The sequence below is a fragment of the Triticum aestivum genome, chromosome 7B (genome assembly GCF_018294505.1).
Source record: "Triticum aestivum cultivar Chinese Spring chromosome 7B, IWGSC CS RefSeq v2.1, whole genome shotgun sequence".
NCBI lineage: Eukaryota > Viridiplantae > Streptophyta > Magnoliopsida > Poales > Poaceae > Triticum > Triticum aestivum.
Window position 1 is genome coordinate 453,845,651 of NC_057813.1, and position 72,089 is coordinate 453,917,739.

The following is a 72,089-nucleotide window of genomic DNA, read 5'->3' on the forward strand; positions in this document are numbered from 1 at the left end:
GGTGAATACCGGAGTCCTGTTAGCCCGCTACAGCCCGGTTCACCGGAGTCCTGCTAGCCTAGTGCTACAGCCTGGATTCACTCGCTGATGACCGACACGTTCGATGCTGGGTCATGGATGCCTGTCCCTGTAAGTCTGTGCCGCTTTGGGTTTACGACTAGCCATGTCAGCCCGGGCTCCTTATCATATGGATGCTAGCGACACTGTCATATACGTGTGCCAAAAGGCGCAAACGGTCCCGGGCAAAGGTAAGGCGACACCCGTGGGAATACCGTGCGTGAGGCCGCAAAGTGATATGAGGTGTTACATGCTAGATCGATGTGGCATTGAGTCGGGGTCCTGACAGTCACACAACTCGGTATTTTCTTGATACATCGTGACAAAGCAAGCAATCTAGCACACGAGCAAACAAAGAGCAAATGAAAAGACGAGCGGAAGAAGGGCGAATAAAAAGGGAAAATATTTTGTGATTTTCTGCAAACCTTTTAGAAGCGGGGGAGAGGAAAACAAGAGGCAAATTGCGAATAATGTAATGCAAGAGATGAGAGTTTATGATGGGTACTTGGTAGGCTTGATGTAGAACCTCCCCGGCAACGATGCCAGAAATTCTTCCTGCTACTTCTTGAGCTTGCATTGGTTTTTCCCTTGAAGAGGAAAGGATGATGCAACAAAGTAGAGATAAGTATTTCACTCAGTTTGAGAACCAAGGTATCAATCCAGTAGGAGGCACAAGTAAGTCTCCAATCTATGCACCTGCACAAACAATCAAACATTTGCACCCAATGCAATAAAGGGGTTGTCAATCCCTTCACGGTCATTTGCAAGGAAAGAGATAGATATAAAAGATTACTAAAACGTAAAATAATAAAAACTCAGCGATGTATTTTTGGGTCTTTTGGTTTATAGATCTGAAAATCTATGATGGAAAATAGACCCGGTGGCCATAGGCTTCACTAGATGCTTCTATCTTGAAAGAAAACATACGGAGTGTGAACAAATTACTCTCAAGCAATTGATAGAAAAGCGCAAAGATATGATGATATCCAAGGCAATGATTATAAATATAGGCATCATGTCCGTGTCAAGTAGACCAAAACGATTCTGCATCTACTACTATTACTCCACACATTGACCGACTCTTACCTGCATCTAGAGTTATAAGTTCATAAGAATAGAGCAACACTTTAAGTAAGATGACATGATGTAGAGGGATAAAGTCAAGCAATATGATATAAACCCCGTCTTTTTGTCCTTGATGGCAACAATACAATATGTGCCTCGGTACCCCTTCTATCACTGGGTGAGAACACCACAAGATTAATCCCAAAACTAAGCACCTCCCCCATTGCAAGAAAAACCAATCTAGTTAGCCAAACCAAACCGATAATTCAAAGAGAAATACAAAGATAATCATGCCTATAAAAATTCAGAGAAGATTCAAATAATATTCATAGATAATCTGATCATAAATCCACAATTCATTGGATCTCGACAAACACACCGCAAAAGATTATTACATTGGATAGGTCTCCTAGACAATTGAGGAGAACATTGTATTGAAGATCAAAGAGAGAGATGAAGCCATCTAGCTACTAGCTATGGACCCGTAGGTGATACGTCTCCAACGTATCTATAATTTTTTATTGTTCCATGCTATTATATTACCCCTTTTGGATGTTTATGGGCTTTATTTTACACATTTATATCATTTTTGGGACTAACCTACTAACCGGAGGCCCAGCCCATATTGCTGTTTTTTTTGCCTATTTCAGTATTTCGAAGAAAAGGAATATCAAACGGAGTCCAAACGGAATGAAACCTTCGGGAGCGTGATTTTTGGAATGAATGTGATCCAGAGGACTTGGAGTGCAAGTCAAGAAGCAATCGAGGCGGCCAGGAGATAGGAGGGTGCGCCCACCCCTCCTGGGCGCGCCCCCTGTCCCCTGGGCCCCTCGAGCGGCCACGGACGTACTTCTTCCTCCTATATATACCTACGTACCACGAAAACATCCAGGGAGCCACCGAAACACAATTTGCACAGCCGTAACCTCCTGTATCCGCGAGATCCCATCTTGGAGCCTTCGTCGGCGCTCCGCCGGAGGGGGAATCGACCATGGAGGGCTTCTACATCAACACCATAGCCCTTCCGATGAGTTGTGAGTAGTTTACAACAGACCTTCGGGTCCATAGTTATTAGCTAGATGGCTTCTTCTCTCTTTTTGGATCTCAATACAATGTTCTCCCCCTCTCTTGTGGAGATCTATTCGATGTAAACTCTTTTTGCGGTGTGTTTGTCGAGATCCGATGAATTGTGGGTTTATGATCAAGTTTATCTATGAGAAATATTTGAATCTTCTCTGAATTCTTTTATGTATGATTGAGTTATCTTTGCAAGTGTCTTCGAATTATCAGTTTGGTTTGGCCTACTAGATTGATCTTTCTTGCCATGGGAGAAGTGCTTAGCTTTGGGTTCAATCTTGCGGTGTCCTTACCCAGTGACAGAAAGGGTTGCAAGGCACGTATTGTATTGTTGCCATCGAGGATAAAAATATGGGGTTTATATCATATTGCTTGAGTTTATCCCTCTACATCATGTCATCTTTCTTAATGCGTTACTCTGTTCTTATGAACTTAATACTCTAGATGCATGATGGATAGCGGTCGATGTGTGGAGTAATAGTAGTAGATGTAGGCAGGAGTCGGTCTACTTGTCGCGGACGTGATGCCTATATACATGATCATGCCTAGATAATATCATAATTATTCACTTTTCTATCAATTGCTCGACAGTAATTCGTTCACCCACCGTAATACTTATGCGATCTTGAGAGAAGCCACTAGTGAAACCTATGGCCCCCGGGTCTATCTTTTATCATATAAGCTTTCAATCTACTTTTATTTGCATCTTTACTTTTTGCATCTATATTATAAAATACCAAAAATATATTTATCTTATCATACTATCTCTATCAGATCTCACTTTCGCAAGTGGACATGAAGGGATGGACAACCCCTTTATTGCGTTGGTTGTGAGTTCTTTGTTTGTTTGTGTAGGTGCGTGGGACTTTTGAGGAGCCTCCTAATGGATTGATACCTTGGTTCTCAAAAACTGAGGGAAATACTTATGCTACTATTGTTGCATCACCCTTTCCTCTTCAAGGAAAACCAACGCAAGCTCAAGACGTAGCAAGAAGGATTTCTGGCGCCGTTGCCGGGGAGGTCTTCACTCAAGTCAAGACATACCAAGTACCAATCACAAACTCATCTCCCTCGCATTTACATTATTTGCCATTTGCCTCTCACTTTCCTCTCCCCCACTTCACCTTTGCCGTTTTATTTGCCCTCTCTTTCCCAATCTCTCTATCTTTCGCTTGCTTTCTTCTTCCTCACTTTTGTTTGCCGTTATGTCTGAAATTGGGGAGATTATCATCGATATGGACAATAATGATAACATGGAAAATTCTGAGGCTCCGACTGAAGAACCTCCTATCTTGCATACTAAAAAGTTTTGAATCGGTAGTGGTAACATTATCTGAAAAGGTGTTATTTAAGATTTATTTACTTGTGTCGGTGCTTTACCTTCCATGGGTGGTTCTATTCTTCATAGAACTAGTAGTCTTGCGGATGTTATCGCTATGCTTGTAGTTGAACTTGAAAGACAATTTATGCATATGCATCCTTGCATACAAAGAATTTTTCTAGAATTTTCCAATATTGAGAATTCTTCTGTTAAGCGCGTTGTTACTATCTTTTTGCGCACTATAGGGTGGACGTCGGTCGTCCTACGATAGAGGCGGTCCTCTTTGATCAAGAGGAAATTAGGCGTTTCCAATCTTCGGACTATGTTGCTTTCAATGAAAACCTTAGAAAAAAGGTTCCTACCAATGTCTTGCTTGATAGAATTTCTGAACTTAATAATGATTTTGCTCTTAGAAATAATGAGCTAGGATACTCTCTTGAGTATAGGCTCACGAGATTTTGCCAAAAGAATGCTTTTAGTGATGAATTAGTTGTGCATTATGAAGGGCCAAAGGAGGAACCCGTTCCTCCTGAGATTGATCTTGGGGACTTTTGTCCCGCTAAATTTAGCCCTTTTCATTATTTTTTCTTGCCTCAAAGAAAACTTGCTGCCGAACATAGAGAATATGAGATGAGTTTTCAAGATTTATCTTATTATTATGGCACTACTTAAATCTATCTTCGCTTTTATGCCTAGCTAGGGGCGTTAAACGATAGCACTAGTTGGGAGGCAACCCAATTTTCTTTGTGTTTTTTGTTTTTGTTTCTGTTTAGTAATAAATTTTGCATGTACTTTCTGTTTAGATGTGTTTTCATGCTTTAATTAGTCTATGTGCCAAGTAGAACCTATAGGATAACCTATGATGATAGTTGATTTGATTCTGCTGAAAAACAGAAACTTTGTGCTCACGAGAAAAAATTCAATAAATCACAGAAACGTGATTTTGCATTGATTATTTTTTCTTCTGATCAATAAACAAATTTTCCAGGACTTCCTATTTTTGTAGGATTTTTAGAGTTACAGAAGTTTGCGTTAGTTACAGATTTCTACAGACTGTTCTGTTTTTGACAGATTCTGTTTTTCGTGTGTTGTTTGCTTATTTTGATGCACCTATGGCTAGTATTAAGTGGTATGAACCATAAATGAATTGGAATAAAGTAGGTTTAACACTAAAATAAATAAATAATGAGTTAATTACAGTACATTATGTGGTGGTTTTGTTTTCTTTCACTAACGGAGCTTATGAGATTTCCTGTTGAGTTTTGTGTTGTGAAGTTTTCAAGTTTTGGGTAAAGCTTTGATGGACTATGGAATAAAGAGTGGCAAGATCCTAAGCTTGGGGGTGCCCAAGGCACCCCAATATATTCAAGAATAGCCAAAATCCTAAGCTTGGGGATGCCCCCGGAAGGCATCCCCTCTTTCGTCTTCGTTCATTGGTAACTTTACTTGGAGCTATATTTTTATTCACCACATGATATGTGTTTTGCTTGGAGCGTCGTGTATTATATTAGTATTTGCCTTTTAGTTTACCACCGTCATCATTTCTGTACACACCTTTTGTGAGAATCCCACTTGATTAGAATTTATTAGAATATGCTATGTGCTTCACTTATATCTTTTGAGCTAGATAGATTTTGCTCTAGTGCTTCACTTATATCTTTTAGAGCACGACGGTGGCTTAATTTTATAGAAATTGCTAGTCTCTCATGCTTCAATTATATTATTTTGAGAGTCTCTTAGAACAGCATGGTATTTTCTATGGTTATGAATTTGGTCCTAGAATGATGAGCATCCAAGTTGGGTATAATAAAAACTATCATAGAAAGTGCATTAAACACTAGGATCAATTTGATGCTTGATAATTGTTTTGAGATATAAAGGTAGTAATGTTAGAGTCATGCTAGTGGGTAATTATGAAATTGAGAAATACTTTTGTTGAAGTTGGCAAGTCCCGTAGCATGCACGTATGGTAAAAGTTGTGTGACAAATTTGTTGCATGAGGTGCTCTTTTGAGTGTCTTCCTTATGAGTGGCAGTCGGGGACGAGAGATGGTCTTTTCCTACCAATCTGTCCCTCTAGGGGCATGCGTAGTAGTACTTTGCTTTGAGGGCTAAGTAGACTTTTGCAATAAGTATATGAGTTCTTTATGACTAATGTGAGTCCATGGATATACGCACACTCATCCTTCCACTTAGCTAGCTTCTATTATACCACGCAACTTTCGCCGGTAGCATGCACCCATTATTTACCTTCCTCAAAACAGCCACCATACCTACCTATTATGGCATTTCCATAGCCATTCCGAGATATATTGCCATGCAACTTTCCATCGTTCCGTTTATTATGACACGCTCCATCATTTTCATATTGCTCTTTGCATGATCATGTAGTTGACATCGTATTTGTGGCAAGGCCACCTTCATAATTTTTATACATGTCGCTCTTGATTCATTGCATATCCCGGTACACCGCCGGAGGCATTCATATAGAGTCATATCTTGTTCTAGCTTTGAGTTGTAATTCTTGAGTTGTAAATCAATAAAAGTGTGATGACCTTCATTATTAGAGCATTGTCCCAGTGAGGAAAGGATGATGAAGACTATGATTCCCCCACAAGTCGGGATGAGACTTCGGACTTTACAAAAGAAAAAGAAAAAGAGAAAGGCCAAAAAGAAAAAAAAGGCCAAAGAAAAAAAGAAAAAAAAAGAAAAAGAAAAAATGAAATGAGAGAAAAAGAGATAAGGGACAATGTTACTATCTCTTTTCCACACTTGTGCTTCAAAGTAGCACCATGATCTTCATGATAGAGAGTCTCTTATGTTGTCATTTTCATATACTAGTGGGAATATTTCATTATAGAACTTGGCTTGTATATTCCAATGATGGGCTTCCTCAAAATGCCCTAGGTCTTCATGAGCAAGCAAGTTGGATGCACACCCACTTAGCTTCTTTTGTTGAGCTTTCATATATTTATAGCTCTAGTGCATCCGTTGCATGGCAATCCCTACTCACTCACATTGATATCTATTAATGGGCATCTCCATAGCCCGTTGATATGCCTAGTTGATGTGAGACTATCTTCTCCCTTTTTGTCCTTACAACCACCACCATATACCACCATAGTGCTATGTCCATGGCTTGCGCTCATGTATTGCGTAAGAGTTGAAAAAAGCTGAAGTGCGTTAAAAAGTATGAACCAATTGCTCGGCTCGTCATCGGGGTTGTACATGATGGGAGTATTTTGTGTAATGAAAATGAAGCATGGCCTAACTATATGATTTTGTAGGGATAAGCTTTCTTTGGCTATGCTATTTTGATAGGACATGATTATTTGTTAGTATGCTTCGAAGTATTATTATTTTTATGTTTTATAAGCTTTTATCTTGAATCATTTGGATCTGAACAATCATGCCACAATATATAAAATTACATTGAGAATTATGCTAGGTAGCATTCCACATCAAAAATTCTGCTTTTATCATTTACCTACTCAAGGACGAGCAGGAATTAAGCTTGGGGATGCTTGATACGTCTCCAACGTATCTATAATTTTTGATTGTTCCATGCTATTATATTACCCCTTTTGGATGTATATGGGCTTTATTTTACACATTTATATCATTTTTGGGAGTAACCTACTAACCGGAGGCCCAGCCCGTATTGCTGTTTTTTGGCCTATTTCAGTATTTCGAAGAAAAGGAATATCAAACGGAGTCCAAACCGAATGAAACCTTTGGGAGCGTGATTTTTGGAACGAACGTGATCCAAAGGACATGGAGTGCAAGTCAAGAAGCAATCGAGGCGGCCAGGAGATAGGAGGGCGCGCCCACCCCTCCTGGGCGCGCCCCTGTCTCCGGGGCCCCTTGAGCGGCCACCGACGTACTTCTTCCTCCTATATATACCTACGTACCCCGAAAACATCCATGGAGCCACCGAAACACAATTTCCACCGCCGTAACCTTCTATATCCGAGAGATCCCATCTTGGAGCCTTCGTCGGCGCTCCATCGGAGGGGGAATCGACCATGGAGGGCTTCTACATCAACACCACAGCCCTTCCGATGAGTTGTGAGTAGTTTACCACAGACCTTCGGGTTCATAGTTATTAGCTAGATGGCTTCTTCTCTCTTTTTGGATCTCAATACAATGTTCTCTCCCTCTCTTGTGGAGATCTATTCGATGTAAAATCTTTTTGCGGTGTGTTTGTCGAGATCAATGAATTGTGGGTTTATGATCAAGTTTATCTATGAGAAATATTTGAATCTTCTCTGAATTATTTTATGTATGATTGAGTTATCTTTGCAAGTCTCTTCAAATTATCAGTTTGGTTTGGCCTACTAGATTGATCTTTCTTGCCATGGGAGAAGTGCTTAGCTTTGGGTTCAATCTTGTGGTGTCCTTACCCAGTGACAGAAAGGGTTGCAAGGCACGTATTGTATTGTTGCCATCGAGGATAAAAATATGGGGTTTATATCATATTGCTTGAGTTTATCCCTCTACATCATGTCATCTTTCTTAATGCGTTACTCTGTTCTTATGAACTTAATACTCTAGATGCATGCTGGATAGCAGTCAATGTGTGGAGTAATAGTAGTAGATGCAGGTAGGAGTCAGTCTACTTGTCGCGGACGTGATTCCTAGATAATCTCATAATTATTCGCTTTTCTATCAGTTGCTCGACAGTAATTCGTTCACCCACCGTAATACTTATGCTATCTTGAGAGAAGCCACTGGTGAAACCTATGGCCCCCGGGTCTATCTTTTATCATATAAGCTCTCAATCTACTTTTATTTGCATCTTTACTTTTTGCATCTATATTATAAAATACCAAAAATATATTTATCTTATCATACTATCCCTATCAGATCTCACTTTCGCAAGTGGCCGTGAAGGGATTGACAACCCCTTTATTGCGTTGGTTGCGAGTTCTTTGTTTGTTTGTGTAGGTGCGTGGGACTTTTGAGGAGCCTCATACTGGATTGATAGCTTGGTTCTCAAAAACTGAAGGAAATACTTACAGTACTATTGCTGCATCACCCTTTCCTCTTCAAGGAAAACCAACGCAAGCTCAAGACGTAGCAGTAGGTCTGTGGTAAACAACTCACGGTTCATCAAAAGGGCAATAGGGTTGATGTAGAAGCCCTCCATGATCGAATCCCCATCTAGCAGGGTGCCGGAAAAGGCCCCAAGATGGGATCTCACGAGGTTAGAGGCTTGCGGCAGCGGAAAAGTATTTTGGTGGGCGCTTCTAGTGGTTTGGAAATATTTGGTAATTTATAGGCCAAGAATTAGGGTTGGAGGACTCCTGTGGGGGCCACAAGCCAGGGGGCGCCCCCTAAGGCACGCCTTGAGGGCTTGTGGAGCCCTCAGAACTCTTCTGGCCCCCTCTCCAAGCTCCGTGGATGTCTTATGGTCCAAGAAAAATCATGACGGAAGTTTTATTCCGTTTAGACTCCGTTTGATATTCCTTTCTGAAAAAGCCAAAAACAAGGAAAAAACAACAACTGGCATTGGGCACTAGGTTAATAGGTTAGTTCCAAAAATAATATAAAATAACATATTAAGGCATATAAAGCATCCAAAACAGATAATATAATAGCATGGAATAATCAAAAATTATAGATACGTTGGAGACGTATCAGTTTGCAATTTCTTTTAGTAGAAAGTAGCACATATGCCCGTGCATTGCAATGGGAAAAATTGATGTTTTGTGCAAGCATAATGTCCCACGGCACTGAGTTCACTATGAAGAACATGTTGCAACGCAACATCCTTCTACAAAATGAACATAAAAAGTTATGTTGCAATTTAGCCCCGTTCATTATTTTCTTTGTCGGGCATAATCTCCCGTTGATTTCATTTAAGTATAATCCTTCCTTTAATTACCATGACGTCCTCACCGGTTTTAGTCGAGAATCAAATCCTTCCTTTTCTAATTTAGTACCCCAACACATTGAAGCCTACAGATCCTTCCTTTTAATTATCCTACCTTTTTACATCAAGTCCTTCCTTTAATTATCCTCATCTATTTGAATATTCTATTTATTAATACCACCATCTTTCTTTTAGCTATTCCATCGGTTTACCCACAATCCTTTCTTTAGTTAGCCACATCCATTTAAATATTTTATTTAAGCCCATAATCCTTCCTTTAATTAGCTCATTCGCTTAATTAGCTCGCCCTAAACATGAGGACTGCCACTCGTATATTTAGAGTGAGTTGGGATTAGTAAATGCGAATGGCGCATAGGTTGTTGGTTGTTACATCAAAGATCCAGATAGGAGGTCCCGTGTTCAATTCCCACAATGTTGATTTATTTTAACCCAATTATTTTTCGTGGTCTCTATGAAAGCTCATAAAAGTCCTATCAACATACAAGTACCTCGCCAGATCACTTCGCCTGTGTACAAGCCAACGGTACGAAAACTTTAGCGTGCACTCAAACCAAATGAAAGGACTAAACCAAACCAAGAATACCTATTCCTTTAATAGTAGGTATAGATTTGGTTTTATAAATATAAAACTAGAACCATAATTAGTATTTTAAGATAGGCCACTACCACAAATAGATTAGCATTTAAATAAATTTAGTTTAGAATTTTATAAGTTAAAAAGCATTTAAATAATTGTCTTAGCCCCTATTTAAAATATTTTTGGGCACTTAGGCATTTTATAAAAATGTTGGTTCACCACCATAATTACTTATGTATTATTTGCAACATTATAAGCATTTTAGTTTTCATGTTTGAAGAAATATTATTTTGACTTTATTTTAAATATGAAAATGGCTTTGATTTTTTATAAGTGGCAATTTGGCTTAGCTAAACTTTATGACATGGCACCATTAGGGGGAGATTACAGTAGCTTGACACTGGGGGTGTTACAAATCTCCTCCACTACAAGAAATCTCGTCCCGGAATTTAAGAGGTGGAGTAAGGGGGGAAAGTTTTGGTTACGGAATTCTAATGGATCGTCTTGTTCTTGGCCGCTTGTCTCGAAGATGTTGACCCATTACATTGATGTCTTCATTTCTCTGCTACGGGCCATCATGATGAAGTCGCCATCCTTTCTTCAAGAACGTCATCGTACTTACAAAAAGGATAAGGGTGTGTCTTCGGAAGAATGAACCTTACAAAGTTGATTAACTGGTAGGTAGCTCAAGGAATGTGGCCAAAAGTATCTCTCGAATTGAGTCCCTAGTCTCCTGTTACCATTAGCCTTAGACACACAGTTTGGGACCCCCTACCCAAGATCTGCCGGTTTTGACACCAACATTGGTGCTTTCATTGAGAGTTACTCTGTGTCATTGCTGCAAGGCTTGATGGCTCCCCCAACCTTCAACAACGCAGTTCAGGGCGAGACTTTTCTCCCTGGACAGATCTTCGTGTTCGGCGGCTTCGCACTGCGGGCCAACTCGCTTGGCCATCTGGAGCAGATCGACAGCTACGCCCCTGGCCATCAGGTTAGGTTCAGAAACTTGAATTACACGGACGATATCTGCGGAGACTTGATCTTCGACGGATTCAGGCCTACGTCAGGAGCGCCGAACAGTCATGACGAGCATGACTTAAATCTGCTGTCGGACAGTATTCGGGACATCGCCCCTGCAGCTGCTCCAGACCTAAATCAGGGGAAGATCGCATCATCCGAGGATGGGTGGATGGACCCCGCCACGGAGGCCGCATGCTCTTCGGCGGTAGAGCCGAACATAGATTCCGCCGTTAAGAGAATTTGCGTCACCGGACCCCCGGACTTGTGTCCGGATGTAGGTCCCGAACCGCGCGCGCCCGGGGCCATCAAGTCTAATTGGGCTCCAGTAATGGAGTTCACCGCTGCGGATATCTTTCAGCACTCCCCCTTTGGCGATGTGCTAAATTCATTAAGGTCTCTCTCTCTGTCAGGAGATTCCTGGCCGAACTATGTCCGGCTCGAGTGGGAAGCAGGCGACGAAGAAATTCATTACCCACCCACCACCAACTTAATAGCCATTGTTGATGATTTGACAGACGTGCTTGACTTCGACTCCAAAGACATCGATGGGATAGACGATGATGCGGGAGAAGAACAGGAACCACCGCCCACCGGGCGCTGGACAGCGACCTCTTCATATGATATATATATATATGGTGGACACCCCCAAAGAAAACAATGGCGATGAGGCAACAGAAGATAACCCCTTAGGGAAGAAATCAAAGCATGGGCGTCATCGGTGCCGCTCTAAGCCCCGCCATAGCAATACCAGCATAGGAAAAGAAAACCCAGATGGTGCCAAAGAGGAATACAATCCTGATCAGCCTACCTTTGAACAGGCCGAACAGGAACATGGGCAGGTCAGCCCCGAGGAACAGGCGACAGACGGATACATGGAGGGTGACAACTATATGCCTCCCTCTGAAGACAAGGTGAGCCTTGACAACGATGAATTCGGCGTACCGGAAGATCCAATAGAGCAGGAGCACTTTAAGCGCCGGCTTATAGCCACTAGAAGAAGCCTGAAAGAGAAGCAGCAGCAGCTCCAAGCTGATCAAGATCTGCTCGCAGACAGATGGACCGAGGTCCTAGCGGCCGAGGAATACAGACTCGAGCCCCCCACCAAGGGTTACTCAAAGCACAAGTTGCTACCTCAGCTAGAGGAAGAGGCTGTAGAGCCCGCACTACCAGCACCAGACAAGGTTGACCGGCCACCTCATGGCCGGGATAAAACGACGTATCAGACTGAACACCAGCCCGCACCCCCACGCTAGTTCACTATGGCCCGGGGCAATACGCAGGACCTGCAAGACATATTGGAAAAGAACGCAGGATAATCAAGATCGATCTACGGATCACGGGGGCACGCCGCAGCACATGACGATGTCCGTCATACTGGATACACTAATAATAAGTCCGTCTAGGCCAAACATAACTGACCAGACTTAGTCGGACTGCGTCGTGACATAGCCCGGCACAGAGGCGTCGCACACCCCCTCTGCTTCATTGATGAAGGAATGGATCATGAATTCCCAGAAGGTTTAAACCCGTTGTCGAGGAAACTGATCCACGAACACCTATGGGACCGACAGACCGAGCCCCTTTCGGTTCGGCGGGGAGCGGAGATCGCACGAAGAGCAGATCGAGGCGAAGCACACGAGCAGTTTACCCAGCTTCGGAGCTCTCCGGAGAGATAATACTCCTACTGATGCTTGTCTGATTGTATTATGTTCTTGCTAGAGAGAGCTAAGTGTTTTTCTGGCATCGAAATGAGCCGAACCCCCCCCCCCCGACGTTGCGCATGGGCCTCCTTTTATATGCTCAAGGGGTCACCGACAGGTGGCAACGCAGACGAGGGTAAAAACGTAAAAGGAGTTGCGGTTGGTACAGCTACCTGTACAGTGCATCCTACCTAACCCTGACGGCAGGGGACAAAGGCATTAAATGCCCGTCTGTGTCGCCCAAACAGTGCAAAAAGGGACCGCCAGGGGCGCCACCGCTCGCCATGATGGCGGTCTTGTCAGCGTCGCATGCCACCGCACACCGCTGGCTGCACAGCCTCCCGCCACGCGCGCCTGGGAAGGCCCCAGGGCGACACGTTGGTGGATGTGCTGGAGCGCGGGTACAGGGTGGTTACTTGCCGCGGCAAGCGCCTTGCTGCGGTCGTTATCTTGTCGCGCCCGGAAGCTTGTCGCTCACCAGACCTTGCCGGGACGCGTGGCGCGTCGCGGCAAGTTCCTTGAGATGCCTTGGTTGGCCTTCCCGGCAAGCTCCTCTCACCGGGGCCTTGTCTCTTGGCTTGAGTACTTTGTTCTTGAATGGCTCCAAAGGAGCCACGGAGGATCTTGGCGGTCGCCCGACAAGCCTTGCCGCGGGGTGCTGCAACTGCCCATGCACAAGTTCGGGATACTAGGGTACCCCTACTCTAGTACACCGACAAGAGCCCCCGGGCCTGGGCCACACACGGTGCCGAGCGCTGTTGGGCCAGGCCCAAAACAGGGCACGGGCACGCGCGGCCTGGGTTACGCCGAATCTTACTCCGTATCCACCGCGCCCTCCCCAACGGCACGCGTCGAGTGCGGCGTCGTGGGAGAGATCGTGGGTGGTTTCTTTATTCGGAAGGGCGAAACGTCCGCCCCCTTCCTCTTTATAAGCAGGGGAAATAGGGGCAGTTCGTCCACGTCGCCGGTTACTACTCCAATCTTCAGAAATCTCCGCCGCTCCCCCTTTCTCCCCAAAGTCGAAAGAGAGCAGCACTCCGCCCCCCATTGCCACCAGCACCACCGACGCCGCCGATCTCCCCCGCCACCTCCGCCATGGCTCCGAAAGCCGACAAGCGGAAGGGCGTGAAGTCGGCCGAGGCGTAGTGGCTCGCCGCGCTGCGGAAGGAGCGGGCCATCTCCCCCCCAGCTTGACGCGAAAGAGCTGAGGGAGTACTACTACCTCTTCTGGTCGACGGAGACGCGCGCGCATCCGCGCACGAGGGTACTCTTAGCCACCGCTTCAAGGCTGGCTCCGAACGGGTACCCATTCTTCGCGCTGTTCTTCTACTGTGGGCTCTGCCTGCCCTTCTCTGAATTCTTCTGCGATATCATGAACACCTACGGGTTCCGCCTCCTTGATTTCACCCCCAATGCCGTTCTGACCATGGCAGTTTTCGCACATTTGTGCGAAAACTTTGTCGGAGTCCACCCCAATGTCGCCCTCTTCCGCCACTTCTTTATCCCCCGAGTCGAGAGAGGAGAGCCCCTTGCCGGCGGAATCGCCTAGATCTCGAGGGTCGGCAAGAAGGAAGCCTATCAAGAGGGAGAGCTCCGCAGCAAGTGGGAGGAGTGGAGAGCAGATTGGTGCTGGATCGTCGAGGAGAACCCGCAGCCATTCACCGCCCGGCGCCAAACCCCAATAGTACGCAGCAACGATTGGAGCAACGTGGCCCCGAAGGATGACAGGCTGAAGATTGCCGTCACCCGAATCTTGCGCCTTAGGCTTGCCGGGCTCACCGTAGGCGCCGTTGGTGCAGATTTTCTCCGCCACCGCATCACCCCCCTGCAGGAGAGGGGGAGACCCGCCTGGGAGTTCCAGAACTCGGCGGATATCATGAGGCTGCGCCCGGGCCTCAACTTCAATTTCACGGTCTTGGAATTGGACGCGATGCTTCTGGAGCTGTTCAAGCGCGACCCTCAGCACCCATTTATGTTGCCGCAGAATGTCGTTTCGTTGTGCAACAATTCTTCGCTTGACCGCATCCGTGCAATGATGCCGCTGTGCGACTCGCATGGGATCGTCCCAACTTGGCAAGAGCCCGCAGACGATGTCGTGCAGGAGTTCTTCGACAGCTTGGTCGAAGTGCCGGTCCGCCCCGACGAGCAGAAGAGCCTCACCCGCGACACCACCGACGCGGAGATGCAGCACATCGCCACTAGGCTGGAGGAGGCGGCGGCAGCAGCTGCCGCGGGTCAATTTGGATTCACCTTGGAGGAGGCGGAGGCAGCAGAGGTGGCAAGCCTTGCCGAGCGAGAAGAGCTTGTCGGCGAGGAAGAACTTGTCGGGCCCGAATCAGAGACGAGCGAGCCCGCCGAGGGCGCGGGCGACCCATTGCAGATCGGCTCCTCCTCCTCCCCACCTTCAGCTAGCTCGCCGCAAGCGGAGCCCCCAACTCCACCAAGGAGGCGTCTCCGTAGGGCCGGGGACGTGGCGGGGCGGCAGATGAGTCAACAGCCGTCGCAGCGCACGACGCGCTCGACCGCGGCAAGCACTGTTGCCGCGGGAGCACCTCACGCCGCTGCGGCAACTGGAGCGGGGCCTTCCTGATCCACCGCCACTGCCCCTGCCAAGCGGATAAGGGAGCCTTCTCCTCCGCCTCGTCGCACCGGAGGCGAGCCGGACTTCGATCTCTCCGTGCTCAGCTCTGACGACAAAGAAGAAGAGTAAGATCCTTCACTGTACTTGTAATTCTTCACTTCTTGATGTGTGTCTTGTATCTGATTTGCTTCATTCCGGGCTCATCCCTTTTCAGGACTCTGGCCCAGAGAGCGGCGAGGAGAGCCAAGGTCCTGGTGATTGTCATCGAGGATGATCCCACCGCGGCAACGGGGGACACGCCTGAGACCACCTTGCCGGACCCGGCAATTCTTCCCCAAAGCAGCCCTCAGCGCAGCCCCCAGCGTAAGTGTATAACTTACTTCTTGCTTTTAGGCACGCATTGGTGCTCTTCTTTTGCTGATGTCTGTCTGTTGGTTTGTGTAGGAGCAGAGCAGCCTCATTAGGAGGGCCCAGAGGCCGCTCCCGAAGTGCCATTTGCTTCGACTACACCGCCGAGGGAGGATTCCCCGGCAAGGGAGCATTCTCCAGCAAGGGAGAACTCCCCGCCAAGGGACAGTTCTCTGGCAAGGGACAGCGCCAGCGATCCTCCGGTGGTTGAGACCATGACTGCAAATCCTAGCATAGGTAACCCTTTTGCCTGAAAACTTCCCTTGGGTTCTTCTTCTTCTGATTTTCTGCTTGAATATTTGCTTGACTTTTTCTCCCCTCTTCGGTCGTCAGATCCACCTGACGCGGATCCAATGGAGACCGAGGCCACCGGCGAGGAGGACGCACGTGGCAACAATGACGATGCCGCTGCCACCGAAGAAGAGGCCGGTGCTGATGATCCCGCCGGCGAAGAGGCCGCCAAGGCTGCCGCCGCAGAAGCAGGCGAGGAATCCAGCGATCGCACTGACGGCCCCGAGGCCGCAGGAGCGCCAGGCGCTGCACCGACCGCCGATCACTCTGCCGCTGCCGCGCCGCCAGGCTCCGAAGAGCCCCAGCCCGGCGCCTACCTGAAGGCCGACGATGGCGTCTTCATCAAGCTCCCATGGGCGTCGAGCTCCAGGGCGCCGGTCGAAGGGGAGACTTTTGACGAAGAGGTGCTCGCCTCCGCTGGGCTGGCGCTTGTCGACGCACCAAGCAACAGCAGCGACGAGCCTGAGGAGGAGCGGCTGCTGCAAAAGCTGCTGTCCCTTTACCACGCCCGCCAAGCCAAGCTAGCATCCCGAGAGGCGCTTTCCGTGAAGGCGGGAGTGGACATTGAGAAGCGCGCAGAGGAGCTCCGGGGTCTCAGGCAGGAGGCTCTCCGGTCCCTAGAGGAGGAGCGGGAGCAACTTCTCGAGGAGCGGAAAGCCTTCCTCCTCGAGAAGGCTGAAGTTGAAGAGAAGCAACGGCTTGTCGCCGAAAATCTATTTGTGCAGGAAGGAGAATTGGCGCAGCGCAAGGTCAACCTTGACAGCCACGAGGAAGAGCTTGCCGCGCGGGAGCAAGCGATTGACGGGGCCCTCAAGGAAGCAAAGGATGCTACCGCAGCTGCCAAGGCCGCCAAGAAAGAGCTGGAAACAAAGGTGGCGCAGCTGGAAGCAGATCTCAGGGCGAGCGGCGAGGAGCTCGCCGCGCTCAAGCGTGAGCGTGAGAAGGATGCTGCCGCTCATGGTGAGCTGCAGGGTCTTCTCACTGAGAGGAGCAAGGAGCTCAGCACTGCCAAGGATTTCAATGCAGATCTCGAGCTGAAGCTGGCCACTTTGACTCAGACGCTGGACGGCGCCAAGGAGCGGGAGGTGGCCTTGTCGGAGAAGATCAAGGCCGACGAGGCGCTGCTGGCAAATGCTGCTGCCGCCCACGATGCCTTCAGGGAGACAGTGGAGCACTAGACTGAGGGTCTTGTGGATGCTGCCGCAGCCATCGACGGGGAGTTGGCGCAGCTGGGGATGGAGGATTTTGGGTATCCCTCCGACGAGCATCTCCAACCCAGCGCCAAGCTCAGCCTGTTCTTCAAAGGCGTGGCGACGGCTCTCCAGCGACTCCGGGAAAAGATCCCAAAGCAGCTGGCCGACGAGTCGCGCAGGATCTGCGCGGGGGCTCTCCAGAAGGTGCTGATGAAGGTGGCCTTCCACAATCCAGGCCTCAACTTCACCAACGTCCTCAAGTCCTTGCCGCCGAATGCTGACATGGAAGCGCTCAAGGCCCTTGTCGCACCCATTGTGGACAAGGTGAGCGGGATCAAGAGGGTTGAGGGCGATCGCGTAGACTAGGCCGCCCGTTTTCTCTTTCTCTTTGTCACTGCTGGTTATGTCACGAGAACATCTATTAGAGCTGCGACAAGCTATCTTGTAATATAACTCTATTTTGGGTAGAGATTGCTTATGTTATTTCCTTTACTTGATCCCTTCCTTTGTATGTTTTTGCCCTACGCTTTTAGGGAACTTGCCGGCGCAGGCACCTTAGCCGCGAGCGCTGAGTGCGGAACATCAGCAGCCTGCCGGCGGTGCCGCTTCCGACAAGAAACCTTGTCGCAACTAGTCGTAGCTCACTTAAATTGTTGAGCAGACTCGAAACAAAGTAAGGGCGCAACTAGCTACGAGTTGGTTCCTCCGCGCACAGGTTTTCCATACAAAGTACGGTCGTTCGAGGAGAATAACTTCAAAATTTAAAAACTGATCGCTCAAACTTTGGCAACTTAGCTTTTCTGTCATTTGCTTCCCGGCAAGGCAAAACTTCCTCGAGCGATGCTTGGTCCATACCATTATCTTCTCCTTTCCCACCGGCAAACTTGTGTGCGAGGGAACCTTCCTTTTTGAGAAAAAGAAAGAAGAGAAAATAAAGATATGGAGCCTTATGGCTCGTTATTGCTTACCGGGGGTAGGTGCTGCACAAAGTGTCAGATAATGCATGCAAATATAAAGTAAAATGCATGAAATTGACAAGATGTGCGGAGCACATGAGCTTTACTTATGCACGGGGTCTGCGCCCGGCCTTGTACAAAGGATTACATGCAACATTGGCAAGACTTGTACAAAAGGTGGTTGCCGGAACGGGTTCCGGCAACCGCGCCCTACGGGTAAAACTTACGAAGATGCTCAATGTTCCAGGAGTTGCTCACCGGAACGCCATCTTCGGTCTCAAGGCGGACAGCGCCAGGCCTAGTGACTCGTTTCACCCGGTAAGGGCCTTCCCACTTCGGCGTCAACTTGTTGGAATTCTTGGCGGACTGAATGCGCCGAAGAACAAGGTCGCCTTCCTCGAAACTTCTGGCATTAACTTTACGGCTATGGTAGCGGCGCAAAGCTTGCTGGTATCGAGCAGCTCGTACAGCAGCCTGAAGACGGTCCTCCTCAAGGAGCAGCGCGTCATCTTGTCGCAGCTGCTCTTGCTCAAGCTCATCATAAGCGAGCACTCGAGGTGACCCGTATACGAGTTCCGTGGGGAGAACTGCCTCTGCTCCATAGACTAGAGCGAAAGGTGTCTGGCCAGTGGCTCGACTTGGCGTCATCCTAATCAACCAAAGAACCACCGACAGCTCCTCAATCCAGTTCCTTCCGCACTTGCGCAGCCTGTCGAAAGTCCTGGTCTTGAGCCCGCGCAACACTTCCGCATTCGCCCTCTCCGCTTGACCGTTGCTTCTCGGATGAGCAACAGAAGCGAAGCAGACCTTGGCGCTAAGATCTTGGACGTACTGCATGAAGGTGCGGCTCGTGAATTGCGTGTCGTTGTCGGTGATGATCCTGTTAGGGATCCCAAAACGGCAAACAATTGACCTGAAGAACTTGACTGCTGACTGTGTTGTCACCTTCCTCACTGCTTCCACTTCCGGCCACTTTGTGAACTTGTCGATTGCAAGGTACAAGTACTCAAAGCCCCCGACAGCTCGGGGAAAGGGGCCGAGGATGTCGAGCCCCCAGACCGAAAATGGTCAGGATAAAGGGATCGTTTGGAGAGCTTGAGCTGGCTGGTGTATTTGTTTGGAATGGAACTGGCACGCTTCACACTTGGTTACTTGTGCAGTTGCATCCTGGAGGGCTGTCGGCCAGAAGAAACCTTGCCGCGACGCTTTGCCGGCAAGTGCTCTTGCGCCAATGTGGTGACCACATATGCCTCCATGTATCTCTGCCAACAGCTTTTGTCCATCTTCCCGATGAATACACTTCAATTTCACTCCGTTGAGCCTTCTTCTGTACAATGTGCTGTCGACAAACTAGTACATACTTGACTGCCGAGCTACTCTTTCCGCTTCTTCTTCCTCTTCGGGAAGTTCTCCTGTTTGAAGGAAATGGACAATCTGCTGCGCCCATGCTGGAGCTTGCGGCTCGACAACAAGGACTAAAGGCATATCTGCTGCTGCGGGAACACCCGCTTCTACGGCGAGAACCTGCGGCTTAGCCGAAGCTTGGCGTTCCCCGGCAAGCTTGCCGGAACAAAGCTTGTCGGGAGCGTCTGCTTCAACGGAACAAACCCTAGGGCTTGTCGGAGCAGACTGCTCCTCAGCATCCTTGGTGTTGATCTTGGGGACCTTCTTGGCGGCGGCTTCGGGGAGCTCTGCCGGAAAGTAGTCACCGGAAATCAACTTCCTCTTCTTGTTCTGTCCAGTTGATGGTGTTACGGATGGTTGAGTCAGCTTGAGCACAAAGATCCCTGGTTCCACAGGTAACTTAAGTGCAGCGCACTTTGACAGGCCGTTAGCAATGTCATTCTGGGCTCTTGGAACATGTTCCATTTGCAGGCCGTGAAAGTGCTCTTCTAGCTTCCTCACTTCATCAATGTAAGCTTCCATCAACGGACTCTGATAGCTCTTGTTCACTTGGCGGACGACAAGCTGCGAGTCACCCTTGACAATGAGCTTCTTGATCCCAAGGTCTGCCGCGATCCTGAGACTGGCAAGCAAACCTTCATACTCTGCAGTATTGTTTGTTGCTTGCTCCTTGGGAAAGTGCATCTGGACTACGTACTTGAGGTGCTCTCCGGTGGGTGCGACAAGTAGCACGCCCGCACCGGCACCTTGCAGCGAGAAGGCACCATCAAAGTACATTAGCCACTCCTTGCTTGCTTCCTTGACGGGGATGCTTGTTTCTGGAATTTCTTCATCTGGTGTTGGCATCCACTCTGCTATGAACTCTGCCAGTTCTCTGCTTTGGATAGTTGAAGTGCTCTCAAACTTGAGGCCAAAGCTTGACAGTTCCAGTGCCCACTCGACAATCCTGCCTGTTGCTTCCGGATTCTGCAGTATCCTTTTCAGCGGAAAGCGAGTGACAACTGTGATCTCATGTGCTTGGAAGTAATGGCGCAGCTTTCTCGAGGCCATGAGAAGGCCGAAAAGCAATTTCTGCACACCAGAGTACCTTGACCTAGCCCCCTGCAGAAGGGAACTGACAAAGTAAACTGGGCGCTGCACCATTCTCTTCTACATCTCTTCACGTGTCTGCGCAGATCTATCCTTGTCGGGACCAGAGCTTGCCGATGAAGTCCCTTGCTTGTCGCTGGATGCACTTGCCGTGGTTGCTGGCTCATCATCCGCCTCCCTCTCCACTACTAACGCAGCACTAACCACTTGATTGGTTGCCGCTATATACAGCAGTAACTTCTCTTGTGGCTTAGGTGCGACAAGTGTTGGAGTGGAGGACAAGTATCTCTTCAAGTCCTGCAGCGCAGCCTCCTCTTCTGGAGTCCATTGAATTGGACCTGCCTTTTTCAATATTTTGAAAAATGGCAGGGCGCACTCAGCAGACCTAGAGATAAACCTACTGAGAGCAGCCACGCAACCGGCAAGTCTTCGTACATCCTTGACGCGCTTTGGTGCTTCAATCTGCTCGATGGCCTTGATCTTGTCGGGATTGGCTTCAATTCCCCGCTGAGACACAAAGAACCCAAGAAGCTTGCCGGAAGGGACTCCGAACACACACTTCTCGGGGTTAAGCTTGAGGTTGATCTTGCGCAGATTTGTAAAGGTTTCGTCTAAATCTTGAATCAGGGTTGCTTTGTCCTTTCTCTTGACCACTATGTCATCCATGTAGGCTTCCACATTTCTGTGCATTTGCGGCTCAAAAGCGTGATGGACAACCCTTGCAAATGTTGAACCAGCATTCTTCAAACCGAAAGGCATCCGTACGAAACAGTATGTGCCACATGGGGTGATGAATGCGGTCTTCTCCTCATCCTCTTCTGCCATGAAGATCTGATGGTATCCTGAATATGCATCAAGAAATGAAAGCAAGTCACATCCGGCCGTGGAGTCAACAATCTGGTCGATGCGCGGCAAGGGAAATGGGTCTTTGGGACATGCTTTATTAACATCAGTAAAGTCGATACAAAGCCTCCATTTTCCGTTTGCCTTGCGCACGACTACAGGATTGGCCAACCACGTAGGATGGAGCACTCCTCTGACAAGGCCTGCTGCTTCCAACTTCTTGATTTGTTCAGCGATAAATTCTTGGCGCTCCACTGCCTGTTTCCTGACTTTCTGCTTGACGGGCCGCGCGTGAGGACAGACAACAAGATGGTGCTCAATTAATTTCCTGGGAACACCACGGATGTCAGACGGTTGCCATGCAAACACGTCGACGTTCGCCCGCAGGAAAGCAACGAGCGCGCTTTCCTATTTAGGGTCGAGAGTGGCACTGATGGTGAAGGTACCACCAGTGCCGTCCTCCTTGGCGGACACCTTCTTGGTCTCTAGTGGAGCCACCATTGTCTTCTTATTCTTGCCGGTGGAGCTCGATGGTGCGTCCTCGACGGTAGCGCAGCACTCCGAAGAGGCGCGCTTGCCGGAGTGGGCATCAGAGCTCTTGCCGGACTTGGTCTTCTTATTTCCCCCGGGAGCTTCAACGCCAAGTGATCTGCGATCTGTTGCGGCTGCTGCTTCCCGGTAGATCTTGTCGGCGCAGATAAGAGCATCCTTCTTGTCGCCAGGGACAGAGATGACACTTATCGGGCCTGGCATCTTCAGTATATTGTATGCATAGTGAGAGGCTGCCATGAACTTGGCGAGCGCTGGACGGCCAAGTATCCCGTTGTAAGGCAATGGGAAGTCAGCAACATCAAAAGTGACCCTCTCAGTCCTGAAGTTCAGCTCGCTGCCGAATGTCACTGGCAACGTGATCTTTCCCTTCGGCTTGCTCCTTCCCGGATTGATTCCTTGGAATGTACCGCTCTCTTCGAGCTCGCTGTCAGGGATCTGGAGTTTCTGGAGTACCGCGGAGGAGATCAGGTTCAAGCCGGCCCCGCCGTCAACTAGCATCTTAGTGACCTTGAGGTTGCGGATGGTTGGTGAAACCAACATCGGCAAGCACCCGACCGCAGTTATGCGATCAGGGTGGTCCTCAATATCAAAGATGATAGGCGTGCTGGACCATTTCAGAGGCCTGCGTGACTCGACGGGTGGTTCTGCCGCATTGACTTCCCGCACCCACTGCTTGAGCTATCGGTGTGAAGTATGCAGAGAAGCACCGCCGTCCATGCACAGGACCTCTGTGGCTTTCTGAAACTCCCGCTCATCAGTCTCGTCATCATCCATATCTTGATCGTCGTCGTCGTCTTCATCCTTGTCGTGGCCGCGGGGAGGTCTATCTCCTTGCCGCTTCTTGGCCTTGCCGCGGCGTCCTCCTCGGCCGGGGAGTTTCTTGCCGGTTCCTCCAGCACCTTCCTGGCCCTTCTCCTTGTCGCACTGCTCGTATTCAGCCTTCTGCTGCTCGACAAGCTGCTCGACCTTCTTGCAGCTTTGGAGGTCATGGCCCTTGGTGCGGTGGATCTTCCAGTACTGCCTGTTGGTGCCGTCCTGCTTGTCGGCGACCGCCACAGCCTGGTGGTTGGTGCCTGTGGCAATCTCCTTGCCGGAGCTTCCAGCTTTGGCTTGCTTGCAGGACTGCTCAACGACTAGTACATCTTTGCCTTTCTTCTTCCTGTTGTTCCGCCGCCGGTTTTTCCTTGCCGGGGCAGCATCCTCACTATCAGATCCTCCTGCTCCTGTATTCTCTCCGAGGAGTTTCCTCCCTTCCTCCGCACGTGCACACTTGTCGGCCAGGGCATATAGCTAACTGACGTCTCTGATCTTGCATATCACCATCTCCTCCCTCATCCTGCGGTTTCGCACGTTCTGATGGAACGCGTTGATTACCGCGGCAGGGTGGACATCTGGGATGTTGTGCTGTATGCGGCTGAATCTTTGAATGTACTTGCACAGGGACTCTCCTTCCTTCTGGGCGAGCAGATGAAGGTCGCTTTCTTGGCCATGAGGCTTGTGGCCACCTATAAAGGCGCCGACAAACTGATGGCACAAGTCAGCCCAGGAGGATATGGAGTTGTCTGGCAAGTGCATGAGCCAGGATCTGACATTGGGCTTGAGCACCAGCGGGAAGTAGTTGGCAAGGATCTTGTCGTCTTGTCCCCCGGCAGCCTGCACCGCGATGGTGTAGATGCTGAGGAACTCCGACGGATGCGTCTTGCCGTCGTACTTCTCTGGCACATCTGGTTTGAAATTCTTCGTGCTGGGCCACTGGACTTGCCTCAGCTCACGAGTGAACGCAGGGCAACCTACCGCGTACGGCAAGTCGCCTGGTTCCCCTGGCGCATGCATGTCGACAGATGGCCCAGCGCGCTTGTCGGATTGACGTCGCGCTTCTCTTCGGCGCTCGATGCGAGTACGAGTGTCTTCTTGCTGTCGTTCGTGAAGAACTTGGCATTGATCGCGATGAGCTCGTGGATCCGACGATGCAGTGGAGTCACGGTCGAGGTGGATCCGGCGAGTCGGCGATCTTGGCCTTCGGGGTGGTGAGTGCATGGTGGTTGCACCTCCACCAGTTTCGTCACCACCGGCTTGCGCCTGGCGGTTTTGCTGCGGCAGCGATGTACTCGGCCGCCGAGGAGTGTCGCCATTGGCGAAGCCGATGAGACTCTGAATAGTGGCCCTCCATTGGTCGATCTTGTCTTCCGTTGGAGGGTAATCCAAGAGCAGTTGAGCTCGCGCCAAAGCTTCCGCTGAAGTGGTGGGTGGCAGTGGCGAACGGTGCGAGGAGCGGGATATGCTTGGACTTCTAACTACGTTAGAAGGAGCAGTATCCTGTCCAGGCGACCATGCCTCGCTTGTGCCAGCATGTTGGCGTGCGTGCTGGTCTTGAGCACCCCGAGATCCACCAGCTCGATCTTGGTCCAACAAGCGTATGGTACTGCGAATACCATGACGCTGTCGGTCCTGCGCCTCCTGAGATGGGCGCGGTGCATGTACGGACGCCGAGGTCTGCGCAGCCTTGTCCTTGGACCTGGCAGCACCGTGAGCTCCCTCGTCGATGTCCGTTCTTCCGCCAGCGCATTCCCCACCACCCGTTTGCTCCGATGGTGCTGGGATCGACGTGGACGGAGCAGTTGCCGCCGAAGTTTTCTTCTTCAGTGGCATGTCGATGAAGAAGATGAAGATCTAGCCCGTGTGAATGCCGGATCGGATTCACACAATCTCGACGCCCCCTACCTGGCGCGCAAAAGATGTCAGGGAAACTGATCCACGAATAGTACAGCTACCTGTACAGTGCATCCTACCTAACCCTGACGGCAGGGGACAAATGTCAGGACCCCGACTCAATGCCACATCGATCTAGCATGTAACACCTCATATCACTTTGCGGCCTCACGCACGGTATTCCCACGGGTGTCGCCTTACCTTTGCCCGGGACCGTTTGCGCCTTTTGGCACACGTATATGACAGTGTCGCTAGCATCCATATGATAAGGAGCCCGGGCTGACATGGCTAGTCGTAAACCCAAAGCGGCACAAACTTACAGGGACAGGCATCCATGACCCAGCATCGAATGTGTCGGTCATCAGCGAGTGAATCCAGGCTGTAGCACTGGGCTAGCAGGACTCCGGTGAACCGGGCTGTAGCGGGCTAACAGGACTCCGGTATTCATCGCGTGACATTTCCCCAAAGGGACAGACACAGGAACGAAGAAGGACACATGCCGGCCAGCCTAAGTGTTCCGGAGCAGTAGCAAGCTACCATGGCTCAGTGGAAACACTAGGAGACATTTCCCGGTAAGAGAGGCTACTAAGGATAAACAACTAGATGGTCAGATCCCACACATACCAAGCATTTCAATAACATACACACAATATGCTCGATATGTGCAAATACAACATGGCATCACAACATGACTCTACGACTCAAGTAATTTATTCATTAGGCTCCGAGGAGCGAGATATTACAAACATGGGTCTCATGACCCAACAATCAGAGCATACAGGTCAAAGCACATGCGGAAGCTTAACATGTCTGAGTACAGACATCTATAAATGAAAAAGGCTGAGAAGCCTGACTATCTACCAATCCTGCCGAGGCACAAGATCGTAGCTGAGGTAACAAGCTAAACGTCGAAGACCACGCGGAATTACTAGTGAGACTGAAGTCTCTCTGCAAAAACATAAAATAGGCAAACATGAGTACAAATGTACCCAGCAAGACTTACATCAGAACTATCTACATATGCATCATTATCAACAAAGGGGATGGTGGAGTTTAACTGCAGCAAGCCAGCTTTGACTCGGTGGCTAACCTGAACTACGACTGCAAGCGACTCTTTCGAGGTGGCGCACACGAGTCCACATATTCACCATATCAATACACCACTATGGATCCGCTCCCGTCTCCCTACGAGAACGCCATCCATAGCACTCACGCTTATCTTGCGTATTTTAGAGTATCCACTTTCAATTGTCTATGAACTGATATAAGCAACCCAGAAGTCCTTTTCCGCGGACACGGCTATTCGAATAGATGATGTTAACCCTGCAGGGGTGTACTTCTTCACACACGCTCTCACCACTTACCGCCGTTTACACGACATGTACTCGGCAACCTTCAAGCAGAAGCCCAACGTGGGTGTCGGCCACGGCCTACCTAAACACTCAAGTCTCTAGTCCAGGTTTATCGCCTATTCGGGTTCCATCCATGAGGAGATCCGGCCGGAGTTTCGCTCACAGCCCCAAACGATGTGAACAGGGTTCCGTGACACCAAACGGGCGTCCGGTTTACCCGGCCACGTGCCTACCGCATCACAACCCACCCCTACGGTCAGCGCTGCGCATGGCCTCCAGCATACTACAATCACCAGAAACTACTTGCAACTCCTGGACAGAGGACAAGGGTGATCAAGAAGCCGAGAGGGTCCATTGGTTTCGGGCCCAATGTGTGGTAGTAGCTGAATCATGGATCACAAACACAGAACTCAGTTCCTGAGGACGGCTGCAATGAGACAACCCACCATGTACTCCTACATGGCCTCTCACCGCTACCTTTACCAAATCGTGTTCACACACTTAGCTCACACACAGTAGGACATGTTCACACGCCTCTGATTCATCCCCGATGAATCAGACCTGACTCAACTCTAAGCAGTAGCAGGCATGACAAACAAATATGAATGAGTAGGCACAACAGGGCTCAAACAACTCCTACTCATGCTAGTGGGTTTCATCTATTTACTGTGGCAATGACAGGTCATGCAGAGGATAAAGGGGTTCAACTACCGCAGCATGTATCAAATATGTCGTTGTTGTCCTAATGCAGTAAAAGAGAGCAGGAGCGAGAGAGTGGGATTTTATCGGAATGAACAAGGGGGTTTTGCTTGCCTGGCACTTCTGAAGATAACATTGAGTCTTCATCAGTGTCAACGATCACAACGTCGGAACATCGTCTACCGGGAGGGAACAGATACCGGCAACAAAGAAGAAATACAATCAATGCAATGCACAATATGATGCATGCTCATGACATGGCAATATGAATGTGTTTTGAGCTAATGCAACTAGCAACAGATTAAATGAAGTTGGTTTGAATACAAGATTCAAATTCAAACTCCATATGTGATTATTCAAATGCCATTTAATTGATTTGTGCTAAACAGCAGCTATAAGTTGTTCTAACATGCATAAAAATGGTACAGATGGATTCCTTGAATTTTTCTGATAATTTTTCATATATAATTTATTTAACTTGGAGTTACGGTTAATTTTCTATGATTTTTAGAAGTTTTAGGCATTTTCTGGAATTTCCTGAATAATATTAAATCCAGAAATGATTATGGCGTCAGCACTACGTCATAGTGACGTCAGCAGGGTCAACTGGGCTGGCTCGGGTCAAACCTGACGTGTGGGGTCCACACGTCAGTGACACATGAGCTAATCCCGGTCAAACCCAGCGCTGACTGGGGTTTGACCAGGGGTGGGGCCCACTGTCAGTGGCTGTGGGTTGTTTAATTAGCTGGGTTTGCTCCTAATGACGGAGCCACGTCAGCTCCTGCCGGAGTTTCGTCGGCGGCGACCATTCCGCACGGTGGCGCGGCTCGGATTTGAGCTAGGGGCAATGGTTTGGCGCGCTGAGCGCACCGGGGAGGAGCTCTTGCACTCGCGCATCTAATGGACCAGACGGGTGGTCACGGGGCAGCCGGAATCTCACCGGCGACGAGCTTTGGCGGCGACCGGAGTTCGGGCGTCGATGGAAACGACAACACCGTGCACGGGAGGGTCCACGGTTAGCACCTACGCGTTCTACGAGAGCTCACGAACCAAACGGAGGCACGCACAGGACCAAATGGCCACCGGAGCCTCGTCGACGATGAGCTCGTGCGGCGGCGTGCTGTCGGGGGAGAGAGGCGCGGCGGCTACGGCATGCTAGAGAGAAAACGGAGAGGGGGAGGATGATCAGGAGCTCACGGCGGGGTCGTAGGTGATCTCAGCGGCCTCGGGGACGGCCTGGTGACGACGAATCGGTCGACGGCGGCCGTCGGTGCAGGGAACGAAGATGGCGTCGGCGACGGTGCTGTCGGGCATCCAGGGGGTCTTCTGGTCGCGTGAGACGACGAGAAGGATGAGGGAGGACCGGCGGAGCTCGGGAGCGCGTCGGGGAGGAGAGGGGGTGGCGGTGGCCGCGAGGGAGCTCGTCGGTGGCGGCGGCTCCGTTCGGTCCGGGCGAGAGAGAGGGAGCAGAGGAGAGAGGGGATGCAGCGGGGGAGGAAAAGGAGCGAGGGGACACGAGGCCTCGTCGTGGCGTCGCTAGGGAGGCCGGGGGAAGCAGGAGGTGGCCGGGAAGCAGGAGGTGGCCGGGGCGCGTGGCCGCGCGCGCCGGGCGCGTGCCCGTCCTCCTGGCAGGGAGGAAGACGACAGGGGAGGGAGTGGAGATGGGCTGGGCCGGCTGGGCCGGTTGGTGGCCGCCAGGTGGGCTGCAGGTGAGTTAGGTAGGCTTCTGCTCTTTTTATTTAGTTATTTTCTATTTTGTTCTGTTTTGTTTTGGTTTAGTAAAATACTAAACCATTTTATAAAATCCTGAAAATAATTATGTGGCTAGAACTAAAATATACCAAACCACATAAAATGTTCCAGAATTATTGGACATATATTAATTATATATAATATATATATCCAATGCAAATATTTATGCACTAATTCCAAATGCCCAGAATAAATACTTATGGGCTCCTAAAAATATTGGTTTGATTTTTATTTCTGTCCAATATTTTCAGAGAGCAACATGAGCATTTTCTTGGACCCCTTTTGGAGCAATTTTTATTTGGGTCATTTCCAAAAATGATTCTAAGGGTTTCACAAATCCCCATTTCAAATTTAAATGGAATTTAAACATGATGCACACACTAGGCAGCACCAGAAGCTAGGGATGTGACAACTCACCCCCACTAAACAAGAATCTCGTCTCGAGATTCAAGCGTAGAGTAAGATGAAGGGGAAACGCAAACTAGTATAATCTTCACGATCCAGGTTGCACTTCGAATGAACGTTGATTCGTTCACCATTATTGTCTTGATGTCTTGCTTCGAGAACTTCAGCTAATCATGACAAGAAGGGAAAAGGGAAACTCTAGAAGGATCGAACTTCTTGAAGGTCGAACAACTCACGGAATGAGACGTAGAACCATCTCTCGGGTTGAGACACGAGATACACATCAAGAGGGGTGGAAAGAAATGGATGACGAAGGTTCACTAGGTAGACAACAATTCCACACCTAAGAAGGTGGTAAACGATTGTCCACGTAGCGAGGAGTTGAGTTGCCATGATACCATAACGATACACCTTAGGGAAGGTGACTCGTAGAGATATCCCCTTAAGTGGCAAAAAGAATTACTTTTGATTCAGAGATCATTGAAACTCTTTAAACCAGCCTAAGGCAATTCTCGAGCGATCGTTTGGAGGGGGTCGGTAGAATGGCATACTCGGACTTGGATGATGTGGATTACCTTGTTGAAGACAACGTAATGGATGATTTTTGCTTATCACCGGAAATGGAAGGGACCCATGGTAGAATGGCACATTGGCGGTGCAAGCTGGGAACAAAATGCAAATGCTGGGAATGATTCTGGTAACTGGGGAAGAACCCAACAATAGAGAGTGAATTCACTGTTTGAATAGGTCATAGCATTGCCGAGGAAACTAAGAGGAATCCAGTTAGAGCCGATGGTAACACGTAGCGCTTGTGCGTGCTCTCAAGAACTTGAGCATTTCCATATTCATCAGGGTTTTACCAACATCCGTGTCAAGGGTCCGGTAACACAACTTACTACCATGATGAATGGTGATGGAGGATGCAGATGCAAAGGAGGATAACACCTTCTCAGATTTCACCCTTGGCGGGGCCAAGGAAATAAAATCTGGATGATCGACCGAGAGACATTTAGCACTTCGCTTCTAATGTTCTCCTTGATGTGCTAGTGTAACCCATTCATAGATATGGTTTGATATCTAAAACATCAAGTAAAAGGTCGGACTTCGGGAACACAAAAATCCATAGGGGCAACTAGGGAGTAAACCCTACGAAATCCCTATGGGGAGGTGGCCAACTTCATCAATCAAGATATTATAATAACAGGTCTTCCAGCTGGGTGTGTTGGCCACGACATCCACTTTACCGGTTATCGCGCGACCAATATTATAATTCTTGGGAAATATTCCAACCATCATATCTGCCTGAGATTCAGATCTGGTTGGTGTCAGGATATTCCAGACTCATCGAGTCTAGGAAGAAAAACGGAAGTTTGCAACACAAATCGACGAGATGACGTTGCGGGATTCTCGGGAGATGAACTATGATAGCAAGCTCCAAAACATGAGCTGGTTCTGCTACAAACATGTGAACACGTTGTCCAAGACAAGCATGACCACAAAGTAGTCTTATAATAAAACACTACCGAGTTCTCGTTGGGAACCATCATGGAGGATATCGAAGTTCTTTCATAAGTCCGGATTAGCTCTTATGAAGGAACTCCTTCTCCTTGAACAAATCAATTAGTGGCTTGGGGTGCTACGGAATACATATGGAGTGGAGGTAATTAATCTACCAAACCATGGTATACTTTGCACATGCATGACTGACTTGGGATGATTCCAGAGGAGCAAAAAACAAACCTTCTCGAATTCACGTCGGCAACTTACATCAAATGCACGTGAATCAAAGGAATTCACTTCTTCCATCGAAACATATGCTTCGAGCACGGAACATGAAGATAATGCTTATAGAAGTTTCCAATAATAGCTTAATGTTCAACAAAATCATGGAGGAGATAAGGATGTTGTCAATGGGCTCAACAACAACTCATCGGAATTTCCATATCACTGGACTTCCACCATCATGTGAACACGGTGATAGTATTGGTCAGACCAAAAAAAATATAATGGTGTATGCTCGAGGAAAAACCACGAGTAAGACAACATTACGAATATTGTTGGTTCTGATTTGATTTGACGATAGCCCACACTCAAATCAAAGGATTGATAAGACAATAGGTCCAGCAACTGATCATAGGGACCAATCAATGAAGATATCATCTTTCTTCAACACACACACACCCACACACAGGATATCCCTTAAGATGAACTAAATCGGGCAAGATTCCATCTTCCAACTCTCCAAGTTGTTGTCTAGCTTAACCAACTAGCTCAGGGATATCCAACACAGATTCTTGGAGAAGGGTGGTTCACAAGAAACCAACTTGATCACGAGCTCAACATAACGGTCAGGTGACGACCTGGTGATACTTCCGAGAAGATATTCAGAAAATCACGAACCACCGGTATGTTACTAAACTTGAGAACAATCTTGCCTTTTGAGGCAAGACGATATGATCAATATAGCGAAGATTTGAAATAATCCTAACTCATCGATTGAGGAGTGCTCCGAGAACAAGGACTAGGTAGCATGATCAACCTTAGAATGATGATTCAAAACCAACAGGCTAAGAAAGAAATTATTGTCCATTAACTACCAAGCAACAAGGTTGCTAGGAGTATTGAATTCACACATCACGATTCACTTGTCGGCATTCCGGTTGTGACAACACGGAACCGAGGGATGAATAATGATGGCGGGAAGTATCACTACATCAAGAATTCACAAGAGCCGGTGCAATCCTCATGAAAATCCTGACATAAGGACGGTAATACTTTAGGGTAGAACAGAATCAAAAGCTGGGCTGGCATTTTGATCTACGGAGCACAATTGCTTTGATCCAATCCTAGATATGGAAGAGGTACTGGAGTTTGTTTCTCCTATCATTCCGCGATAGAATGGCTTGACGGACCACAAGAGTAATAGGCATCGATAAACGAACGCACGCATACTCTTGACTATCAATTGATAGACGAGGGTCAGTAGACAACTAAAGAGGGACAACTCAAAGGAACACACGATTTTCTGAGTTGTGGATGCATGGTTTGGCATGTCGAACGAATTCAACATATTTCTTCCAGACAATCCATGCGGAAAGGTAGAACTGGCAGAGCCACAATATATAATGGAGAACTCATCAAGAGCACTCTTGTTGTCATCTTTTGGTTCAGAAGAACTCCTGCCAAGAATGGTTCATGGTAATTGGAAGAAGGATATACCACGAACCTCGAGGACGATCGCAAAGTTACTAATATCCTAAAGGAACTAGCAACACTATCAACATGAAGTAAGTAGAGTGAATCTCGGGTTCAAAACCCAGGAATAGAATACCTACTACTAAGTAGCATCACGGAATGCTTTCGAGAATAAAGGCCAGAATCTCACACTGGGAACAAAAAAAACGTTGCTAGATTACTAGGTGACTCCCTAAATACCTAGGGTCATAATAGTAACTCCAACATAAATGTCAAGGCAATAGAATACCTCAACTCAACAATTAGTGTGATTGAGCTGGCATAAAGGAACATCGAAACCAGAGGGAAAGGATTTTGCAAATGCATCAGACTATTTAGAAACCTGGAATGACTCGGACAGTATAACTGCTGTAAATGCTCAGAAAAGATTTGAGACATTCACAAAAATGGTGGCATAACCACTCAGAAGCACAATATCACGGTTTCGAGATCAACAATTAACATACGGAAGCAGTAAAAACTGAACAGACGCTTAAGTCCAAAAATCTTATAAGTCTACGGATTAGTAACATGTGATCCTGATAGAAAGAAGAGATAGCCTAGTTCCTTAACCCCGTAGGAAAGATAAGATGACTCAGATCAGAAGGCCATGAGGTATAAGGAGTAAAAAGAGCCTTACGTTCCATCCCACAATCAATTCCCTTATATAACTAAAGCATTTCTAGACTCAACTTCGACCAGTTTGGCTTGGTAATCCTACAGGCAGTCAAGCTCTGATACCAACGCTGTCAGGACCCCGACTCAATGCCACATCGATCTAGCATGTAACACCTCATATCACTTTGCAGCCTCACGCACGGTATTCCCACGGGTGTCGCCTTACCTTTGCCCGGGACCGTTTGCGCCTTTTGGCACACGTATATGACAGTGTCGCTAGCATCCATATGATAAGGAGCCCGGGCTGACATGGCTAGTCGTAAACCCAAAGCGGCACAAACTTACAGGGACAGGCATCCATGACCCAGCATCGAACGTGTCGGTCATCAGCGAGTGAATCCAGGCTGTAGCACTGGGCTAGCAGGACTCCGGTGAACCGGGTTGTAGCGGGCTAACAGGACTCCGGTATTCATCGCGTGACATTTCCCCGAAGGGACAGACACAGGAACGAAGAAGGACACATGCCGGCCAGCGTAAGTGTTCTGGAGCAGTAGCAAGCTACCATGGCTCAGTGGAAACACTAGGAGACATTTCCCGGTAAGAGAGGCTACTAAGGATAAACAACTAGATGGTCAGATCCCACACATACCAAGCATTTCAATAACATACACACAATATGCTCGATATGTGCAAATACAACATGGCATCACAACATGACTTTACGACTCAAGTAATTTATTCATTAGGCTCCGAGGAGCGAGATATTACAAACATGGGTCTCATGACCCAACAATCAGAGCATACAGGTCAAAGCACATGTGGAAGCTTAACATGTCTGAGTACAGACATCTATAAATGAAAAAGGCTGAGAAGCCTGACTATCTACCAATCCTGCCGAGGCACAAGATCGTAGCTGAGGTAACAAGCTAAACGTTGAAGACCACGCGGAATTACTAGTGAGACTGAAGTCTCTCTGCAAAAACATAAAATAGGCAAACGTGAGTACAAATGTACCCAGCAAGACTTACATCAGAACTATCTACATATGCATCATTATCAACAAAGGGGATGGTGGAGTTTAACTGCAGCAAGCCAGCTTTGACTCGGTGGCTAACCTGAACTACGACTGCAAGCGACTCTTTTGAGGTGGCGCACACAAGTCCACATATTCACCATATCAATACACCACTATGGATCCGCTCCCGTCTCCCTACGAGAACGCCATCCATAGAACTCACGCTTATCTTGCGTATTTTAGAGTATCCACTTTCAATTGTCTATGAACTGATATAAGCAACCCAGAAGTCCTTTTCCGCGGACACGGCTATTCGAAAAGATGATGTTAACCCTGCAGGGGTGTACTTCTTCACACACGCTCTCACCACTTACCGCCGTTTACACGACATGTACTCGACAACCTTCAAGCGGAAGCCCAACGTGGGTGTCAGCCACGGCCTACCTAAACACTCAAGTCTCTAGTCCAGGTTTATCGCCTATTCGGGTTCCATCCATGAGGAGATCCGACCGGAGTTTCGCTCACAGCCCCAAACGATGTGAACAGGGTTCCGTGACACCAAACGGGCGTCCGGTTTACCCGGCCACGTGCCTACCGCATCACAGCCCACCCCTACGGTCAGCGCTGCGCACAGCCTCCAGCATACTACAAACACCAGAAACTACTTGCAACTCCTGGACAGAGGACAAGGGTGATCAAGAAGCCGAGAGGGTCCATTGGTTTCGGGCCCAATGCGTGGTAGTAGCTGAATCATGGATCACAAACACAGAACTCAGTTCCTGAGGACGGCTGCAATGAGACAACCCACCATGTACTCCTACATGGCCTCTCACCGCTACCTTTACCAAATCGTGTTCACACACTTAGCTCACACACAGTAGGACATGTTCACACGCCTCTGATTCATCCCCGATGAATCAGACCTGACTCAACTCTAAGCAGTAGCAGGCATGACAAACAAATATGAATGAGTAGGCACAACAGGGCTCAAACAACTCCTACTCATGCTAGTGGGTTTCATCTATTTACTATGGCAATGACAGGTCATGCAGAGGATAAAGGGGTTCAACTACCGCAGCATGTATCAAATATGTCGTTGTTGTCCTAATGCAGTAAAAGAGAGCAGGAGCGAGAGAGTGGGATTTTATCGGAATGAACAAGGGGGTTTTGCTTGCCTGGCACTTCTGAAGATAACATTGAGTCTTCATCAGTGTCAACGATCACAACGTTGGAACATCGTCTACCGGGAGGGAACAGATACCGGCAACAAAGAAGAAATACAATCAATGCAATGCACAATATGATGCATGCTCATGACATGGCAATATGAATGTGTTTTGAGCTAATGCAACTAGCAACAGATTAAATGAAGTTGGTTTGAATACAAGATTCAAATTCAAACTCCATATGTGATTATTCAAATGCCATTTAATTGATTTGTGCTAAACAGCAGCTATAAGTTGTTCTAACATGCATAAAAATGGTACAGATGGATTCCTTGAATTTTTCTGATAATTTTTCATATATAATTTATTTAATTTGGAGTTACGGTTAATTTTCTATGATTTTTAGAAGTTTTAGGCATTTTCTGGAATTTCCTGAATAATATTAAATCCATAAATGATTATGGCGTCAGCACTATGTCACAGTGATGTCAGTAGGGGCAACTGGGCTGGCTCGGGTCAAACCTGACGTGTGGGGTCCACACGTCAGTGACACAGGAGCTAATCGCGGTCAAACCCAGCGCTGACTGGGGTTTGACCAGGGGTGGGGCCCACTGTCAGTGGCTGTGGGTTGTTTAATTAGCTGGGTTAGCTCCTAATGACGGAGCCACGTCAGCTCCTGCCGGAGTTTCGCCGGCGGCGACCATTCCGCACGGCGGCGCGTCTCGGATTTGAGCTAGGGGCAATGGTTTGGCGCGCTGAGCGCACCGGGGAGGAGCTCTTGCACTCGCGCATCTAATGGACCAGACGGGTGGTCACGGGGCAGCCGGAATCTCGCCGGCGACGAGCTTTGGCGGCGACCGGAGTTCGGGCGTCGATGGAAACGACAACACCGTGCACGGGAGGGTCCACGGTTAGCACCTACGCGTTCTACGAGAGCTCACGAACCCAACGGAGGCACGCACGGGACCAAATGGCCACCGGAGCCTCGTCGACGATGAGCTCGTGCGGCGGCGTGCTGTCGGGGGAGAGAGGAGCGGCGGCTACGGCATGCTAGAGAGAAAACGGAGAGGGGGAGGATGATCAGGAGCTCACGGCGGGGTCGTAGGTGATCTCAGCGGCCTCGGGGACGGCCTGGTGACGACGAATCGGTCGACGGCGGCCGTCGGTGCAGGGAACGAAGATGGCGTCGGCGACGGCGCTGCCGGGCATCCAGGGGGTCTTCTGGTCGCGTGAGACGACGAGAAGGATGAGGGAGGACCGGCGGAGCTCGGGAGCGCGTCAGGGAGGAGAGGGGGTGGCGGTGGCCGCGAGGGAGCTCGTCGGTGGCGGCGGCTCCGTTCGGTCCGGGCGAGAGAGAGGGAGCAGAGGAGAGAGGGGATGCAGCGGGGGAGGAAAAGGAGCGAGGGGACACGAGGCCTCGTCGTGGCGTCGCTAGGGAGGCCGGGGGAAGCAGGAGGTGGCCGGGAAGCAGGAGGTGGCCGGGGCGCGTGGCCGCGCGCGCCGGGTGCGTGCCCGTCCTCCTGGCAGGGAGGAAGACGACAGGGGAGGGAGTGGAGATGGGCTGGGCCGGCTGGGCCGGTTGGTGGCCGCCAGGTGGGCTGCAGGTGAGTTAGGTAGGCTTCTGCTCTTTTTATTTAGTTATTTTCTATTTTGTTCTGTTTTGTTTTGGTTTAGTAAAATACTAAACCATTTTATAAAATCCTGAAAATAATTATGTGGCTAGAACTAAAATATACCAAACCACATAAAATGTTCCAGAATTATTGGACATATATTAATTATATATAATATATATATCCAATGCAAATATTTATGCACTAATTCCAAATGCCCAGAATAAATACTTATGGGCTCCTAAAAATATTGGTTTGATTTTTATTTCTGTCCAAAGCAACATGAGCATTTTCTTGGACCCCTTTTGGAGCAATTTTTATTTGGGTCATTTCCAAAAATGATTCTAAGGGTTTCACAAATCCCCATTTCAAATTTAAATGGAATTTAAACATGATGCACACACTAGGCAGCACCAGAAGCTAGGGATGTGACAACAAAGGCATTAAATGCCCGTCTGTGTCGCCCAAACAGTGCAGAAAGGGACCGTCAGGGGCGCCACCGCTCGACACGATGGCGGTCTTGTCAGCGTCGCATGCCACCGCACACCGCTGGCTGCACAGCCTCCCGCCACGCGCGCCTGGGAAGGCCCCAGGGCGACACGTTGGTGGATGTGCTGGAGCGCGGGTACAGGGTGGTTACTTGCCGCGGCAAGCGCCTTGCTGCGGTCGTTATCTTGTCACGCCCGGAAGCTTGTCGCTCACCAGGCCTTGCCGGGACGCGTGGCGCGTCATGGCAAGTTCCTTGAGATGCCTTGGCTGGCCTTCGCGGCAAGCTCCTCTCGCCTGGGCCTTGTCTCTTGGCTTGAGTACTTTGTTCTTGAATGGCTCGAAAGGAGCCATGGAGGATCTTGGCGGTCGCCCGGCAAGCCTTGCCGCGGGGTGCTGCAACTGCACGTGCACAAGTTCGGGATACTAGGGTACCCCTACTCTAGTACACCGACACCCGTCAACATCGAATCATATGATGGCACAATAGACCCGCGGTATGGATTGAAGATTTCCTTCTCCACATTCACATGGCATGCGATGATGATCTACATGCCATCAAGTATCTCCCCCTTAAGCTTAAAGGACCAGCCAGACATTGGCTGAATAGCCTGCCGGTGATCTCCATCGATAGTTGGGAAAATCTTGAGGATGCATTCCTCGATAACTTCCAAGGCACTTACGTGCGACCACCGGATGCTGATGACTTAAGTCATATTACCCAACAGCCCGTAGAGTCAGCCAGGAAATTCTGGACTCGGTTCCTAACTAAAAAGAACCAAATTGTCGACTGTCCGGACGCTGAGGCCCTGGCGGCCTTTAAGCATAATATCCGTGATGAGTGGCTCACCCGACACCTTGGCCAAGAAAAAACGAAGTCCATGGCGGCCCTCACGACACTCATGACCCGCTTTTGCACGGGCGAGGACAGCTGGCTGGCTCGCAGTAGCACCACGCCAAGAAACTCCGGCACTTCAGATATCCGCGACAGTAACAGAAAGTCGTGGCGCAATAGACATAAGCGTCAGAATAATGGTGAAGACGCCGAAGATACGGAAGCCAATGCTGGATTCAGCAACTCAAAATCCGGTCAGCGGAAAAAGCTGTTCAAAAGAAACAATCTTGGATAGTCCAGTTTGGACCGCATACTCGACCGCTCGTGCCAGATTCACGGCACCCCCGACAAACCAGCCAATCACACTAATAGAGATTGTTGGGTGTTCAAACAGGCCGGCAAGTTGAACACCGAAAACAAGGACAAGGGGCTGCTGAAAGTGCAACTATCCCTAGGTGGTTTTGGTAATTCCTAACAACATATAGCTCATTGAGCTAATACTATTCCAAGACAAATATTTTAGGAAAGCTCAATGAATGGCATGGCATGGATGAGAAAAGTGGATCCCTCAAAATGCTAAGGATAAAAGGATTGGCTCAAGCTTCAAGCTCAAGACTCTACATTTTATATTTTAGTGATCCAAGATCACATTGAGTCGATAGGAAAATCCAATACTATCAAGGAGGGATGAGGTGTTGCTTAATGAGTTTCTTGCTTCATAGTGCTTAGTGATATGCTCCAAAACCCTCAACTACTTTCCCACATCCACATATGACCTAAACCCAAAGTCAAACTCGGCCCCACCGATTCTTTTTATCCGGCCCCACCGAGTTCATATGTCATAGCCACTGCCACAAACCCTAGGCAAATCGGTCTCACCGATAGGGATCTCGGTCTCACTGAGATGGGATTGTAATCTCTCTGTTTCCCTTCGTAACGTTTCGGTCTAACCGAGATGAGCGATCGGTCCCACCGAGATTGCAATGTAAACTCTCTATTTCCTTTTCGTAACATTTCGGTCTCACCGAAATGAGCGAACCGGTCCCACCGAGTTTACCTGACCAACTCTCTGGTTAGCTTATTACCAAAATCGGTCTCACCGAGTTTGTGTAATCAGTCTCACCGAGATTACGTTATGCCCTAACCCTAACCATATCAGTCCTACCGAGTTGCATGTCGGTCCCACCAAAAATCCTAATGGTCACTAGGTTTACTTAATCGGTCTGACCGAGTTTGTTGATTTGGTCCCACCGAGATTGGTAAATTGTGTGTAACGGTTAGATTTTGTGTGGAGGCTATATATAACCCTCCACCTCCTCTTCATTCATGGAGAGAGCCATTAGAACAAACCTACACTTCCAACTTACCATTTGTGAGAGAGAACCACCTACTCATGTGTTGAGGCCAAGATATTCCATTCCTACCATATGAATCTTGATCTCTAGCCTTCCCCAAGTTGCTTTCCACTCAAATCTTCTTTCCACCAAATCCAAATCCTGTGAGAGAGAGTTGAGTGTTGGGGAGAATATCATTTGAAGCACAAGAGCAAGGAGTTCATCATCAACACACCATTTGTTACTTCTTGGAGAGTGGTGTCTCCTAGATTGTCTAGGTGTCACTTGGGAGCCTCCGACAAGATTGTGGAGTTCAACCAAGGAGTTTCTAAGGGCAACGAGATCGCCTACTTCATGAAGATCTGCCGCTAGTGAGGCAAGTCCTCCGTGGGCAACGGCCATGGTGGGATAGACAAGGTTGCTTCTTCATGGACCCTTCTTGGTGGAGCCCTCCGTGGACTCGTGCAGCCGTTACCCTTTGTGGGCTGAAGTCTCCATCAACGTGGATGTACGATAGCACCACCTATTGGAACCATGGCGCAAAAATTACCGTGTCTCCAAATTGCGTTTGAAATCTCCAAACCCTTCGCTTTACATTCTTGCAAGTTGCATGCTTTATTTTCCGCTGCTCATATACTCTTTGCATGCTTGCTTGAATTGTGTTAAGATTGCTTGAGTTGTGCTAAGTTTGCTAAAATCTGCCAAAGACTAAAATTGGGAAAAGGTTAAGTTTTTATTTGGTCAAGTAGTCTAATCACCCCCCCTCTAGACATACTTCAAGATCCTACAAGTGGTATCAGAGCTTTGGTCTCCATTTGCTTTGATTTCCATAGACTTTGGTGGTCATAGCCTTGGTTTCACAACCTAGGAGAGTATGGCGTCTAGCGAGGGAAACTACCACCGTAGAGGTCCTTACTTTGATGGTACTAATTTTGCTAGTTCGAAGCATAAGATGAAAATGCATATTCTCGGACATAACCCCGCCGTTTGGGCTATTGTGTGTATTGGCTTGCAAGGTGAATTCTTTAATGGGAGAGAACCAAACTGTGAAGCTAGCGCGGAAGAGTTGAAGATGCTGCAATACAACACTCAAGCTTGTGATATCCTCTTCAACGGATTTTGCCCCAAAGAATTCAACAAAATCAGCCGTCTTGAGAATGCAAAGGAAATTTGGGACACCTTGATTGATATGCACGAAGGTACTGACTCCGTCAAGGAATCCAAATTGGATGTGCTTCAAAGTCAACTTGACAAGTTCAAGATGAAGGATGGTGAAGGCATCGCTGAAATGTACTCTAGGCTTGCGCTCATCACAAATGAGATTGTCGGCTTAGGAAGTGAAGATATGACCGACAAATTCATCATCAAGAAGATCCTAAGAGCCTTGGATGGAAAGTATGATACAGTATGCACATTAATCCAAATGATGCCCAACTACAAGAATCTCAAGCCAACGGAGGTCATCGGAAGAATTGTTGCTCCTGAGATGTCACTCAAGGATAAGGAGGAGATGCACAACAAGTCAAGTGGTGCTTACAAAGCCTCATGTGAAGATCCCACATCATCAAGTGAGAAACAAACCTTCAATGAAGAATTGAGCCTTATGGTGAAGAACTTCAACAAATTCTACAATAGTAGAAGTAAGGAAAGAAGTTCCAAATCAAGGTCCTACAATGACAAAAGATCTTCCAGCCGAGAGCGAAATTGCTACAACTGTGGAAGACCCAAACACTATTTCAATGAGTGTACGGCTCCCTACAAAAGAAGAGAGGATTTACCCAAGAGAAGAAGTAAAAGAGAAGAATCACCACTAAGAGAGAGAAGGAGTAGAGATGATCGTTATGAATGAAAAACATCCTGGAGAAGCAAGGATTCGGAAAGGAAGGACAAGTCATCAAAGAGCTACACAAAACAAAGACATCAAGCTCATGTTGGTGAATGGGTATCCGGTTCCGACTCTGAACATCACTCCAAGAGAAGCTATCACTCCGACTCCGAACATACTCAAGATGAAGGTGTTGCCAGTCTAGCACTTGTGTCAACCAACTCCCACGACATATTTGATTCACCAAATGAAGGAATTGGAAGATGCTTCATGGATAAAGGCCCAAAGGTAACACACCCCGAGTATGTTGATTTGAATAGTGATGAAGATGACTTGCTAGGTGATGATTATTTACTTATTGACAACTCTAGTGATGAATACTATGATGAAATTTCAATTAATCATGCTAATTAAGATAAAACGAATGACGATGATAAGGAGAAAATTGAGCTCCTAACTATAGAACTAAACACTCTTAAGTTAGCTCATGAAACTATCTTAGGGGATCATCGAGAACTTTTAAGGACTCATGAGAAGTTACGCTTTGAAAAGATCAATCTTGAGCAAGAGCATGAGTTCTTAAAGGCAATCAATGATGATCTTCGCAAGAGAAGTTCTTCTTACATTGCCAAGCATTTACTCTTATCTACTTACATGCCTCAAGTCAAGTCTAGTAACAAAAACAAGAAGGATTCTTCCACTAGTAGTAACAATCATCATGTTAAATCCAATGTTGTTGCTTCTAGTAGTTCTCTTGATTCCACTAATGATTCTCTTAGCCAAGTTACACTTGAGAAAGAAAATAGCTTATTGAAGGGAATCGTAGAGAAAGGTGTGTACAAGAGCCTTGCCGGGAGTAAGAAATTCGAGGAAATTGTACGCAAGCAAGGAAGGCACCGGAAGAACCAAGGTGTTGGTTTTGAACGAAAGTTCAATGCCAATAAAGTTGAGTGGGAAGAAGATCAATACCCCAAGACGAATTTTGTTCCTCAACAAGAGAAGTATGATCCTACTTCCTTCAAAGGGACACAAGCTCAAGATGATCTTCCACCACAAAACCACAAGCGAAAAGGCAAGGATGAGCTTCAAGAGGAGATTGATGCATTTGAAGAAGCTCCCAAGGCCTTGGTCAAGTGGATTCCCAAGACTACATCAAGCTCTACTTCATCAAGTACAACTACAACTCCAAGGATTCCCATCAACATGGTGTGGATCCCGAAGAACAAGAACTAGAGAGTTCTTGAGGGTGACTCCGCCAACATTTTTCACTCATATCATTTTGGCAAGGACAAGTGCAATCAACTTCCACATCTTGCACTAGTTTAAGGAGTCACAAACCCTCATGTTGGTAAGACAAGGGACAAGGTAACCTAATGCTTTCATAGACATCATCTTGTGTGTGCATCACTCTATGTCTATGGATATCCTTGTTTGTTCCTTGTGGGACTAACCCGTGTAGGTATTGAAAGTGCAACCCACTCCAAAGGATTGCTCCAAATGATCTACATCGACATTGAGCATCCACATCTTCAACACCTACATGAAGTCATCATCGACAAAATGCAAGGTTAGTTCATCCCTCTAAGGGGGGATCTCACATCTAGGGGGAGATTTACTCCAAGAATTGAGCTAAAGCAACTCTAATGGTGTGAACACATCAATGCATTATGTAAAAGTGGTAACCCCACTTGAGCTTAAATGATGAGTATGACCTATGATCAAATGTTCTCATTTGACTCCTAAGTCAATATACTCATATATAGATGACCTAGTCATCGCCAATTGCTTGATAGATGCTAGAATTGGTTGTGCATGCTTTGCCACATATTTCATTTGTCATTTTATTGTGTGAGCATGTTGGTTGCATATTTTACTCATTCGAGGACATCCACTTGTAGTTTTGCTTGTTTGGCTTCTTTTTCTTTTGGCCAAGTGGATGGACAAGAATGCCTAAGAACCTTCTCTAGCTATCTATACTTTTCTTGTCTCAAACTCTATTCATGCTACATCACAAAATCTGATCAAGTCAGACTCGAACCACTCTGTGTGAGGAGCACTCGGAGTCCCCGATTCGTCATAGACTTAAACTTCCAAAACTTCTTTGTGCGTTTCGGTCCGACCGATTCTTCCATTTCGGTCATACCGAGATCACTAAGTCGATCTAGGGTCTCAATCTCGGTGCAACCAATTTGAACATTTTGGTCTCACCGAGTTGCAGCAACTACTTGTAGTTATGCATCTCGGTGCTACCGAGTTGTTCCACTTGGTCACACCGATAGGGTCGGGCTATATATACCGAAGGGCAAAATTTTTGGAAATTTCTCCAAAAGATTTCGCCCACGCTCTGCCTCCAGGGTCTCCTGATCGCTCTCCTCATCGCCAGCCGCCTCCCGCCGCTGGTCTCCGCCACCGTCAACGGGAATCTCCACCGCCGTTGCCGCTGCAGCGAGTCCATCGCCGAACAAGGGTATGGACTTGATCACTGTGCTATCCCCATCTGATTCCTAGCACATTGTGTTTGTCATGAATCTTGCCACGATTGAAACTATCTCATCTAGTCAAAACAATCCGTAGATTAGGTTTGATTTGAAAATTTAGGGTTAGGTTTCTGCCGAAACCATCTCGGACCCACCGAGTTGTAGAAATCGGTTCCACCGATTTGGCCAAGGCCATTGCACTTGTGATTCTCGGTCTGACCGAGAATTGCAAATCGGTGTGACTGAGATCAGAACTTTGTGAAACCCTAGCAGTCTCGGTGCCACCGAACTGTGACTCAGTCTTACCGAGTTCACTAGTTTAGGTTCCTAAAGCTGCTTCGGTATCATCGAGTTCACAAATCGGTTGAACCGAAATGCTTTCTGTGGAAAACTAAAACTAAGTTTTTAACTCAATCTTTTGCAAAAACCTCTGTATTTTGTGATGCTTATCTTCTCTATCTCATCTACACCTATTCACAAGGTCAGCAGTCAGTGTTTGCAGCATGTCTGATCAAAGTGACAGCCAGAACAGGGAAGAGGAGCAGATTCCTATGAGTGAGGGCACTAGTCCGTCTAGTTCCTCAGATGATGGCAGCAGAAGCACCCCAAGCAATTTACCCAAAGCTGCCATCAGGGCCGGAAAGAAGAAAACCTCATACTCTGAGGATGAAGACTATGTGGCAGAAGAGGATGAAGCCACATCCAAGAAAGTGCTCAAAAAGGAGTATGGCTCTGCTGCAACCACCAAGCCAGGTCTGAATAGGAAAGTCCCTGCCAAGAGGACTCCTATGCTGAAAGTCAGAGCATCAACTCAGGAAATTGAGAGATCAGAACCCAAGGAGCCAGTAGTGGCGGAAAATAAGAGGAAGGAAAGGGTCAAGAAGACCATGGCCAGGGTTGTTGGGAAGCCTTCCATGATGGAAGAGGAGGAAGAAGAAGAGACAACAGCTCCAGCTCCCAAAGCTCAGAAGCTCATGGGTGATGCCATAAGGTCAGGGGCTGCTTCATCAAAGCCCAAAGAAGCACCTAAGGCTGCTTCCAAGCCCAAGACTGCACCCAATAGGAATACTAGGAACATCCCAGCTGCTGAAAAGAACAAGGCCCCAGTGCCTGAAGCTGTTGCAGAAGAAGAAGATGAAGAGCATGTTCTGAGAAAGTTGAAGCCAAAGATTCCAGACCATAACGATGCTCATCCTGTTGCAGAGAACATGAAGCTGAGAAAGGATGCAGGACTCAGACAGTGGAGGTTGAATGATCCTTATGCAGTCAGGAGGAGAACTGCTGTGGACTAAAGGTTCCATACAAAGGAACAACATGACTTCTATGAGACTGTGCTGCTGGACAAGAAACCAATAGTCTGTGATATGAGATGGGTCGATTGGAAATACATCAAGGAGAATGAGGAACACTACCCAGGAGTGCTTGACAGCTTCAAGGGTTGTGGAGTGGATGACTTTGTTGGGCAGAAGCTCACAAAGTGGAATGATGAGCTCATAATGCAATTCTACTCCACAACACATTTCTATCCAGATGGCAGAATAGTTTGGATGTCTGCAGGTACAAGGTACCAGTCCACTATTGAAGAATGGGCAAATCTGATCAATGCACCAAAGGAGAAACAAGATGACTTGGATTTCTATGCCAAGAAGAAAATGGATCACAACTCTATGGCACATATGTACAAGGAGATCCCAGATGATGCTCTTGAGACTCACAAGTTTGGGTCTGTACATTTTCTTCTGTCAGGACTGCCAACCATCAACTGGATCCTCAGGCACAATCTCTTGCCAATTCAGGTGATCATAACATGATCAGAGGCCATGCTATTAATCTGCTACACTTGTTTGATGTGCCTCAAAAGTTCAAGCTTATGAGCCTCATTGTTGAAACAATCAAGAGGACAGCTGCAGACCAGAAGAGAAGTTGTGGGTATGCCCCACAGATCCAGGAGCTGATTAACTCCAAGATGGGCATTGTCACTTACTTGTTGGACAAGGATCACATGCCTATCTATCCAGACTTTGAGGACAACCAAGTGGTTATGGATGAAAATGAACCATCGTCAATGCAAGCACAAGTGAAGAAGGAGAAGGCAAAGACTGAGAAGGCTGCCAAGATGCCAACCATTGATGAGGCATCTGAGTACTTCCTGAAGAGCAAATAGGACCAGCTTGGTTACTTGATAGCATCCACTCTAAGGATTGAGAAGGGGTTGGCCACCCTAACTCAAAACCAGGAGAGCCTGGAAAGGATCATGGAACAGACGTTCTATGACTTAGATGTGAAAGTAACTGAGATCCAGTCTGTTGTGGAGCAACTCCAAGATGATATCCAGGAGAGGAAGGGGAAGACAACCACTAAGGCATTTGCTAGAGTGCCTAGAGCTCAGAGATCAGCTGTTGTGCCTGTAACAGACACAAGAGCAACATCATCTGCACCTGCTACAGCTTCAGTGCCACCAGCTCCAGCATCTACTCCACCAGCTCCAACTTCATCAATGGATGCCTTCGTCCTTGGAGTCATATCTACACCACCACATCAAGACCAAGCATGAGAGACGACATAGTACTATGCATTTTCTAGGAACTTTTTGGTAACTTGTTGCCAAAGGGGGAGAAAAATGTATAGATCATAGGCTTCGAGAGACACTAGTAGAAAATGGAGCTTTAAAACCGGTTCGTAAGGGCCTTTAGTGCCGGTTGCATAACCGACACTAAAGGGTGGGCACTAAAGGCCCCCCCCTTAGTACCGGTTCGGCACGAACCGGCGCTAAAGTGCCACCACGTGGCGTGAGCTCGCGCCCTGGTATGGGGGACCTTTAGTACCGGTTGGTGTTGCCAACCGGTACTAAAGGTTTTTTTGAATTTCTTTTTGAATTTTTTTGATTTTTTTTCGATTTTTAATTTTCCTGAATTATTTGATGATTTAGTCTCTAATCACCTCTCTTAACTGCTCAAGTGTGGATCACTCATTCAAAATCATCTAACTTCCCAACCGGTCACCCATCCCTCTCACTACTCCAGCCCGAGCACGCTTAACTTTTGGGTTCTATTCTCCTCCGTTTCCGAGTCTGCACTTGTTGTTTTCCTGACAATAGTAAGATGTCAATCCTATTAACCCTCAGGAGTTTAGCTTGAGCATGAAGTCACACATTTCACCGTTTGACTTTGAAACTATTATTCTAAAAAACAGTAATTATTTAGTAACGCGAATATTTCTTGAATAAGTTTGACCATAGTTTGACCATAGTTTGACCAGATTTGACCAAAATTCAAAAAATTGAAATAATTATTTAGTAACACTAATATTCTTGAATAATTATGTAGTAACATTAATACTTCTTGAATAAGTAGTTTGACCAAATTTAACCAATTTTTTTTAAAAAAACAGAAATTTGACCATATCTTTTTTTCCTTTTCGAATTTGAGGATTCTAAAAAATTCCAAACAGGCCATTGGCTGTCTCCATCGGATGCGGATTTTCGTGCTGAATTTTTTGATATATTATACGTTTTTTTTCCGACATCGTATGCAAAAGTTATAGCCGTTTTACATTTTCCCTACACTTCTCGCAAAACATGTCCAAATTTAAGTTTTCAAATTTTCCTAACTAGTAGATATAGTAATATAACTACCTCTCGAAGGATTTTATTTTTTGAAGTTTTTATCATTTTCTTTTGATTTTTTCAAAACTGAAATGGCGATACACGAGGGGGGGTAGAGTTTGAAAATTGGCCCCTTTAGTGTGGGTTCATGGCACGAACCCACACTAAAGGCTTGTCCCCTTTAGTGTGGGTTCGTGGCACGAACCGGTACTATAGGTTAGACCTTTAGTACCGGTTGGTAACACAAACCGGTACTAAAGGGGCTCGTGGGGACCCGGCCTAACACCAGCCTGCCACTACCCCTTTAGTACCGGTTCGTGGCACGAACCGGTACTAAAGGCTCAACACAAACCGGTACTATTGATCGCCGCCACGAACCGGCACTATTGATCACATTAGTGTTGGTTTTTTACAAACCGACACTAATGTGCTTCACATTTGACCCTTTTTCTACTAGTGAGAGAGAGTTTGCTTTTGTTCTCTCTTGTCTTTGTGGTTGAACTTTATTTTCTTTCGCTTGCTTGAGATACTACTTTATTGCCTGTGTGATACAATGATGATCATGTGTTTGATCATATGCTACTCGAATGCTTGTTGGATGACATTATCCTGTTTTATCTCTATACGATCATTCACTTTGCTTGGTGATGAGTGCATGTATTTTGAACATTATCATTTTGAGCGCTCCACCAAGATGTATGTGACATGGGAGAGTAACTCATGAACCTAACTCTATGTGCATTTGCAGTCCAAAGCAAATCTTAAACTATGCACAAATTTAGAGGGAGCTCTCACATTTCACATACTTCTCAAAGCGACGATGTTTTTTAATCTTATTTTCATTTGTCGAAGCTTTGATCTATATGTTGTCATCAATTACCAAAAAGGGGGAGATTGAAAGTGCAACTATCCCTAGGTGGTTTTGGTAATTCCTAACAACATATAGCCCATTGAGATAATACTATTCCAAGACAAATATTTCAGGAAAGCTCAATGAATGGCATGGCATGGATGAGAAAAGTGGATCCCTCAAAATGCTAAGGATAAAAGGATTGGATCAAGCTTCAAGCTCAAGACTCTACATTTTATATTTTAGTGATCCAAGATCACATTGAGTCTATAGGAAAAGCTAATACTATCAAGGAGGGATGAGGTGTTGCTTAATGAGTTTCTTGCTTCATAGTGCTTAGTGATATGCTCCAAAACCCTCAACTACTTTCCCACATCCACATATGACCTAAACCCAAAGTCAAACTCAGCCGCACTGATTCTTTCTATCCGGCGCCACCGAGTTCAGATGTCATAGCCACTACCACAAACCCTAGGCAAATCGGTCTCACCGAGATGGGATTTTAATCTCTCTGTTTCCCTTCGTAACGTTTCGGTCTAACCGAGATGAGCGATCGGTCCCACCGAGATTGCAATGTAAACTCTCTGTTTCCTTTTCGTAACATTTCGGTCTCACCAAAATGAGTGAACCGGTCCCACCGAGTTTATCTGACCAACTCTCTGGTTAGCTTATTGCCAAAATCGGTCTCACCGAGTTTGTGTAATCGGTCTCACCGAGATTACGTTATGACCTAACCCTAACCATATCGGTCCTACTGAGTTGCATGTCGGTCCCACCGAAAATCCTAACGGTCACTTGGTTTACTAAATCGGTCTGACCGAGTTTGTTGATTCGATCCCACTGAGATTGGTAAATTGTGTGTAAATGTTAGATTTTGTGTGGAGGCTATATATACCCCTCCACCTCCTCTTCATTCGTGGAGAGAGCTATCAGAACAAACCTACACTTCCAACTTACCTTTTCGAGAGAGAACCACCTACTCATGTGTTGAGGCCAAGATATTCCATTCCTACTATATGAATCTTGATCTCTAGCCTTCCCCAAGTTGCTTTCCACTAAATCTTCTTTCCACCAAATCAAAATCTTGTGAGAGATGAGTGCTGGGGAAACTATCATTTGAAGCACAAGAGCAAGGAGTTCATCATCAACACACCATTTGTTACTTCTTGGAGAGTGGTGTCTCCTAGATTGGCTAGGTGTCACTTGGGAGCCTCCAACAAGATTGTGGAGTTGAACCAAGGAGTTTGTAAGGGCAAGGAGATCGCCTACTTCGTGAAGATCTACCACTAGTGAGGCAAGTCCTTCGTGGGCGATGGCCATGGTGGGATAGACAAGGTTGCTTCTTCGTGGACCCTTCTTGGGTGGAGCCCTCCGTGGACTCGTGCAACCGTTACCCTTTGTGGGTTGAAGTCTCCATCAACGTGGATGTACGATAGCACCACCTATCGGAACCACGGCTCAAAAATCACCATGTCTCCAAATTGCGTTTGAAATCTCCAAACCCTTCCCTTTACATTCTTGCAAGTTGCATGCTTTATTTTCCGCTGCTCATATACTCTTTGCATGCTTGCTTGAATTGTGTTAAGATTGCTTGACTTGTGCTAAGTTTGCTAAAATCTGCCAAAGACTAAAATTGGGAAAAGGTTAAGTTTTTATTTGGTCAAGTAGTCTAATCACCCCCCTCTAGACATACTTCAAGATCCTACAGCTGCACAGCGATGATGACGAGGAGCCCCAGCGCCCGAACACTGGGGGACAGAAGAAATCCCCCCCCCCCAGGTGAAAACGGTAAACATGATCTATGCCACCCACATTCCCAAACAGGAACGAAAGCGTGCACTTAGGGACGTCTATGCGATGGAGCCAGTCGTCCCAAAGTTCAACCCATGGTCATCCTGTCCGATCACCTTCGATCGTCGGGACCATCCTACCAGCATCCGTCACGGCAGCTCAGCCGCATTGGTCCTTGACCCAATCATCGACGGATTCCATCTCACGCGAGTCCTTATGGACGGTGGAAGTATCCTGAACCTGCTTTATCAGGACACAGTGCGCAAAATGGGCATCGATCCCTCACGAATCAAACCAACCAAAACCACCTTTAAAGGTGTAATTCCAGGGGTAGAGGCCCGCTGTACGGGCTCAATAACACTAGAAGTGGTCTTCGGATCTCCGGATAACTTCCGAAGCGAGGAATTAATCTTCTATATCGTCCCTTTCCGTAGTGGATATCATGCACTACTTGGACAAACCGCGTTTGCTCGATTAAATGCAGTACCGCACTATGCATACCTTAAGCTCAAGATGCCAGGACCTTGTGGGGTTATAACAGTCAATGGAAACACAGACTGCTCCCTCCATACGGAAGAGCACATAGCGGCCCTCGCGGCAGAAGTGCAAAGCAGCCTTCTTCAACTAACAACCCATTCGGCAATGACAACCCCGAACACCGTCAAGCGAGTCTGGAGCACCCTGCAACAGGATCGTCAGGCACGCCAGGAGCTCGATTAGCAATCCGGCCTCCGCCCCAGCCCCATCCAGGCGGCATTCATGCCACGCGTACACAACTACGCACTCAAAATACCATGGGCATAGGTGGAGGCGAGTCGACGATGCAGCCCACAGTGCGGTTCAGCCGCTACAAGGCCCGCATACCCTTCTTCTCTCTTTCTTTCAGGACCCTACTTTCGGGCAGCCCCTTCGAAGAACTGGATAATCAGACTCATCACAGGTGGGAACACCAAGGAGGCAAGAGGCTTTGCACACAAGGGAATACCCAGGTGGTCTCTGTCAATGATCATTATACCTGTTTTACATACCCGCATGCAGCCCGCCCTTGGACATGACATGTCAAATAGTCCTATTTGTTTCTGCTTAACGCATTAATTGTACACATACGCCTTGCCGTATTATACACATAACATCGGGAAATAGTATACAGCGTCAGCTTCTTATTACTATCTTCATACTTTCCCTTGAATATTTATTTAATATTGCATCTGTACACTTTGGTACGATCAGTTTGCCAGGGGCTTTTTATTGAGACCCATAACATGGCAATAAAAGTCCGGAACACTTTCGACAATGCGGCGCCCCGAACTTATAGCATTATATGCATCAGCTCCGAATCATGTCTTGGGTCAATAGTTGGGTTAGCCCGGCTCCCTTGTTTTGGTACCTTACGCTCCGTTATATCGGCTAAGGTAGCGCAGGGAGAACTACTGCGATTGTGTCCCAGTTCTTCCGGACGAGCACCTCAGTAGAGAAAGCCGAAAACTGACTGTCATGATGCGGCGAGAGCTGGTTGCTGTTCGAGAGGTACTAAATCCTTAAAGATTTTTTCCGCTTAAGGCGAGGAATTGGCCTTGTTCGATTTAGGCGTGTATAGCGCCCCAGTTTGGCCTTCTGAATACTAGGGGCTTCGCCGAAATTTAAAATTATAGACTTCTATGGCCAAGTGAGAGTTATAAAGCCGCATAGTCCGATTGCCTTGTTCGTTGCGCCAAACACCTCCTTAAAGGACCAAAAACTTGGATAAAGAGTGTTTGGGTTTTCCACGAACACCCCAGTACTAGCTACACGGGGGTGGAAGCCGACGACTGGCCTACTTTCAAAATTTTATAAACGGCCGCATAGAAGGTAATATTTTAAATCAATAAAGCGTTATATAACGCAAACAAATTCTTTATCATATTACAAAGAAGACATGAGTACATTCACTCAATGATTAAGTTCTTGGTGCATTCATCGGCCACAAGGCAAGCGCCTTTCATAAAGCCATCATAATATTACTCGGGGTAGCGGTGCTCCTTACCCTCCGGGGGCCCATCCTTCACCAGCTTCACAGCATCCAGTTTGGCCCAATGCATCTTCGCACGGGCAAAGGCCCAGCGAGCACCCTCAATGCAGACGGACTGCTTGATAACTTCAAACCGCAGACATGCACTTACAATCTGTTTTATAAGGCTGAAGTAGCTATCGTGCAGGGGCTCACTAGGCCACATCCGGACTATGAGGTCATTCATGGCCAATTCGTCCGCCCTGTGGAGTTCGACCAATTGCTTCAGTTGGTCACTCAGAGACATTGGGTGTTCGACTCCAGCATACTGGGACCAGAACAGCTTCTCCGTCGAGCTCCCCTCTTCGGCACGGTAGAACTCCGCGACATTTGATATGCTGCGTGGCAGATCTGTGAATGCCCCTGGAGAGCTCCGAATGCAGGTGAGTAAAAGGAATGTCTCCTCCACATGCTTGCATTGCATAATGAATGCCTTACCAGCCGCTATCTTCTTGGCCACTTGGATTTCCTAGAGGGCCTTTTGGGCTTCGGACTTGGCATATTTCGCGCTCTCGAGGGCTTTAGCAAGCTCGGACGCTTGCGTCTTGAAGTCATGTTCCAAGGACTCGAACTTCTTGCCGGACTCCTAGAGCTCTTGCTGTACCTCCCCCACCCGAGCATCTTGCTTCTCACGCTCGGTGCACTCTGTGGCCGCCTTGGCTTTGCCCTCGGACAGCGCTTTCTTCAGGGTCGCCACTTCGGTCGTAGCCCCTATTAAAAATCATGATGCTTTTTGTTAGCATCATTAATTTTTCTCCTGTACATGTCACAAGGACGGGGTATCACTTACGTTTGTTCTCCTCGAGCTACCTCTTCATGAGGCCGAGCTCTTCTTCGGCCTGCCCCAGGTCCTGCCTGAGTCCGACGACCTCAGCTATGCGCGCAGCGGTGGTCAGTAGCAACGCCTACTCATTAACATAGACAAGTACTGTCAGACTCCTGTGGACTAAACATTGACCCTCTGTTTGGCTTTTCTTTCCAAACACCAAACAGAGTATCAGGGGCTACTGTCTGTCGGGTGATATTTTCTCACACTTTTCATTACTTACCTCAAAGCCTGTTAGGAGGCTGGTGCAGGCTTCGGTCAATCCGCTTTTGGCGGACCGGACCTTCTCAATCACTGTACTCATGAGAGTACAGTGCTCTTCATCAATGGAAGCGCCGCGAAGCACTTCCAGCAAATTATCCGATACCTCTGGCTGGGCGGAGGTCATCGGCACGGCCGGCTCGCCCTCCTTAGCAAGGGGCTGCCTACTTGAATCCTCAACCTGTGAAGGCTCTGGTACAGTAACCGGTGCGGAGCCAGGCTTGCTGTGGCTCCCATCCGCATAATCCATGGGGATCTTACCCCGCATGTGGCCGATGTCTGGGATTTTGCCTTGGGGCGTCTCCAGAACCGTCGCCCCCCGCTCTAGTATCCGTTGGGACAACACCTGGGTGTCGTCGCAGGTCGTGGGGAGGTGGTCGTCGGGAGTGAATTTATCTCTGACTCACTCAAGGACCCATCCGAAGAGGATACCCCGAGATTAGACCCAGCTGGACTGCATACACATATTCGGCGTTATTACAAACTATGAAGTTAAAGTCGCACGAAAGGTATTACAGAGTGCGGATACTTACGACTTCGCCCGGGGATTGCACCTTGGCAGCCACTCCTCCACGCTATAGGCGGCCGTGGTAGAATGGTCCGGAAGGGACGCCTTTCCCTTCTTCGGTGTCCTAGCCTCCCCCTGTGGGACGGCTTTCCTTTTTTTCTCCTCCCTCGTGTGGGGAGGGGGCATTTCTTCGTATTTTCCCCCGTCTCCATGGGAGGAATCTACCTCACCGTCCTCGGACGACTACGGCCTTGCGCCAGAGACCCTTCCTGGTCCCCGCGGCCGCTTTCTTCGACCATTTGGCCTCCCCAGACGGGGCGGCTTTCTTCCTCTTCTTCTCCTTCCCTTCGTGGGAGGAGTGCACCTCATCGTCTTCAGGCGAGGCGTCTGGTGCAACCTCGCGCCGGAAACCTTTCCTGGTCCCTGTGGCCTTCTTTTCGGCCTTCTTCTCCGGCACCTTGTATGGCGTCGAAGCCAGCATCTCCATCAGGAGTGCGGTTGTTGGATCTTCGGGTAGCGGAGCCGGACAGTCGATCCACTCCGCCGTCTCTATGTAATCCTGTTTTGTCAGTATAAATGACTTAAAGTCCTCCCACGAACACGTTGGGAAAGGTATCTTGTGATACTCAGGGGACTTACCAGATTGGCAAGGCGCTTTGCGTTGAGTCCGCGTTCCTCGAAAGTGGGAGGAGGAACTTCGCCGGTCTTGAACATCACCTTCGAGGCGTCCTTATGCGTCATGTCGAAGAGCTCATGCAGCATCTGGTGTTCGGTCGGATCGAACTTCCACATATTGAATGCCCGTCTTTGACACGGGAGGATCCGGCGGACGAGCATGTCCACAGGTTCGCCCCAAGCAAGGCCCTTCTTTTCCCAAGAGGTGAGCCGCATGGGGATTCCAGATTGGAATTTGGGGGCTGCCACCCAAGTGGCATCGCGCGGCTCGGTGATGTAGAACCACCCTAATTGCCACCCTTTCACGGTCTCCACAAAGGATCCGTCAAGCCATGTAACGTTGGGCATTCTGCCCACCATGGCGCCTCCGCACTCCGCCTGCTGGCTGCTAACGATCTTCGGCTTCACGCAGAAGATTTTCAGCCACAGGCCGAAGTGGGGCCTGATGCGGAGGAAGGCCTCGCACACGACGATGAACGCCGAGATGTTGAGGACGAAATTTGGGGCTAGATCATGGAAATCTAGCCCATAGTAGTACATGAGCCCGCGGATGAACGGGTGGAGTGGAAATCCTAGTCCGCAGATGAAATGAGGGAGCAATACTACTCTCTCCCGAGACTTTGGGGTGGGGGTGATATGTCCCTCCGCCGGAAGCCTGTGTGCAATGTTTTCGGCCAGGTATCCGGCCGCCCGAAGCTTGGTGATATCCTCCTCTGTGATGGAGGAGGCCATCCACTTGCCTCCCGCTCCGGACATGCTGTGAATGGTCCTACGGAGAAGGTGAGAACTTGGGCGCTGGGGCTCGAGAATGCAAGAACGAGTGGGCGAAGGAGGAAGAAGGCGTGGGTGAAAATGGGAGATCCTTATCCCTTTATAAAGGCAGTGAAAAAATGTGCGCCTCCCCACTTGCCCATCGAAATTACTCATTTTCCAAGCACCACGATTGATGGCTCGGTTGGGTTACCCATACCCATATTGATGAGGATCCCGCAATAAGGGGACACGATCTCTGCTTCGACAACACGTGCCAAAGAAACCGCCTCGCAATGTGTGCGGTAGCTGGTTATAAAAGAATGGTTCGAATATAGGCCGGGCTGTGGCATGATGTCACGCTACAAAGAATTGTCAGGAGATTAGATTCGTGGATTATTGTTCTCTCTGTGGTGGTATGTGAACTTTGTCTTGCAGAGCCGGACATGACTTAAGTGTTCAGAATTTATCTTGGAGTATTCGGAGATGGAAACCGCCTTGCAATTCCGAAGACAATCTGCGTGCCGGACTCATCGCCATTGAAGCCTGGTTCAGGGGCTACTGAGGGAGTCCTAGATAAGGGGGTATCCGGACTGCCGGACTATATACTTTGGCCGGACTGTTGGACTATGAAGATACAAGATTGAAGACTTTGTGCCGTGTCCGGATGGGACTCTCCTTTGCGTGGAAGGCAAGCTTGGCGATTCGGATGATAGATCTCCTTCTCTGTAGCCGACTCTGTGTAACCCTAGCCCCTTCCGGTGTTTATATAAACCGGAGGGTTTAGTCCATAGGACAACAACAATCATACCGTAGGCTAACTTCTAGGGTTTAGCCTCTACGATCTCGTGGTAGATCAACTCTTGTAATACCCATATCATCAAGATCTATCAAGTAGGAAGTAGGGTATTACCTCCATCGAGAGGGACCGAACCTAGGTAAAACATCGTGTCCCCAGTCTCCTGTTACCATTAGCCTTAGACGCACAGTTCGGGACCCCCTACCCGAGATCCGCCGGTTTTGACACCGACACCCCCACCGATTTGAGGCGGTTCTTTCGGTTCAGGGCAACCACGAGCATTTCACGTGTCGGGGTTTCACAGGAGGTGGGAGTTTTCATGCGCGTTGTAATTTCGGAATAGCAAGGCGCGGGTTGAGATGGAGGGAGTTGTCGGAGCACGACGAGACAAAGATATATCTTAAATATTTCGGGCTAACAAGGTGCGGGTTGAAATTTCTGGACAAGCCTAACGTGTATTGTACCAAATCAATGCCCACTACAAATGTCATTCAAAACTTTGAACTCATGTTATGTTCAAGTAAAATATTTCGCTACGTGTATAATGCATGCAACCTACTACTCAAATGAACGTTTTAGTGCATTCCAAACATATATACTACCGCTTCAATATGAACTAAATTTGAATTCGTTTCTCTATTTGAATAAGATGTACAGTAATGATTGTTGTGAAGTCAAAGCATTTGAGTTCGTTTCTCTATTTTAATAAGATCTACAACCATCATTATTGTCAAGTTAAACCATCGTTTGTGTATTATCTTCACAGCACACCACATGATTAGTCTCGAGTGACATATGAACTATGTGTACTATATGAACTCGAACTTGATTTTTTGAATCCACTTTATGTTGATTTCAAATCACATTACATTTCTAGCTCTAGCTAGATCTTCATAATCTAAACCATGTCTCGGATGTATAATGTGTTTATCACATTATGTATGGTGCCCCGCCCCCTACGCCTACAAGTATTTAGATGTGATTTGCAGACACCACACATTACCACAAATTCAAATAAAATGTGAGAATGTTCGATATATAGTATTGTTTAGATTGTTCGATATTTAGTTGTAAGCTGCAAACACCACACATTATCACAAATTCAAATAAAATGTGAGATTGTTTGATGTATAGTATGGTTTAGATTGTTCGACATTTAGCTGTGAGTTGCAAACGCCATGCATTATCACATTATGGTATAACATGTGCACATCATGTGTATCACAGCTATATTCATGCATGCATATGTTTAAAACACTATGATCTCCTATTCAAATATATGAATCCGCTTTCATATCAAATTATGATCTTTGTTAGTCTCTTACACCCACACAATCCTCTAACCTTCGTAGCTACCACTAACTTTCTCTCGTGCATGCACATGCCCTCCTCGCCCTCCCCATCCATCGGCATTCTATCCACCGTTCACATTCATTTTTTTTCGTTAGGTCATTCTCCCAGAGTCTCCACAACTCCTTTCCAACACATACCGATTGATAAACCTCTCCAGCGATGCCTGCCTACAACATACACATGCACCTTCAATATCCTCCTTTATGTGTCCTTGCCTCGTGTCTCTCATACGGTCACACACACGTGTAAACTCTCGCCCCTCTTTTCATCAATCTCACAACCGCACACTCCTCCCCCTATCTAGCTAGTAGCTAGGCCTCTCACACCACCTCCTAGCTCCATTCTCTCTGTCTATCCGTCTCGCTGGGCCTTATTTGCCTCTAACAAATGGACGTACACCAACCGATCTCTCGCTATACATATAGCTAGCTAGGTCCTTATAACTTATTTTTACCCACGCGTCGATCGATCTACCTCATTAGTTATGTCTCTCCCTTCCTCCGACAAACAACAATTGATCTACCGATCTAGTTAGGTTTGCTTACCAAACACATGGTTCCCCTTCATCATCCATGGATGCGTCCCAACAGATCTATCACACACAGGCACACACAGAAACACATCCCCACTCTTATTGATAACATTGCAGTTCCACCCTTAGTTTGTCTAGTAGGCCTCTCCCACCATCTTTGAGAAGCAACTCCATCACCCATCCAACACTCTACCCCTCTCCCTCCCTCTCCCTCCCCCCCTCTCTCTCCTCTCTCTCTCTCTCTCTCTCTCTGTGTGTCCCTTCATATTTCCCATCCTTCAGTTATGTATGGATGTCGACCGATCTCCCTCAAGACATAGCTAGGTCTCTCCTTATCAACACATATACGAGTCGTTCTACCTCTATAGTTAGGCCTCTGGCTACCCCTCCCCCTCCCCACCCCCCCCCACACACACCGATACATCAAGCGCTCTAGTCATGTCTCCCTGCCACACACAAACTTGACATGTGCCCTCTGACGTTCCAGTAGGTCAGTCACCCTATATCTTTGACTTGCACACACACACACAAATTCGATGGCTCTCTTCATCAATCTCGCACCCACCCACTTGATCCTCTCTTCGACTCTATTGATATCTATGACCCTTCCCTCTCTTCTCCTGGATTGCCCGACCCTCTATATATGATATGGATAGGCCTCCATTTCACACACATTGCATGCAAAATTTTGTTTGAGATGTCATCGACACATATTCCCACACATACATTCACGAAATCACCCCCCCAAAACAAAAAACACTCACGAACGTGGTTTGTATCTCTCACACACACCCACGTAGGTGGGGCACATGCACGAAGAGAAGAGGTGCATGCACGGCGCACGTACTCCCGTCTCTTTCCCAACCACACCCGCGCGGGTACATGGTGGAGCTCATTTCTATACGAAAAAAGGCAGCCCACGTGGTAATTTGGCACGTGTACTAGTTGTCCACTTGGTGGAGGGAGGATCGTCTACCAGGGGTGAACAAACAAATTGCGACTTGACGTGTTATGTTAAAAAAAGAGGCAAACCATGTGGGGCCTACCTTAGAGGCAAGGCTCTATCCACTGGAGTACTTTTGATGTGTCCCGTCAACTCACAGAACGAGGAGAAACTTGCTTAGTACGCCGTCTCCCCCGCCCACAGGCGCGGTGGCTCACAGGATGAGGTGAAGCTTCCTTAGTATTGTCTGCCTTACGCCCGCTCCCTCGCCCATGCGCGTGGTGGCTCGCAGGACAAGGAGAAAAATTTAGTACTCCCTCCGTTTAATCCTCGTACCTACTACCTTTGTTATAGAGATTATATCATATTGTTTGGAATATATATGTCCTTTAGTATATTTCAATATGAACTACTACTACATACTCCAAACACAGATGTATACAGACATATTTTAAAGTGTAGATTCACTCATTTTGCTCCGTATGTAGCACTCTCCCTCGCCCCTCGACCCTCGCCCACGTGGTGGACGTGAAGCAATTCATTCGGTCTCATATAGCCAGAATGATATACACTGCACTACCATTAATGCTCGACTTCCCGAAGAGGCGAGCAGCCTATCGCAAGGTTAATATTTTGGAGATGCCAAGTGCAAGGTTATAGGAGAACGAGTAGTAGGTGCCGCGCCATTTATAAATAAAGTTTTTTTTCTTCAGTGGCACGTACGCAATATGATAGGTTCATATGGAGAGAAAAGGAAACCGCTCCACTATATACATAGTCAGGACGGGCCAGCCTACACAGTTGCTTGCTGGGGTTGCTCTCTTTGCACTCTCTCGCACAAAACGATTGTGGCCACATCTCTAACATCCCGGTGGATCACGTCCTTCGGGGGAAGGGGTGGATGCCTAGTGTAGATGCGGTCGCCGTCGCCGACGGTGAAAACCCACTGTCGGCATGTCCCGATCAGGGGTCCCCACCGTTCTCTCTCACAAAGCCGGTGAGGTTGCCTTCGTCCCTTGCTCACTGCCGTGACATGGGCAGTTGCCGCCTCCCGCCGCCCTCCTCAAGGTTGAGCTACGTCCCTCGGGTACAACTCCCTTTACAGCTGGCTTTGCACCACTGCTCCAGCTGCCCACATCACTCCATGTGGATATTTCTCTACTTCTTTGCCCCGCACATACCTCTACTGGCTTCTACGTACTGTATTTGTGATGAGTTTATGTCTCATCAACTAGTCCCAGTAATCTTATTCTAATCACGCTTCTTCAATTTCTTTGCCACAGGGATGCTCATCTCGATTTTGGTGAAACTGCACAAAATGATCCGATGGTCAAAAGGTTGCAAACTTCATTTCTTAGGAAGCTCGAATGTTGCCAACAAATTGAAGCCTGGTTAGGGTTCACGGTTCAAGGGCTGGGGACTGCATGTATCGTTTTTTCTTTAGCTGCCTCTGTTCCAAAATAAGTGTCAACTTTAGTAGTAGTACAACTTTGTACTAAAGTTTGCATAAAGTTGAGACACTTATTTTGGAACGGAGGGAGTACATATTTGCTATGATCTGTCAATCATTGAGATGCAATAGCATGCATGTTAGTCTCCTTTGTATTTGATGAAATGTTGCAACGGGCAACCTTAGACGCAAGATAGATGTAACAGAAGCTGGAAGCTTCTTAGCATTGTACAAATTTATCTCGCTGATAAATTACAGTACGTACTATACTAGTACTTCCTCCGTTCCTAAATATAAGTCTTTGTAGAGATTTCACCATGAACCACATGCGGATGTATATAGATGCATTTTAAGTGTAGATTCATTCATTTTGTTCCGTATGTAGTTCACCTAGTGGAATCTCTACAAAGACTTATCTACTAGTAATAGCTAGCCCCCACTACTAGGAATTCACTATCCTCTCCTTGAGCCACATCATCAAAATTAATGTAGCCGTTAGATGAACTAAATCAGTCCATAATAGCCGTCTGATCTAGACGTTGAGAGGCTCCGCACTAAGCCACATGCAAGCATGCAGAAATACCGTGGCATGCATGTGAGTGGGTTTTAAATCACATCAACATGTCTGCACGCAAGCATGCACCGGTAGCATGCATGTAAGTGAGCTTTTAAGTCCCATTAACATGTCAAAAATAAAAATATAATCCCATTATGTAGTAGGAGTTGGTTGATCTTTTTTCCTTACGTGGGATGATCTACATGATGATGGGAGTTTTTTTAGTTTGGCTACCACATTTGTCATGCGGTTATCGAGTTTTTTTTAGTTCTATGAAATCGATAATTTTACACAGAGAGATATACGGCTGTTCCGCGGCAACGCGCGGGGACTCATCTAGTAGTATTTAGGAACGGAGGGAGTACTATGTAAATAGTTAGGTGTCTCACGGTGTCCAGAAAATATGGTGATAGTGTGAGGTGGGCCATGTAATTACTGAGCCTGCATGTTTTCACTGCTCTTGCACTCCTCCGCTGTAAGAATGGAGAAAATTTTAATCTAGTAGTACCTCCTTTCGCCAAAAGCGTGGGACATCCAGCAGTCCTACCATCTTAGTAATAAAGACCAATGAGCCATCAAATCACATAGACCCAGCAGTAAGTTCGCCGGTCGAAGCAACCATCACTCTTACGCTAGTGGGAGGTCGCGTCCGCTCTGTCCGGACATGAATGCGGCACCGATTCTTTGGAGCGGCGCTGACTGTTTCGGGCGGGAAGCGCGTGCGGGCAATGGAGGGGCTTTGGGTGGGCCAGGCTAGTCAGAAGCGGGCGTGGAAGCTGTCTGCCTGTCCCTACCGGACACGCCCGGAAACGAGAGGATGCACCGACTCTCGTGGAGAAAATCATACAGTACACACCATCTCTCTGTAGGAGTAGGTTGATCTGTCACTCTCTCTAACACACACATGATGTTAAACACACACACACACACACACGAACGCACACGCATGCACCTTGGTCCCGCTGCACCTTCTAACATGACTTATTACACCTAGACAGAGGGAGTAGTAAGTACAAGATACGGTGGCACACTGACTTAGGTCGAATACAAGTGCCCAAAATTGTGTGCATGTTATAATAAGGATTCACTTAAAATAGTACGTGAGCGAACAGAGGGATCAATTGGACAGTGTTCCCGAGCAGTAGCGAGATGTGTGAGGTAATATACACCGCTGGCGCTTTTATTTTTTTCTTATTAATTTGTTTGTTTCACCCTCTGACTGGTGGGACCAAACGTACTACGTGGAGAGAGGTAAGGTGACTAAGGCTGCATTATTTCTGCACCACTGTGGATAGTCTTACCACCAAAGCCACATGACACGATTATGATTTAAATCCCAATGACTCCCACACACACACAAAAAAACACGGCATGCTTGTCACACGAATGCAGGAATGTATAAAAGGTTATTTTCCTCTCATTGAACATAACGGGAGGGTTGTGTAGCTGGTTAGCATGTTCGCTCATCAAACTTGAGGTCTCGGGTTCCACTCAAAAAAAACTTGAGGTCTCGGGTTCGATAACTACACTTGAGCATAATTTGTGCCAGGAGGATTCTTTGACTGGTCAAAATGGATGGATACGGAGCTATACGATCTCGTAATGACCGTATAATCACCTCATCATGTCCTCTATAAGCTGCAGCCTTAGCGCTTGTTTTTCTAGGGTTTGCATGCTTCAAACTCTCTCTCCAGTATACATATACACGCTGGAGCCTCAGCGCTTGTAGTTGCTCTCTTCACACTCTCTCACCCTCTCCAGATCTAAAAAAGACTTCGTTGGCCTCTCTCCCCCTCACTGCTGCTCAAAGAGCCGGCAGGATCCGTCCACCGGGAAGGGAAGGAGGCTTAACGCTATCGCCATCGACGAGGGAGGGAATCCACTACTGGCGCAGCTGTTCACTTTCACCTAGCAGCAGCGCGGGAGGGCCTCTGACCCCTTCTTCTTCGCCGCCGTCCCGTCGCCCACCGAACCACGCCCCAAGAACCTTCAGGTATAATTTACTTATTCCACATGCATTGCTCTAGCTGCATGTATACCATGAATCTAGGACGTGGTTCAAAGAGGAAAGGAGTGTGGGAAAGTAGTGGGGAAAGTTGTATCGCATAAATCTAGGACGTGGTTCAAAGAGGAAAGGAAGGGGGAAAGTACTAGTACAGACTGGCTATCCAGCACCTACGTTGGTCGGAAAGGGAAAACAATGACAAACGCAGTACGCACATCTGTAACAAACTGATCTTTTGTTTTGGGGGACAAGGCTGTAGAGTTTGAGCAGGACTAGATTTGTTGCGCTCACATAGGGAAAGGTGTCTAAAGATAACAAAACTGGGACCAACACAAATATGCTCCTTGGTTGTTTGTTCTTTGTTGCAACAGACTGTGCATGACCACAGTACATCGGTAGATGCACATGGTGCTGGTGCGTCCACTGTCCCGTGCAACTCTTTAGCTGTTGTTAATCTAAGGCCCTGTTTGGTTAAAAACTCCCTAGTCCCTACCTGCTTGGTTCCAGGGACTAAACATGGACTAGAGGTTATTAAATGACATGCTAAAAGACCATGTTACCCCTAGTAATGAACTAATAGAGACAAGGTGCGATGCGTGGCAGGGGCAACTGTTGGAAAAAGTCCCAAAAAGACTCCCTCGGGGTCTTCTTTCTTTAGTCCCAAAAATGCCCACTTTTAGTCCCTAAAAGTCCCTCCTGTTTGGTTTAGATGGGACTGACACGGAGTTTTTTAGTCCCTACACCAAAATGTCCCTGTAAACAAACACCCTCTAATAATGCCGCTGGAAAATTGATGCAATGCCACAGTTAAAAGCAAATTACATGTTTAACGAATTTTATTGTTAATATAATCTCTATGTTAATATTAATCAATGCCACCGTTTGAGAAATGCTACTGTCTTGCTTTCTTTCCCATCTAGATAAGGTAGATGCTTCTTTTTGTTGGCTTCTGTGTCATCCACCGATATTGACCACTAGTTGTTTCCTTTGCACCTCTGTGTAAACAGGGTTATCTACTTGACCTCGTTGCCATTGTGACCTTTTGTTGCACTGCACAAAACACTTTTGTTTTAAGAGTGTTTTGTGCAGTTCAACCAAAATGTCACACCGACAACGTTGCTTGATTGCTTGATCTTAGTGGAACTGCACAAGAGGAGATCTTACTTCCTATCCGTGTTGGCAAATTTGGTTCAGATCTTCTTCTTGTGAGTTGTTTGAATTCCGCATCATGAGAGGTCAGTACTAGCCTTCTTCCACATGATTCTGCAGTGTGCTTTCATATGTTGTGCTACATGTATGGTAATGTTGCTTGATTTTAGTGAACTGCACAAATGCAGACAAGACTTCCAATCTGTATGTGCACCGTAATATCCCATTGAGGTAAGATAAGGATATTTCACAACTGTTGGCCTGTATTTTGCCACTTTCATCAGAAAATTAATGTCATTGTTTAGTGCTATACTTGTGCTCCCTAATTGACATGCCAAATCTTACATTGAAGGCGAAGCTTGTCTGTTATTGAACCAAGTGATGAAGGGGAAGAACAAGCGGCAAAACAAAAATCAACTCCTGGTGCTGTAATGAAGCACTGGAACTGTGATGACACAAGTAATGATATAGTTTTGCATCTTAATTTATTGCTATGGCTGGAACGAGCAATTGTTTTGCCACTAATTTGATGACACTCTTAATGTAATACGTAATTATCTCTACTTGTGCAAACAGGGATCTTCTTTGAAGATACCATATATTTTAGTGGAACTGCACAAGAAGATGTTGGAAACGTTAAACTAATTGAGCAGTATATAGTAAGCATGGCCACCCCATTAGATAGCAACAGATGGTTCCAGAGAAGTGCTTCATCTGTATGCTCTACACAATAAGCCTCCTGACAAAGGTTGGTACTCGCCTACTGATTTCATCCATATGATTGAGCTTTGTCATCTCTATTGGTGTTGTGCTACTGTTTAGATACTGTCATGAAAAAGTGGTATTGTCCTTGAGAAGTGCTTCATCTGTGCTGTTTTAAATATTTCCTTTCCTTTTTTTCGAGCAAACAGGGATGCTAGCATTTAGTAGTCCTCTTGTCTTTGCACAACAAGATCATCTTCCTCTGAAGAAGAATATGGAGTACGTGAAGTGACTAGTTCCGATTATGCCAGGATGAAGAAGCCCTGTCTATCTTCTCATCAGAAGGAGCAGTTGAAGGATGGTTACATTACTCCCCACAAGACCAAACTAACTTCAGCTCAGAAGGACTGACAAATCTCCATTTTTTTGCTGTGATGCGCGAGTACAATGTTGTTCTAGGATTCTTTCTGGTGAGTTCCATTTTTCTAAAAGTGTGCTCTACATGGACCATGTAGGTGCCTGTTTAAACTGTCAATTCATAGTACAGTTTGCTTTATACTAATCACTTTTTTTGTATTTGTGCAAACAGGGGTGCTCAGCTTGATTTCAATGGGAACTGCACAAAATGTTCATGAATACATCGAATCATTCATTTCCACCACAAGAAAGGAGGTGCCGATAAGTTCAAGGCGTTGCAACATATAAGGGCGAAATCATACAAGCTACGCGCGAATTTGGTTGATTTTGGTGGAACTGCACAAAAAGAACAGCTGGTTTATTTAGCACGAGGTGCCATGTCAATGTCCGAACTGATGGCAAACCCTGCCCATTCCACAATCGTAGGCATTTGATATTTTGGAATGGGACAACCTTGTCAAATTTTGCTCATTGATTTTAGCAAGACATGCGTTTGATATTTTCGAATGGGACGCCCTTTGCTGTCAGCAGCGTCGATCAATTTTTTCTTTATTCTTTAGTTGTGAAGTAAATATTGCCTCTGACATGTGAGTCGCTGAGATGCATAATCATCGATTGTTTTGAATGTTATCTATGAATTGCCAGCCCTGTGTGTTTGATTGCAATGTACAGAAACTCTAAAAAGCTGCTCAAACTCTTTGTACTCCTTCTGTTCCTTTTTACTTCACACATTGTGAAAGTGCATACTTTTTGTATAAGATTGGTCAAAGTAGAGATACTTTGACTGGAAACAAAACTTGTATGCAGACTAGAAAGGACAGGAGGGAGTACATGTGAAACTGCTGCAAATGAGGTGATCACCCTGGGAATAATGCTAGTATGTATTGTTTTGCATGTTCATCCAATGCCAGTGATACAGGAATTCAAACTAATCGAAATAAATTCATTCATACACGGTCAGATTTCATATAAACATGCCAGATTTCATTACATTTCATACATTCTTCAACTAAAAAGGGGTGCGATGGAGGTATAATTAATTAACCGAAGCTACCCACCTGTGTCCCGCTGAGTCAAACAAAAGCTTCACTGTCTTAACTGCAGGTGCAGTTGCGTAACTAACATGTGGCCTGTTGGGCCCACGTGTCAGTCAGCCAACTGCACCAGCAGTTAAGTAGAAGCAGCATTCTTCTCCAGCACAGCTCTCCGACTCCACGTCGCCACCAAGAAGCTAACCGGCCGTCAATGGTCAACCCGCCTAGCTTGGCTTCAACCGGAGGGTAGCAGCGGTGGCCTTGCTTGGACCCGAGTGGCGGCGACATACCGTGTTCTACTCTTCCTTGTTCTCTGTGTGGCGCGGCCTCGTTGGCAGTGGGGCGGGGCCTTGGCGGAGCTGGCGATGTCCTCTGTCTCATTGTCGGCGGGCGGCGCCTCGGCGGAGCGGTGGAAATCCTCCCCCTCATTGTTGGCAGGGTGGGGCCTCGGCTGAGTTGGCGATGTCCTCTACCTCGTTGTTGGCGGGGCGGGGCCCCGGCGGAGCCGGCGGTGTCCTCTGCCTCGTTGTTGGTACCGCGGGGCCTCGGCGGAGCAGGGCCTCGTCGACGCCAGCGGAGCAGGCACTCATCGGAGGTGGCATTATCCTCTGCCTCGTCCTTGGTCTCGCCAAACAGCGCCTCGCCCGCTTCATCACCCTCTTTGTAGGTGGCCGCAGGCTCTGCCACCCGCATGTGGTACAACCAGTGCTCGAGGCGGCCCTCGCGGGCGGAGTAGTACGAGTCGATCAGCGCCTCCTGCTCTGCGGCGATCTGCTCCTCCGCCTGCAGGTGCTCCTCGAGGAGATGGTGGTTGTAGGTGGCGTCGGCCTGTGCCTCCCGGAACTGCTCCTCACGCATCTGCCTCACCGTGTCCATATATTGGGGACGGGCCTCGCCGATGGTCATGGTGCAGTGCACCAGCGAGGATGGCATGGAGGAGGGGGTTGGCGCCGAATCGTCGACTACCATCTTCTCCATTGGGATGTCGTCATCCTCCGACTGCCTGCCGGCCAACCGGTCGGCAGCAATGGCTGCCATCTCCTTGTGGTCCGTCGTCCGCCCGTCCTGAAGAGCGCTGGAGCGCAAGGAAGCCATGGTGGGCAGTAGTGGTGTGGACAGGAGAAAGGGAACGGATGCGGATGAGTGCGGCTATGGCCGGTGCAGCAGTTTATATAGCAATGGTGAGCGATGGAGGGACGGACGTGGGGCGCCGGAGTAGCCGCCTCGGCAACCGCATATCATTAATGTGGGCGGCAGATGGACGGATGTAAGACACTTGTGTCGTTTGAAGGCGGAGCGATCGCCTACACCAGGAAGTCGGGCGGGCCGCGCTGACTGTTTCGGGCGGAAAGCGCGCGCGGGCAAGGAGATGACTTTACCTGGAGAGGATGACAATGGGGACCCACCAGGGCCATAGCCTTACGTACGCAAGTGCCTCCTTATATATATATATATATATATATATATATATATATATAACTATAATTTACTTTGCTTCCTCCTAGTTTCTGACATCACGGTCCCACACCATTATCAACCTATGTACTCCTTCCTTTCCGGTTTATAGGGCTTATCTCAAAATTTTAGCTTTTCCATTTTATAAGGCTCAATTTGGTTGTTTTCCATCACATGTTCAGATTCCAAGGTGCATTAAATCATTGCATGCAAGTATTAAGAGAAAATTGACCAATGCATGTACTTTATGCATGCATGCATTGCAATTAATGCATTGATAAACATAATTTTTTGAGGATAACAAGAGCATTAATTAGGTGCTTTTGCAAAACTACAAAAAGTATTCCACCACTCGCCATCTACCTTGATTGGTGAGATTTTTGAATTGAGCACTATAAACCGGAAAGGAGGGAGTAGTCAATAAACGAGAGAATTGCACAAGAAGCGGCCGACAGCTGGGACCAAGCAGCTCGAGCAGTATTTGTGTTTTTGAGGTGTGAGCACTGCAGAGTTTTTCGATGTTTAGCCCAGATATTAATTTTTCTCCTCTGAACAACAACGAAAACATCGCTGCAGGTATTAACTGGGCGGCTGTGGCCCGTCTAGCCCAGGCCAGATATCCAGCCCAGATATTAATTTTTTTCAAGCTGAAAATGGCTAGCCCAGCTATACTTTTTTTAGGAATACCCAGGCAAGGTCAAGTTGTTATTCTCCGCCCCGCTGGGCTGCAAATCTTTCCTAGGAGGGATGCATTAGGCTTAACAAGAAAATGGGCTTTAAGAAATAATAAATGGGATGTAATTATAAAAACTGGGCAGTAACTATAAAAAATGCACCAAACACGTAATTACTTTATAAAATATTATTTTTGGATATTGAAAATTTTAATTTCATTAATTGTTGCGAGCGCAATGTTTCGTTGGATTTTTACGTAATATAAATTTATATTGAAATTGTATTTAATCTGACTAGAAATTTCGGGATAAAAATATTTCGGATCCCATCAAAATGTGGGAAATTTTATTGAATTCTGTTTTGAACGGTTGGTTGAAATGGGTTGTACTTTTAACAAACTGTAAATGGGCTGTAGTAAATTCCATTAGAATTAAAAAATGGGCTGCACATTCTTACAAATCTCAAATGGGCTATAAGTTCTCTGCCACACACTTCTGGCCTTATTAAGTTGACGCGTCCCCTAAAAAAAGAGAGTTGACGCGTATGCAAGGCTTTGTAAACTTATAGTCAACACATAGTTCTAGCAGTAGTGGCTGTTGGATGTCCATCCAACGGATGCCATGCTTCTTCTTCAATCTCGGATATTCTAGCTTCACCCGCCCAAAAAATGATTCCTCCCCCTGACATCTGGGGCGCACCATTTCGGAAGCTGACCTGTGGGCCTACTAAGTTGACGTACCAAGGGCTTTGTCAACTTAGTCAATATAAACGATTCTAGCTGCAATGACCATACGATGTCCATCCAACGGCCGTCGTGCTTCTTCAACCTCTGGTCTTCTTGCTCCAGCCGCCCAAAGCAGCGCCAGTCGTGTCGCCTGCTCCTGCCTCCCATGGCCGGCTGTGCTGCCGCAGAGGCCTCACCACCCCCTACTACTCCCACCGCTGGCCAGGCCATCCCTCCACTCACCCACACCCCTGTTATTCTGCAGCGACGGCAGCCTCACACCACAGCCGAACCAGTGAACCCTCGTACTCCTCTCCGTGTTGCATCCACTGTCGTGTTTTCCCCGGATCCACATCGTCCCCTTCCTAGGCCTTGTCGTCGTCCACCGCCGTGGTGCTCTCGACGTGGCATGGTCAATGTGGTCAAGGAACAACTTCCATCGGACGTGGACTATACATGGAGAGCCTGACAGCTGGGTCCACGGCCGTAGCAAGGAAGTGCCTCCTTATTACGTGGAAAATAATGATTCCTCCACCTGACAGCTGGGACCCACCGGATGGGCCATTGTATTTCGCAAAAAAACGTTTCCCCCCTGACTGCTGGGACCCACCAGCTACATCTTCGCACGCAAGGAAGTGCATCCGGAAAAAACCGATTCGCCCTGTGATTGCTGGGACCCACCAGCTACATCTTCGCACGCAAGGAAGTGCCTGACAGTCGGGATCCACCTGGTCGAAGCGTACGTAGCGTTGTCATTCTGGTCGTGAACGTCTATGTACATACTGGTGGATGTAGAGACGCGCACGGGTCGTAGTAGAGGCGCGTACGTGTCGTAGTAGAGGCGTGCACGTAGCATGTACACGTACGTACAATGGCCAGTGTGCAAGAAAGAAAATACGGCCACGTATGTGTAGATACGGGTGGGGTCTCAGACGCCTACTCGCGCATACGTATGGCCAGGGCTCGTGTACATGGCTGGGTCGGAACGGAGAAACAGCATCATTGTTGTGTTCATGGGGAGCCAACCGGCTGGGTCGGAATGGAATGCATCGTTGTGTTCATCGGGAGGGCTTGGACGGAACAGGTGATGGAAACGAGGCATGGCGTACCGCAGAACGGAGGAAACAACCTTGTGTTCGACCGGCCACGTTCGAAACGGGATCCTGTTCATCATGAGGGGTCTGGCGTACCGCAAAACAGAGCAAACATACCTCCTACGGTCGAAACAGGGGTCCTGTTGATCGGGAGGGGTGTGGCGTACCGCAAAACGGACGAAACGGACTTGTGTTGGAGCGCTACGGTCGAAACGGGGGTCCTGTTCATCGGGAGGGGTGTGGCATACCACAAAATGGGACTCCACGGGATACTGTTCATTTCCACCGTCGACCTCCTCCAGCCTCCACGGGACATTATTCATCCACCATCGACCTCCTCCAGCCTCCATGGGCTCCTGTTCATCCAACCTCCACCGCGCGCTACTCCACCGGCTACTGTTCAACCACCCCTCCACAGGCTCCTGTTCAACCACCCCTCCACGGGCTACTGTTCATCCACCCCTCACCCGTCTACTATTCATCTAGCCCTACACGGGGTCCTGTTCATCCAGCCCCAACCGGCTCGATCGATCGGGGTCCTGTTCATCCAGAGGCAACGCCATGGAGTTATGTTCATCCACCCCACCGCTCACTGTTCATCCACCCCCCCCCCCCCCGCAATGCTCACTGTTCATCCAGAGAGGTAGCATCGATCGGCTTCAGTTAGCAGCAGTAGCGAAGGAATCGCTCGATCGGGTTCAGTTATAAGCCATCGATCGATTGCTCAGGTTCAGTAACGCGTAGCCTGCAATGCAATCGCTCGGGTTCAGTTAGAGCCCAATGCCTCGCTCAGGTTCAGTTAGAGCAACGCCTCACATACACGCGCGTACGTGTACGAGAGAAACGCGCATCGCTCGGCCCCGACCACCCACCGTAACCGGGAACTCCCCGAAATTTTCCTTGCCCTCGCTTCTACCACGGTTTTTTCCGTCATGGACGGCCCAAAGAATGTCATGCAGCTGCGTCCCCGGCCCGCCCAGGACACTAAGCCCATTTTATATCATGATTTTTTGTCATAGAAGTAGGATCCCACCACATCTATGATGATACCGGGTTTTGTCACAATTATCGTCATAGAAGTGTCATAAGTATGACAGAAAAAAAATTCGTTCAGCCCAAAATGTCATAGAGTGTGTTTTTTTTTGTAGTGGAATATTCGGTCGGTGAACAAAAGATGTTTCTTACCCATTACAATATATGCCCCCAGATGTTTATATCCTGCATCTCTTTTTGCAATTCGGACATGCACATTAATGCATGCGTGCCCATGGAAAGGACCCTTAACGGAACTATTCTCCCTGGAAGATGTTTCTTACTATCCATGTAATATAACATAGCTAGTCGGGTACTTGTCTGTTCAAACACTTATGACCCCTACGCCTGGTTTCCACGCGTACCCCGGTTTTCACATAACTGAGCGGGTATTCGGACACACTCTGGACTGTTGGGTCCGGAGGTTGAAGCAAAAAGGTCCGCCATGACAAATGATTTACAATCCGGCTAGGGACAAAATATGTCATTTGAAGTACATAGTCACTTAGACTGACTAAATTCTTCTTCTATACCATCCAACAGGTTGTCCAGCCTACAATCCTGTTGGGAATACTTTGCAGCTAAACATACCTGGTCATACACCAAACTAACTGGGATCTCTTTCCCATCTGACCCTACAGGTTCGACCTCGGCCATGTGATTCAGGTCAACCTTGGTGTACCGCGTTTTCATCATGGCCCAGGCTTCCCTCGCACCTTGTCGGCAGGTAGATATCTTCCATAATTGGAAGCGCCGCCGCGCTCCCTTGAGCATCTCTACAAGCTCCCTCATGCCTCCTAGCGGGGAGGCTGATGGCCACAAGGCCTGGGCAATACCCCTGCATCAGCTGTCGAGCTTGTTCGTGCAGTTGTGAGAGCTCTTGCAGAAGATCGCCTGCAGATCCGGGCATCTCCTCTTCCGGGCGACCTGTCAGCATACCTACAGACATAACTCTGTTAGCCCGTTTCTTCACCAAACTGTATAAAGGTTCGTTTGAGCACTTACTAAAAATGCCGCGTTGAAGCCTCTTATTCTACTTCACGGAATCAGCAAGTTGGGCCCGAATATCTCCCAATTCAATGCCCAGCCGGGTATTGGCATCATGGAGATCATTTTTCTCTCGCCTAACCCATGTAAGCATGCGCTCGCCAGCCTCTAGCTGTCGTTGAGCTCGTTGCTCATCCTCTTGTACGATCTCCGGATTCACTCAGGGATTGTCTACAGAATCTATTGTTAGATTTGCAAGCATGTCGAATACTAACTGGTATGTGTAATTACATTTTCGAGACAAGTATTACCAGATGAGGC